The following is a 72,089-nucleotide window of genomic DNA, read 5'->3' as shown; positions in this document are numbered from 1 at the left end:
GGATTGAACCCTTTTAATAATAGATTTATAAACAAATTTTTACCACTACACCAATAATAATTCTTGAATAAACTTAAAAAAATTTTAACATAAAATTTCTTCTCTCACCAAATTTGTGTATCTATATTTATCTATAAAATCCTTGATTGAGTTGGTATCACGGGTTAACTAGGCACCATCCCGGTTAGGAAATGACTAATACCTTTTTATTAAATGGCTACTACTATTATTTTGATGACATTTTGTCTTTTCATACTATTATATAGTTTTTAAATAAAAGAACTAAAATTAACATATCTAAAAATTGAACTCGTGTTTAATGAATTTTATAAACAAATTTTTACCACTACACCAATAATAATTCTTAAGTAAACTTAAAAAAAAACTTTTAACATAAAATGTTTTCTCTCACCTAATTTGTATATCCATACTTACTAATAATAAAATCTCTGACTAACTTAGTGTCATGAGTCAACCGGGCACCAACTTGGGTAGGGGGAATTACAAAAATAACCTTCAATATTTAAAATAAGTTATATTATTCTAGGGTACGTTAATCTTTTTAATTTAAAATAATAATAAAATATGCATATAATGAGATTTGAACTCATGTCAATTAAATTACAAAAACTTTAAATTTATCACTCAACCAAAGCTTTATTTTAATTATTTTTACATTTAATTTTGTTATGCACACTTTATTACCTCCTTCTATTGTATATATTAATAATTAAACAATTGTAGTGCTTATAGTCTTGTTAATATGGTGTATTTATCTGTTTAAATTTCGTTTTACTCATAATTTAATCTTTTTTTATATCGTACATATTTTATGTGTTATTATGATTAATTAGTTTTAAACCACATGTTTTATTATTTATTGTATGTTATTTTAAATACACATCTGTGATTTGCAATTGTAGTTTTCACATGCATACAGTGTGATAGTGTTTCTAGTATAGATAATGCCACTGTTTGCATATATATTTCAATTTTCTTTTACTCAAAAGTTAAATTATTTTTTATTTTAATTTAATACATATTGCATATGTGTTTATTATTAGTTTCAAACATTAAGTTTCATTATTTATTGTATGTTATTTTTAAACACACACATGTATTCTAAATACGTGGTTTCCACATGCATACGCATGTGATGGGGTTTCTAGTATCTATAAAACTCTGACTGAATTGGTGACCTGGGTTAACCAAGTACCAACTCAGTTAGGAAATGGCTAATATACCATTTTATTAAATGACTATTATTATTTTGATGGCATTTTTGTCTTTTTATATATTTATATAGTTTTTAAATAAAAGAGCTAAAATTAACAAGCTTAGGGATTAAACCCATGTTTAATAGATTTATAAACAAATTCTTACAATAAACCAATAATTATTTTTGAGTAATCTTTAAAAAAATTAACTTTTTTCATAAAATGTTTTCTCCCACCAAATTTATGTATCTATGCTATTAATAAAACCCCTGACTGAGTTGGTGCCACGGGTTAACTGGGTACCAACTTGGTTAGGAAACGAATAATATACCCTTTTATTAAATGATTATTATTCTTGTTTTGATGACCTATAATAAAAGGGTATATTAATCATTTCCTAATCGAATTGATATTTGGTAACCCGTGACATCAACTCAATCAGAGGTTTTATTAATAGTATAAATATACAATTGATGGAGGTAATAAAGTGTGCAAAATAAAATTAAAGTGTATAAAAAACGTCTTAATTGATTTGTAAATTTAACGTTTTCTAATGTAATAATTAACGTGAGTTCAAATCCTGTATACTTTTATTGTTTTTCTAATTAAAAATTAAAGTAGCATCAAATAATATAATTTTTTTAAATATGGAAGTTCATTTTGTAATTTTTGTAACCGAGTTGGTGCTGATTAATTTGTGACACAAACTCAATCGAAATTTTATTAATAGTATAGGTAATACCACCAACAAAATTAAAAATGTTTTAATTTTATTAAAATAAAATTAATTACAATTTAGATATTTAATTTTAAAAATTATAAAAAATATAATTACGGTTTGAATAGTTAAATTTAAAATGATGGACATAAACGTTGTTGACTACTATTTGCAACTTTAGAGATGTTAGTTTTATACATGGTAGAGATTTCAAAATTATGTCTATGTTCATGCGTGATGACATGACTAATTAAAAGCTAATTTAGTATTGTTGATGCAGTTAGAAATGTTTTTGAAATGTATTGTTTTGAAAATGTGGTTTGAAAAGTGATATAAAAAGTGTGGTGAAAAAATATTTTTTTATTAAATTTAAGTGTTTGACATTATTATAAAAAATGTATAATGATAAAATTAGTCTCTAACATTTGGATGTTGCGTTACTTTGGCCTTTAAGGTTTTATTTGGAGCACTTTTATACATAACCTTTGCTTTTTGGTTAAATTGGTCATTTTTTAACGGTCTTGCTGACGTGGCTGTTAAGGGACTAACAACACTGACGTGAAAATTTCTTTTCCACCTAGACGCCACACGTATGTAGATACTAACGTGGCATATAAGACAAAATAATGTCACGTCAACAAATGAATTTAAACTTAAAAAATAATTAAAATTTTAAAAAAAATTTAGAAAATTTTTGGAGTTTACCACCAATTAAAACAATTAAAAAAATTAAAACAACTTAAACACTAACCAGAAAAGAGAAGCGTGATCGATCACAACAAAAAATTGAACCCTAACTTTTGAATCAGTTAATCAAAACAAAATATTAGAACCCAACCCGATAAAGGAAAAACTTGGGGTATGTTTTTATAATTTTCACTCTCAAACTATTATATATGTTATTTCGGTTAATGTTTAGGGTTCTTAGGTTTGGGGATTTTGGTTTAGGTTTCAAAATTTTGGGGATTTTCAGGGATTTTTGGGTTAACGGATTGTTGATTTTGGGGAATTTCGGGTTTAGGGTTCATTTATAACATGTTTCCTCTTGGCTCTTTTGCAGTGAAGATTGGTGAAGATTCATGCTCTAAATCACAGAGAAGAAAAGGTACAAACAAACAAATTGTTTTTCATTTTAATGCTTTGTTTTATATGATTGTTTATTTTTGTATTTGTTGGGATTTGCTTTTGTTTTTTTTAATTTACTGCAACATTTTCATGTATTTGGAGTTAAATAAATTTGTATAAAGGAAGATTCCCCTCGACAAATTAGTTTATGTAAGCTTCCCCCCAATAAACTTGTCTGTGTCTTGTCTTTTTGTACATTGAGGACTGACTAAAGGAAGATTCCCCTCGAGCTAATATGTTTAATATGAAACAATAAAACATCTTTGAAGTGTGAGAGAGAGGGAGAAGGAAAAGCAATAGATATATCCTCTTTGCCACATTTTAAATTCCATCATTTTGCTTTGTGTTGTTGGTTGAAATTGTCATGGAATGTAAAAGTAATATCACTAAAAACAATTTTATTTATTAATTGAAAAGATTTTGAGAATTTAAATTGAGCTTAATTTAGTTATTATAATGATATATAATTGAATGGCTTAGCCATGTAAAATGTTCTCCAATAATTTTAATAATTTAAGAAACCATATTATATTGTGTTATTTTTTTCTTATTATTACTGCAAATTTGGAGAGGTAATTAATTGAATAGTATTTGAGCCTTCACAATTCTTGTCAATTTATACTCACATTACCAATATAACTACAGTTTTGTTGAGCTAATAAAAAAGACTACTACTTCTTGTTTGGTTTAAGAATATATATATATTTTTTATGTTTGGTTTAATCTAATTTAGGGTTCTAATTTTTTTGGTCTTAGTCTAGTACGAGTACACGAACTAGAAGCCAAAAAAAGAACAGAAAACCATGCATTTAGCCTAACACAATTGGATCACAGGTATATCATAAATATTTTTTTAATGTCAATTCCAAATTATTTAAATCTAATTTGGGGTTTTGATTTTTGTTCTCATTCTGGTACAAGTATGAGAACTAAAAGCCAAAAAAGGATGGCATATCAGAAACCTACTAGCATACAAGAATCCACTGCAGCAAAGAAGATGAAGAAACGAATTGAGATAGTTAACATATTTTGTTTGTTTTTTGAAATGATTTGTTGAAATGTTTGGTTAATACTTAATGCTATAGGATCATTTTGTTAGCATAACATATTTTGTTTGTTTTTTGAAATGATTTGTTGAAAGATGTATACCATTACTACTACAGTAGCTTTTTTTAACATGAAATTGGTGAAGCCCCACATATGAAAAGATGAAATTGGCAAGTGTATTCTATAGTAGCTTTTTTTAACATGAAATTGGTGAAGTCCCACATATGAAAAGAGTGAACATGAAATTGACAAGTGTATTAGATTTTTGTTTTGTGGGGGAATATTTTTATACTAATGTCAGCCTTACTTGCTAGTTTTAGTTAAGCTGTTCAAATACGTGAAATTGAAATCCAATAAAAATTAAATTATAGAGAGCAGTTTTAATCTAATAAAAATAAAAAAAGAACTGCCCAAAATCATCTTAGAAGACTTTGTTTCAATACGTTTTAATCTAATGGTTTTCTTCATGTAATACTATCATCCATATTATGGATAGGCAGTTCATCAGACAACTAATGATCCAACAATAATCCACAACATTAAAAAAGTTCCGTTAAGGCTACCAAAGCCTAAAAAACATTAAAAACGTTTGCTATTTACATACATTTAGTATATATAAATGGGTCAAATTATAACATTCCTAAATAATGTGACAAATAAGATAAGCAATACACTGCAAATAAACATTTTCTTATAAAACTCTTTCTCTTTCTTGAGTGATTTACATTTTTGCTTCAAGCTCTTAATCTTTGTGTTTAATTCAATGTTTTCCACAACATCATGATTCACCTATTTTGTTTGGTTGTCCTTGTCCACATTTTGCATACTGTCACTCTCAAACATCTCAACATTACTGCTTTTACTGCAACTCTCAAACATTTCACCACTTCCACACTTCATTATTTGCTTCCTAAGTATCGTATTCTCTTTTGCAAGTTTTCTTTCGCTATCATGTAATTCACGTATTACTTCATTTGCCTTGTTACACATCTTATCATCATACCACTTAAAAAAGCTGCATCCACCAACCTACATTTCACACAAAAAAATTGACATTTTATTACATAAACTCTACAATTTCTCAATTTACCCAGCCGACACAATAATCAAACAAATAATATTTACTCATATACAATTTTGTATATGTAGAAAAGCTCAATTACTCTTTCACACATATCATAATTCCATGAGAAATTCATTCGTCTTTCTACATACAAAATTGTAAGATGACACAATTTCTACATCCCCAAATCAGATTTACCCACCACTTCCAAAATATAAGAACAGTCATTTTGTTAAAAATGGAAAACCTAACACAATTCATGAAGGCCAATGTTTGAGCCTACATCTTCAACACCTATCCCAAAATGACCAAATGTAATTCCAATGCCATACTTGTCAACTCCGTAATCTGGTAACGCCATTAAAGAATAATGAAATATCCACAATTGAGTCTATATACAGTGATTACTCTAATATTCACGCATGGGAAAGAAAATTTTCATCAATATCCAATTAAAAATATAAAAAAATAAAAAAAATCCTCAATTTCTTATGAACCCTAAAACAAATCGGCTAAATATGCTTACCTGAATACATTTCACACATGGGAAAGAAATGTTTCATCAATATCCAATTAAAAAAATAAAAAAAAATCACACAATTTCTTATGAACCCTAAAACAAATCGGCTAAATATATAGTGACTACCCCAATCCTAATTCTAATGCAATGATGAATTGTAGCACCAATTTAGTCTAGCCGACACAATAATAAAAAAATAAAAAATACGTAATTTCTCATGAACCCTAAAACAAATCAGCTAAATATATGCTTACCCAAAAATCTGGGCAACAATAATACCTCCTACTTGGGTTTGAATCGCTCCACGACGTCTCTCTTGGAGCTAACTTGTTACAAAAACATCTTCTTTTCTCTTCATCATAAACAAACTCCCCTCGTGATGATGAAACCAACTTCGAATAAGGCAACTTCTCCATTGATGGCTTCCAATCACTTTTTTCAAACACTATTTTCGATTCTTTGACAAACCCACTAAATTTCACGCTTTAATTTCTAAAAAATTTCAATATAGAGGGAGAGGATTTGAGATTTAGGGTTCTTCATTTAGGAGTTGCTAATTTCTTTTAATTCTGACTGTCTATGTGTTAGTTAGGGGTTTAAATTTTTTTAATTTTATTTATTTTTAGGGTTAAATTCATTTGTTGACGTGACATTATTTTGTCTTATATGCCACGTCAGCATCTACATACATGTGGCACCTAGGTGGAAAAAAAATTTTCACGTCAGCGCTGTTAGTTCCTTAACGGCCATGTCAACAAGACCGTTTAAAAATGACCAATTTGACCAAAAAAACAAAAGTTATATATAAAAGTGCTCCAAAAAAAACCTTAAGGACCAAAGTAGCGCAACACCCAAAGGTCAGGGGCTAATTCTATCATTATGTCTATAAAAAATTACAGTTTAAAGAACCTCAATATTGGGTCTATTTGCCAAAAGATGTTCCTAATATGTGAAACCGATCAACAAGTTTGACTTGTATGGCAGTATAGATTTGTGCTTGTGTGAATTGTAATTGAATTATGTAAAAATATTATGGATGAAAGTTAAAATATTTATATTAAACATGTTAAAAATTCATATAATAACAATTGCCATTAGATTGATAATAACAATTATCATTAAATTAGTTAATTTAAATGATTTTAAGTAATTTAGTTTAATTATATTAACGATAGATTAGATATTAGTAATATAATAAATTACTATTAAATTAATACATCTATGAAATTTAAATATTACAAAAATTAATAGGTGCAAAGTATTGACATCCGTGTAATACCGAAAATTTCTATAGTAAGAAAGTAAGATAATATCTACGATATAGTAAAATAAGAAAATAAAGTGATAAAAAGGGTAATTTTGAGTTATGCCAACATTGGGAAGTATATTATGACATATTAATTCAAGAAAGGATTAAATCACAAAAGTGAGAAAGTTTTGTTGTCCAAGAGTAAATACTCAAAATTTGAGGGGTTAAAGTGTAAATATGAAAAATTTGAAGGACCAATGGTGTAAATATTTTAGGGTGGAATGATTTAGAAACTAAGGAAAATGGATGGATTAGGACCAAATTGAAAAAGGTGAAAAATTTTGAGGGACTAAATCATAATTTTACCAAATTAAGTGATGACTTAAGAATGGAATTTTAAAAGATCATAAAGGGTAAAATGGTCAATTAGAAGAGAGAGAAATCTAGAAGATAATGATGATGTTGGAGATATTTTAGATTAATTAAATAAATATTAGTTTATTAATATTTTAATTTGATTTTTAAATATTATTTTATTATTATTTTATTTAGTATATATATAAGAAAAGGAAGATGAAGAATCATCATCAACCTCCCATGTATTCCAACGTATGGGGAGAAAAGAAAGAAAGAAACTTTCTTTTCTTTACAATTTGGTCCTTCCACCAAAAATTTATCATTTTCACCTAAAAATTAAAAGAATTTCCTTAGCCATCAAGAGGGAAAAATAACAAGAAGATTATGGGGATCTAGAATATCAAGTTAGATTCAAGTAATAGAAGCTGGAGGAGAGAGAAAATCAAGTTCAAGGCTGAAACTAATAGGATAAGGTAAGAACATCAAGATTTCAACATATTTTTAAGTGTGATATTATTGAAAAAGCATGGAAATGATGTTATAGTAGAGTTTTTTATATAAGGTCTTATGTTTTTGATATATTGGTGAAGGAAAATAAGAGAAAGTGATGGGAAATATTATAGAGAAAGGGAATAAGAGTGTTATAAACTTAGTAATCAATATTTTGCACTAAAACAGTTTTGGACAGCATCAATAGGTTAACTTTGAAAAATCACCATAAATTGTGGAAATAGATTTAGAGGATGAATAAAACATGAAATTAAATCTTATTTAGCGTAGCTTCTCATAGAAGAAACGGTGTAAGCAATGAAATTGTAAATCATGAGATATAATAAATTTTGTGAGCAAGGTCAGAATGAATTTGGGTTCCCCTGTTCTGACTTTGGAAAATCATCAAAAATTGAAGAAAAATAATTAGGGACTTAAATTTATATGTTTAAAATCCTGAATGAGTATATTTTCAATATAAATAAATGGGAACATCATACGAATTCTGTAAAAAGAGATGATTAATTTTTAGTGAAGAGGGGTTGGAATTGTCAAATAGTGTAATAGGGAAAATTTTAAAGAATAAACTATACTTATTGGCTAAACCAAAAATTCTGAAAATTTTATGGTCAGAAGATATGTGAGCCTAGTTTCAGAGAAAATTTCTGGATCTCAATTCGGAGTTCTGTAGATTAAAATATAATTAATTTAGTGACTATGACTCAAGTGAACAACTTGTTCTGAGTAAACAACTAAATAGTGGTATTTTGTATATATAAAGGATGTGGAATGGAGTGGAGGAGGAGGAAAAATATATGTGAATATTCAGATAATATAAGTTTATTTTAAAATAGCTAATTTACATGTTTTAGATTCGAGGACTAAATTGAATAAAAGTGAAATTTTAAGAGTAATTTTGTAAAAATGTAAAAAATGACCAAATTGCATGAAATGAATTGTTTTATTATAAATTGAATGAAATATTAATTTAGATCAAGATTGGGTGGAAATTCGAGGAAAATGGAAAATTACCAAAATGTCCCTGAATTTTGGTATTTCTGCAATTTAGCTCGGTAAGTTCGTGTAACTTGAATTATATTCTTAAATGCTTGAAATGTTTGTTATTTATGTGAATATGATTTGAATGTTAATTGTATGAAAATTGATGAAACATTGATATATTTGATAAAAAGGGGAGAAATCCTGGTTGAATGGAAGGAAAATTCGATGGATCTTTGAAAAGGAATTGACGGTAAAAAGGATCTAGCCCGGACGGGTGATCCTATCCTGATATAGCCCTCCCGAAGAATATGTGGAAAATGGATTTAGCCCAGACAGGTAATCCGAATTAGGGTCTGAATTTAGCCTGGACTGGTAATTCAGATCCAAGCTTATTAGAGTAATTGCCGTTGCAGGGGATTTAGCTTGGACTGGTAATCCCGACAATACTCTATGAGTTTATATTACAGGGGATTTAGCCTGGACTGATAATCCTGCTGTAAGGATGAGGTTCGCGGGAGTGTGCTCTCTGAAATGAAAATGTGCGCACATGAATATGAATTGACGGACCCGGATTTGTACACTAAAAGTGTACCTCTGAAAATCCATCGAATTTCCGAGAAATTCAACAGGATAAATATGAAAAATAATAAGGGTAATAGAAAACATGGAATTGAATTATTATTGGAAATATATTATCGAATTTAATACCAAGTTTGGATTGAACGCGGGATTGAGTACAGTCGTTCTGTGCCAAAGGATGAATTGATGGATAAGACCATAATTGGGTTATGGCATTACAAATGTAAAGGATGAATTGACGGCAAATTATCCAAGTAAACCGAGGTTCAGCATTTGTTGTGGACTTTCGTGTTTACTATCTGTTTAGCTCTCATGAGCTTAAGTTCAGTATTCGGGCTTCTGAAAACGATGTACTCATATCCGTAAGTCGTTCTTTGATACAGAAAGAAACGATAAAAGACTTATGTGGTTGAATTGAAAGATTTATAGATTATTATTGGTGTTGATCTAAAATAAATGTAACCATTGATATTTAAATGATATAACAGGTAAAGTTCTGAAGTGAGATAACATGAGTTTGAAATGAACTATTACCGGTATGTACGGGAAATTCATGAAAATGATGGTACATGAAATATTGAAATAATGAAATGAATGATATATATACCTATGAAGAAACGATAAGGGAATGATATGTATCATGACATATAAATGTATGATTATCTTTAATATGTTGATACAAGAAAATTAGGCATGATGAGTTTATATGTAATGTGTGCAAGTACACTAACTAGTGTTGTTGCTTGATGCTTAGGCAAGTGCCAAGCTATTGTTTGAATAGTAATATGATTATTTAATGGAAGCATTGAATTGATAAGTATTTGAGGGAAAATATGCTAGGGTTCATGAAAAAGTGGTATGGTTTAAATTATGCAATTTCTTATGAAATGACTTATCATGTGATCAATTCGGAAAAGACTTTAGTTAAATGCACTAGCTTGTGACTATGATTGGATGATATGTTTATGACTTGTGTGTCACGCATATGGAATAAGTGTGGAAAGTAAAGAAATGCAAATGAAAATAAAGAAATTATGAAGAGTTAAAGTTATATAAAGTCCTACTAAGTTTGGGATAATATGTAAGTGATACTGTGAATTTATTCACCTTGTGAGTTGATGAATATAGCTTCATGAGTACTATGATATTAATTTTGGATGATTTGATTCTGGTTATAATGACATGTATAAGTTAATTTGGCCAACGTTGGCTCATTAATGTTTTGATTTTGGTTGGTTTCAAATATGAATGCTAGATGAAATGAAATGTCTGAAAATTAATTGTAAATTTTGGTAATACTCCGTAACCCTATTTCGGCGACGGATTCGGATTAGGGGTGTTACACCTGGCTACAGGACAACTCAAAGACCTTTGAACTTTGCAGAACTCATTATACATATGTTCTTAACATCATACGATATTAAGCTTGCACAAATAAAGAACAAAAACATATCATAACTTGCTTGAAGATGATTAAAAAAACTCACAAAATGGCACAAATATTCACACCCAAACCACAAAAGCTAAAAGCTGCAATAGGGGCATGCCAACTTCGCATTTTAGCTCAAAGTGTTTTTTATTCTAAACCCTTAACCGTTTGGGAAAGCTTATGCGGTGTAAAAATGCTTTTAGAGTGCTAAAAGCATTCCTGCACGGGACCTAAGTTTATGTTCAAGTTGCATTTCTTCTGCTTTACCCTCTATCTTCCTCTTCAAAGTCAAGAAAAAAAATTGAATATTTGGTATATCCAGATTAAACACATATACATCCCACGCTTATTAACGAGTCTTGCGACAACAACTGAACCATTGTTAACAAAAATGTCACCGTATCATAAGCAGAATACAACCTGCATCACTATCAAAATCAATATCTATTAAGGGAGAAAGATGCATTTCAAAACATGGGGAAAACTGATTTTTCATCCAGTTCTTTACTGACAGATCATATATACTCCTAAGACGAAGGGGAGAAATTAACTGATCCAAGGGTTTTTGAACTAATAATAATTACTAGTACAGATCATAAAAACAATCCATTGGTATTGACTTTCTAACACTGCAATGGCACCAAGCTTGTTTTATTCTGCCATTGCTCATTTAGGAGGGCAGAAAGTGATTACATAACGGGAAGCCCTGCATTTGTTAAGGCTGCTAGAGTCATCAAAAGCATAGCTATAGGCCTTTGGGCAAATAGCCTTGAAGAGGTGGGCGAAAAGCGTTGGCTTGCACGTCTTTGGATTTCCATACTCCCCAGTGCAGCAATATTTAGCTGATTGCATGGCCAAGCAGGCACTCTTACATCCCACCACCTTGGCTCCTTTCTTCACTTCCAATGCTGATGGGCAGCAAACGTTCAAATCAACTTCACATGATGCAACTCCACAACCGATTCCGCCTCCGACCGGTTTCATCGAAACAGGCAAATTAAAGCCATCAACCAAACTTACATCATAGAAATGCAGTGGTGAAGAAGATGACCCAAGAGTCATTTCTATCACGGTTGCAGGCGGTGTACCGCCTGTTCCTTGGCACTGAAGTCGTCCGGAGCAGTCACCAGTATCACAAGAACCCTTGCCATTACTGTTGAAATTACAACCTTGCCTGGCCCATATCCTCCCAGACCATTTCTGTGGAACGTCAAGAACTACTTCTTCACCACTACCAAGATGGAATCCACCATTTTTAGGAGTGGACTGACCTGCACTGCCAAGTACCCCGGGCCAAATGCTTTCCTTGCAGTTGTTCACAAGTATAACTTGCTCTCCATCTGCAATGAAAAAAATAAAAATAAAAACCCACCAAATCCTTGACATAAAATATGAAGTTATTACTTACAAGAATAAGCATATAACAGTGCACCATGTACCTGAAATGGAGGAAAGTGCTAACAAATATAGGAAGAAAGAAAGCAAAATCGAAGATACTGGCATGGTCGAGTTCTTGAATTCAATCAAGGTTTCCAGATAGCCACTAGGATAGAATTGGACAACCGCCAGCTTTTAACTTGAATGGCCAAGAAAAGGAAATCTCAACAGTTGAATCACCAGCCGTCCTATCCTTTCTTTTTTCTACTCTCCTTTCTCTTTTCTACTTTGATGATATATGGCATATATCCATTGCTTCATATCAGGGGTTTCTTTTCTCTTTCAAAAATATAAATTTACTTCTTTAAGATCAGAGCTTTGCTAGTGCTAGCCTGAACATGCATAAAGGTGTCCATTCAAGAATATCATACCATGTGATTTGAAACTAAAACAGAAAGGTTGAGTCTTGAGACTATTCCAAATCCCAGACACTGCTAAAAAAGAACACTTACAGATTGCAACAAAAATATCCTGAAATAATATTATAACTACAATTAAAGAGAAAAGTGTAAGGGGATTCAGGATATATGATATGATTATGCTCGTTACTTTCTTAATCGTGTAGTTTAAGATTTTCTTTCCTTTCACTTTTGTCTCAAAAGATAGCATATTAAACCCAAATAACCAAACTTGTTTCAGTGTTTGTGATTGATAAAAGCTTGATTTAGATGGATAGGAAAGGTATCAGGCCGTACAATAAGGAGGTGGGGCGGAGACAGAGCAAGTTGTATGACTTATAGGATAGCAGGAGCAGCCATTCTCTGGGGTTGGCAATCTCTTTCATTGATGTACGTCTATTATAATCAAATAGGCCTATTTAGTTTAGATTATAATTGCGGTTAATAAGTGATTTTAAAAATACGGTGAAAAAGAGTTTTTAGAGTGTTTATTGAATAGTTTGATAGTGTTTTTAAAAGATAAAATATTGATTATTTAATAAGGGGATAAAAATGTAACTTTATTATTGAAAACATTCTCAAAAGTTAAAAGTTAAAATTTTAACCTTTTAACTTGGATTAAAATTTTGTTTATAATCCAGTTTTGGTTTGAAAAGCTACTTATTGATCAAACCTTTTGATTTGAAATCAAGGTTTGAGTTGAAAATGATTTTCAACTTCAATGATAAACGAAGCCTTAAATTTGGTAAAATAAATTTTAAAAATTATTATTTTTATTTGGTAATTAGTAATCTGCATGTTATTGATCTGGATTTACTAATGAAGTATTAAACTTATAGTAGAAGTGATGATTTGCCCAGAAAAGAATTATTATTAAACTTAAAGAGAATCTACTTAAACTCACTTATAATTGCATCCTCAGCTTAGTACATTGCTCAATGTGGTATAGAAAATGGAAAAGAGTGATGATATAACTTACATTTTCTTTTTGCTTATACACTCGCCATTAAGGCCCAAACACTTTTTTATCCGCAACAATAGCTACCTTCACACTGACACTAATAATTTTATCCTTTTGCTGATGCTTCCCTAATTAGGGTCAATTGTAAGGTTTTAAAATTTCACTAAAACACTTTGTACAGTTCTTAGATAACAAATTAAACAATGAGTCAGATAAAGAGCTAAATTAATATCGGAGATGGAAATCAAAGTAGAAATTGTGAATACGCAAATATGGAAAAAAATTATCAAATTGTAAATTTTGAAAAGTTGGAGGACTAAAATACAATTTTATCATATTGAGAAAATATGAGGTATTGATGATTATTTTCATGAGAATAATTTAAAATATGAATTAATACGATGAAAATCACTTTTAGACTAAATTTGAAAAGATGGGAAAGTATAGGGATCAAATTGTAATTTTTGTATTTTATTGTGGAAAGGGCATAAATGATATTTTCACCACAAGTTGGAATAATGTGGAAGTATATTTTTTATTTATGAAGTTTGGATATGTTAAGTGTTATTTTTGTTGCGAAAGAACTGTAATGAGAGGTAAAAAAAATGGTTAAAGTGTAGTTTTTTTTGTTGGAAAAAATCCTGTTTGAAAACGGTTTTTTTGTACAGCGAAAAATTAAAATTTTAAAAATCGACTCGGTTTGTGATATTTATATCAATAAACCCTTGACCGAATTTCTACCTATATTTTTAGATAGGCGAATCCTTGTCATTCCCAATTTTCAACCAAACGATCTTCTCTGCTATTCTTGTACCACAAACTGCTTCGAGTGTGGGCTCGAGCAAACAGAACTAGAAATATTTTATTTACTTTCAATGAGAAAGTAAATCCCTCTTAAACAGAAACATGTAGAAATTTAATTCACAGAAAATAAAATTTTTCTTAAAATAAACTTATACTAGTTTTTGCCAGAATAACAATATTGAAAACTTTAGAGAAACCTGCATTTTTCTCTTTTTGTTGGTGTGATTTGAAACCTACCAGTGCCATCTACTTATAGGGAGAATATTATTTTGATAGAATATAAATAATATTATTTTGATAGAAAAAATCTCCAACACCTTATTATTTAGGGAGAGGGGCGATAACCTTAGATAGGAATACTAAGATTGTGGTCTCATGTATTCCATTTAAGGGGAGTTGGGTCTCTCTTGTACTGGGTTCAATTATATGTAATTCCTGGATTTTAACCTAACACTTTATAATTTATTCCAACCCAATACATGTTTTTTATTTCCAAATTAAATATTATTTTCTCAATTAATTTAAATTAATTAATTTCTCAATTAAATAATTTTCTCAACCTAATTCTAATTCGTTAAAATCATGACAACTTTACCGTAAAATAATATATGAGAAAATATATTTAATTTTTCTACATTCAACTGGATTCATAATGAAAAATTAATTTAAGTTCATTTTGAACTTCAAGAATTCAATTAAATAATAATTTAAAAACCATAAATTATTTCTCGGTCATTTTCATACTTAGTGAGAAAATCACATTCATTTCTGAATATAACCTATTTCTCTAACTTTATCATTTATGTTCATTTGATTCATCATGCAATTCATTTCTAGTTTCAACGAGCTAGTGGAGGGACCGACTGGACATATGCAATTGAGTCTCAAATGATTTATACTTAAGTTCTAGTTTTTTTACCTATTAATTATAAGTTCATTTAGTCACAAAGTCATTTCACTATAGTATCGCGACTGAGCTCTCCCTAACAGCATACCATGCAACTTGATCAGTGTTTGTCCAATGACCTTCTCATAAGTGTTTTACCCTCACAAGATATCCTTAATCTCTTTGAAATAATATCTGTTCTCCTAATATGATCATATTTTATCTCATGGTAACCAGTACATCTTCCTTCATGAAAAGTCAATTATTATAAAATAGTAATTAAGTTGTTGACCACCTCCAAACGTGTGAAAATTTAGAGTAAAAATCGTGCAAATAAAAAGATATAAAATCAATGTGGTATCTGCAATCAAACAAGTCATATTGTAATATAGTTTAGTGTTACAATGGAATACAGGGAAGTATTCCTAGGATCGAACCCAGGGGAGGTTGAATTAAATATAAATATATTATCTACACCATCAGGTCTAAATAGTAATCTCCAAAAATCATATTACGATAATTAAAATTGAGAATTAAGATCGTAAAATAAAAACTAACTACTAAAAACAAAGTTAACAACAAAAAATCTCTCAATTAACAGAAAGAAGATTAACTCACTTTTGTGGTTGCAATTAACTCCAGAATTCAGATTTTATTTGGGAAATAGTTATTAATTAACTAGTATTACCTCTTTGCCTCTACTACTTAACTAATAGACCAACACACACTTATCTCTTGACCTCAGTTTCCTGATCGGGATAAATCCACAATTTACTTGGTAAACTTATCTCTCGACCTCGTTTATCCTAGATTACTCCCTAGGGTCGTCAATCCTAGAATTTCAACGCACATGAATTTATACCAACTAATTCTATTGGAAAACTCTAATTCTTTCGTTAATCACTCCCACATCCGCTTGTTAATCTCCCTAAAGATCTAACCACCCATGAACACAATTTCCATATTCTTTAAAATCAATTTACTCATGCACAAACACACAAATAAATTAAAATGAGAGAATGATAGAAATTGCTTCGTTTGATAAACTTGATGAGCTCGGAATCGCGAAATCTTTGGGAACCAACTTAGCATATCACGAGCCAAGGGTCACAAGGGGGAAATAGGACCTCGCCATAGTATAGTGTTCGCCCTTAAGGTTAAGTTCGCTCTTTTTAGTAGGGTTTTCCAAATAAAAGGTGTACGCCGAAACTTAGTTCACTAGTAGATTAGTTCGCTAAATTTGATAGGTTCGTCAGAATTGTGGGAGACGACACTTAAAAGTTCACTAGTAGGGATCGCCAAATAGTGATGGGTTCTCTAGTGATGAGTTCACCAACCTAGTGTGTTCTCCAGAATAGGACAATTCACTAAAGTAGTTGAGTTTGTCAATGTGAGGGAGCGCATCAAACCAAGGAGTTCGCGTGTGTCCATCTACCAATGATAAGAGCTCGCCAAGTGAAAGGTTGTCCCAGGATAGAATCGAACCAGTGGTTCGCAAGACCAAGTGCGAGCTAGACTTGCGGGTAGGTCACGAGCTAATGCTCGCCAGGTTGTGTGCGAAGAGAGTTCGTAGGTAGCTTGAACTTGGAATTTCTATGCTTGTTTTTTATTGTGTGACTAAAAAGGCTTGCTATTAGGTATTTTTTTTAAGAATAATACTGCAAATACGTGGTGTACATGGTTGGCTAGTGTGTTTGTGATGTTTTAACAAAAAGTCACTTCAGTGGCTAATGTGACATTCGAAATTCAGGTCGGACCGTCCCGACCAGGCTTGGGGCACCACAAAAATCATGTTTATGTTATTCTTGCATTACCATTGTAAGATTGCAATTGAATTAATTATTTAATCATATTGAGTAAATGAGTAATAAAATCAAATAATATTATTGCCTTGCATAACCTAAAGATTGTTGTGATTAAACTTGTTTCAATATATAAATATATCGTTACTTCACTCAGTCTTATGCCTGTTTATGAAAATTAATTAATTAATTAAACATAGACTTATGCTAGAAAGATTTAAACATCATAACATTTAATAATTTTAAATTATATCATATACCATTCATTTTCATACATTTTGTCCCTAAATCAAGCCTTCGAGGCCCAAGAAATAGCTTAGAAACAATTCAAGACCAATTTGAAACAAAACAAAAAGTTTAGGAAAATGTTGCAAAATTTGAAAACAGTGGTCACACGGCCATGTGGAATCTCCCCAGGCCGTGTAACTTTCGAACAAAGGACATACAGCCCGTGTAACTCACTGAGTAGGGTCACACAGCCGTGTCATACGCCCGTATGCTAGGCCATGTAACTCTCTAAGTAGCCTCACACACCCGTGTGCCAGCCGTGTGCTATGCCGTATAACACACAGACTTGAACCTTATGAAATCCTTAGATGACACATAGCCATGTTGCCAAGCCGTGTGCCTCACACGGCTGTGCCACACGCTCGTGTCCCAAGCCATGTAAGTCCAAAATTTACCTAAAATTAAGTCATTTCAAACCCATACCATGCATAAACATTTAATCCATCTGTGCACACTTTAAAAGGACCTAAACATCATCCAAACACACATCAAGATGCTATTTCAAGATCCTAATTCAACTAACCAATACGTCATTCGAAAGCACCACAATATATCAAAACAACAACTATCAAAACATGTCAATATTGCACCATTTCATACAATATAACCTATTCCAACTAGTTACAAAACATACCACTTATAACCATTTTCAAACCATTCAAAACATACCATAAAGAGCCTTATAAACATGCATAATAAGGTAACCAAAATGGCATAACTTGACAAGGCATCAAATGGTACCAATCCAACATAACTTTCAAAACTTATACATGCCAAAAAAAACATTAACACATTCATCAAAATACCACTACAAAACACCCTATACATGCCAATATAAACCTTGGCCAAAATGATAAAAAAAAAACTACCAAATTGACTGCTGAAAAGTGTGATAGATCTCCAACAAGCTTCCAACCAAATCGAGCTTCTGATGATCTATAAAACAAAGGAAAGAAACTACGTAAGCAACGAGTTCTTAGTAAGCTCGTATAAACTTTACGTAATCTGGTTTTCCATTTGTTTCTCTAATAATAAGAGGATAATCTCATTTTATTTATGATATGTGATATCAAAGAAAATAAAAGGAATAAAATCCCTTAGTGTGTTAGGGTTACCAAGAAAAACAATATCAAAAGGTTTAGCAGCCATTTTTAATTTTTTTTTCTCTTTAAAAATTTCAAGAGATTTTTGTTGTTCATTTCTAACTGGGTGGATTATGTAGAGGCCAAGACATTATTGTTGTGGCTTAGGATCGACATTGTTCGAAGGAATCATATCAACAATGTTGTTCGCCACTCTTTCATTTTTGAAAAAGTATATTTTCGACCTTTGTTTCAACCCAATTCGTTCCTCGTCCATTGATCCATGGTTGATGATCACCAAAATAATTTTTCCACTGCACCACGAGGTGTACCAACAATCCAACAGTTGTCATGTGGATTTCACTAAGGAGACTTCCTGAAGGTAAGCAAAATTTTCTTATAATCGTACGATAGTTGGACTGACCTCTGTGGTATGTATTATCATGAAATATATCAAGAAATTCTATTTTCAAAAAGGACAACTAGGCACAGCATGCTACTCGGTGAGATTATCCCAAGATGACTCATTTGTGGTGCATGATGTGATAGGTGTTGAGTTCATGGTATACACTCAAGATCTTCTAGTTAAGTAACTCCCCAATGAGCTATGCTTAAGCTAAAATGATGATCAAATGTTACATGATTATTAGTACGTGCGAATGCCTAAGGAATTAAATTTATATACTAATTGGATGGAAATCCATGTTCTTACTAGTTGATCATGATCACCCCAAGGTGGTTTAACTCATTTCTAGTTTTCTTCTTTTCCACTTATGGTGGCCCAAAGACTTTAGCCTTGCCTTTCTTAACGCACTTTCCCTTCCCTTTTGAGGAAGAAGAGACAACTATATTTTCTTCTGCTCTTTGGATAGGTTGATCACCATTTAACATCAACTCATAAGATTGTGACTCCTTTATGAGTTGTGTAAGCGTCAGGTTTTTGTTACCAAGGTTATATGCAACTCGAAAGCTAGCAAAGACCTTGGACAAGCTCTTGAACACCATCTCGGTCTAAGTGTTCTGGTCCAAATTGGCCTCATTGTCAACTACCTCAACAAAGTATCCCATGAAAGTTATCATAGGTCTTTGACTGGAGTACCGAGTTTTTGTTGGGCATTCATCAAGGTAGTTATAACAGGCTGTTGAGCTAAGGTAGCTTGGCCTCTGAACATTTCTTCTAGCTTATCTAGAATCGCTTTGGCAGTCTTACAACTCTGTAGTTGCTTATATAAGGGGCTAGTCACGCTTGCCAGCATATAGAAATGATTTATCTCATCAGACTCCTCCCAGCACTTTCTAGCCTCAACTTGAATGGCCGGAGTGCACTTATTATCAAGAACTATTTTAAGTTTCTCATATCTCAGGATAATAATCAGGTTTTTTTACCATTCCTTATAGTTATTTTTGTTCAGTTTATTTTCAATGAGTATGTTCAGTAAGGGAGTTGATGTCATTTTCGAACTGAAAATAAAACATTAATAAAATGATTGAAAATGTTTTACAACATTACGATATGCATTAAGATGATGCATGCGTCTTACACTAAACCTTGAAAACATTTGTAAGTCGTTGAAATGATAATTCCAACACTCATTAAATCAAGCCAGCGTGGGGTGATCATGATCAACTAGTAAGAACATGAATTTCCATCCAATTAGCACATGAACCTAATTCCTTAAGCACTCACACGTACTAATAATCGTGTAACATTTGGCCATCTTTCTAACTTAAGTAGAGATCCGTACGGAGTTACTTAACTAGAAGATCTTAAGTGTATAACCATCAACTCAACACCTATTGTATCATGCACCACAAATGAGTTATCGTGGAAAAATCTCACCGAGTAGCATGCTATGACTAGTTGTCCTCTTTGAAGACAGAACTTCTTGTAATAATACCTACCACGAAGGTCGGTCCAATTATTATACGATCACAAGAGATTTCTACATACTTTCAAATCTCCTTAGTGAAATCCACATGAAAATCCTACAGTAGGGTAGTTAAACTGCCATGTCATCACAATAGACCATTGATGGAGGTCGTAGGTCTTGTTTAAGGACCTTCTCTCACTCAATCTTTTAAAAACATACAAGGTTTTTTAATGTCTGATTTTAATCATGAATGACCAATATATGCATGACAAGTACATGTGACATTTTCTCTAATCTATATGGCATGTTTATCTCATATATGAATAGACATACATTCGCAGTCATATAATTATCATTATACTTATCTCATAAAATTAAATGACTCTGACCAGCCAAAGTTTCTATGATTCCATCCTAGAAAAATAAAAATTGTAAAATTACAAAATTCACCACAAAACATACTTTGGGTATTCAATTTTGCCACCACATACTTCTACTACGATATTGGTTCATTTTTTGTTGTTGCATCTTTTCGCCACCGTTTTTGGGTCGTCACTGCCATTGCCGAACCACCACTGATCATCACCGTCGAACCACTGTCGGCCATGGTTGGTGTGGCTGGGTCGGGTTTGCGTTGTCTCGATCAGCTTGAATGTGTCTTGGTTTTTTAGGTTTCACTATAATAATATAATAAAATAATATCGTGCATTCATTTGCATACATTCCCCTAAACATGCATATAATTAAGAGAATGTCACATCTTATCAAATATAATCACACATGAAGAAGAGAGAGAATTTTAGTCTTAGTTTAAACTATAAACATAGCACAATTGTAGCTTTGATACCAATTGTTGGAAAAATATAATCCGACTTGAAAATGGTTTTCTTGCAACGAAAAATAAAAAAAATTGAAAATCGATCCGATTTGTGATATTTATAGCAATAAACCTTAGACCAAAATCGTACCTATGTTTTCGGATAGATGAATCCTTGTTGTTCTTGACATTCAACTAAACGATCTTATATGATAATTTCGTACCATGAATTGATTCGAATGTCGGCTCAAATGATTTGAATTAGACACAAAACTAGAAATAGTTTTCTTTTCTTTAGGGTGAAAACAAAAATTCTCTTCACAAATAGAAATCAGCAGAATCGTTATTCTGGAAAATATATTTAATTCCTAGAGAATAAAAGTCTCTATTTTTAGGCAGAAGAACAATATCTGAAAGTTATATGTATAGCCCTACCGGTGCCATCTATTTAAAGGGAGAGAAAGTATAACCCTTGTTAAATTTTAAAAGTTTATTTCAACTAGAAAAATGAAATCCCAATTGAATTAGGGTTTGTCGTCCCCTTTTATTACATAAGGGGCTTTTCGACCTCTTCCATATCGGGTCCAATTACAAGTACTTTATGGCTTTTAACTTAATACTTTATAATTTTTTTTCTATTTCCCAAAAATAAACTAATATATTCTAATTAAATAATTTTCTCAACCAATTTCTAATTTCGTTAAAATCAGGGCGATTTTACCGTAAAAGAATTTATGAGAAAATATATTTAATATTTTTGCATTCAATAGTTCACTATGACCAAAAGGTTTATTTTCATTTTCGATCTTTATTTAATTCAAAAACATAAATTCATTTTTCAGATTATTTTTATTTTTCATTTCCATTTTCATTTAGGAAAAACCACATTCTTTTCTAAATGTTTCCTATTTCTCCATTTCACTATTTAGTTTATTTGGTTCAACATGCAATACATTTCTAGTTTTAATGAACTAGTGGAGGGGCCAATTGGATATATGCAATTGGGGCTCAAATTATTTATAATTAAGTTCCAGCTTTTTGCCTATTAATTATAAACACATTTAGTCATGAAGTCATTCTACTATAGTATTGTGACTAAACTCTCTCCAACGACATACCATAATGAAAACAACTCGATTAGTGCTCGTCCAATGACCTTTCCATAAGTGTGTTACCCTCATAAGATATCCTTAATCTCTTTGGGATAATATTCGTTCTCCCAATATGATTCTATTTTATCTCATGATAACCATTTTATCTTCCTTCATGAAAAGTCAATTACTATCAAATAGTAATCAAGTCATTCATCACAAATACGAATGACCCATGGCGACGTTTACTTTTCATCAACCATGTAATGCCAACGAGAGGATATCATCTACCCATGTCTCACGCTATGAATTCCACTATTGTGAATGACACTACATATTGCAAAAGTCGTACACCCAACATACCAGCTTTCGGTTCCTTATCTATTTGAACTCAGGCTTTTACTTACATCTAAGTCTATGAGTCACACATACATAGTTCGGCATCCACTCAAGATTTAGGTATGCCACATTATGAACATCACAAGTGAATAAATCCATAAACGGATTCAGGATATATTCTTCTTGGGTCCTGTATGATGTTGTAACAGCCCGGTTTAGACACTAGATGGATAGTGGTTTTGGGACCACAAATCTGAGTCAAAAACTATTTTAATATTATTTTCCATGCTTATAGTATGTGAATTGACATGTGTGAAATTTTCGTGATTTAATTTATCTGTTTGTGTGCTTAATTTGTGAAAAAGACTTAATCGCGTAAAATGCAAAAGTGACTTGCTAATTGTTAAAGTACTATATTGCTATGGCTTTCATTATGTGGGGCCTTATGTTGAAATTATACCCTTGAATTATGGATGGACATAAAAGCCTAAGGTTAATGGATTTTAAATGAAATTATAAAGGTTAAAAATGGAAATTGATAATTAAATAACGGAATAATAAAATAAAAGTATGAAAATAGGCCATTATGTTCATCTTTGGCCGATATTAACAAGAAAAGAAAAGAAAAAGACTAAGCTAGGGTTCGGCTTTCATATTTGGTGATTAAGGTATGTGTTTTGATCCATTTTTGATAATTTCTATGTTTTTGTGATTGATGTTTAGCATTTTATTAAGCTCATGCCATAATTTTTTATTTTGATGAAGATTGTGAGTTAGACCATTGATGAATTTGTGAGTTTAATGATGTTAATTGATGAATTATGAAAGATAGGTGTTGGATTAATATGTTTTGTATTGAGATTTTTTTATGAATTTGAGTATTTTTGGTTAAATTGTGAAAATAAAAAATTGAGGGGCTCAAATGTGAAATAAATGAAATATGTGGGCTTATATGAGCTAAAGGAATATTCGGCCAAGCTAGGATATTGTTAAATTATGTGTATTTTGTGTTTTGTGAAATAGGGACTAAATTGTAAAAAAATATGAATTTTAGGGGCTAAAGTGTAAATTTCCCTATTATGTGTTTATGGTTTGAATTTAATAAAATGTGTTATTAAATTGCTACATTTGAATTTATTTAGATCAAGATCGGGGGAAGTCAAAAGTGGTCGAGTAGTCGATTTCATCTGCTCGTCTTCGTCTGAGTTAAGTTTGTAAGTGAATAATTGATATTAAATTTAATTTATTTATTTGATACATAGCTAAATCAAAATGTATGTATGTATACTACAATGCTGAATTGTATTTAACATAGAATAATTAATTATGAGTTTAATTCGATTAGTTTACGACATTCGACTGACATACGAACCACAGGAATGCTAAAATGTGATATCGTGTAAGACCATGTCTGGGACGTTGGCATCGATTTGAGATTTACGTGTAAGACCATGTCTGGGACATTGGCGTCGTATATGATTATGTGTAAGGCCCTGTCTGGGACAGTGGCATTGTTATTTGATTACATGTAAGACCATGTCTGGGATGTTGGCATTGTACGAGCCTTTTGAGCCGTCCGAGTATCTCTTCTTTGAATCTGAATAGTATAACGGGAATTTATATGGAAAAACAGAATGTAAGTTGGAATTAAGCAATTCAGGTATGTTTGAGTTATACAAAGTTGAAAGTAAAGGTAAGTATTATGTATAACATGAAAAGGTGAATTAATCACTTAAATATGAGTATATATGTATGTGTACAAGATTAGTAGAATTCGGTCTACTTGTATAACTGATATGTGTTCTTTGAAAACTATTTGCTTACAACTTACAAAGCTATTTAAGCTGACTGTGTGTTTATTCATTCATTGTTTTATAGATTTTGGAAGCTAGTTACAAGCTTGGGGATCGTCAAGGAAGTCTGTCACACTATCGATCTTTATCTCGGTATTTTAAAAGCTCGAAACTTTGAACATATGGCATGTATAGGCTAGTACTCGTCTTGTTTAGTCATGAAGTGTGTATATATTTAGCCATGCGAAAATGACTTAATCTTGATTTTAATACTTATATGTATTCGGTTATGGTAATAGCTTATTAGAAAGTATATATATCATGGTACATTTATATGTGTGGCATTTGGTTATAATGTTAAAGTTTGTGTATATATATATGGCTAGAAGTTGAACCTATTTTGAAAGTATGTTATTAGTATATATGTTTGGGATGTTGGTTATAATTCGCAAAGAGAAATGATAAGTAGGTTAAATAGTTGGTTTGATAGTTAGCTAATTTTAGAAGTATAAGTTGTGGAATAATTTTGAATGGTGGATAATTTGATTATATATATAAATAGGTATATGATAGGTTATATATGTGTAATGTATTTGTTTTATGACTCGGTTATGTGATGTTAATGTGTTGATGGTTGTGATTTAGACCATGATTAGTATATATGAGCTAAGTTATATTTATATGATTGCTTGTTTATTGGATTTTTATGTACGGTTATAAATGGTACAATTAGCTTTGATTCGATTTATGAAATTGGTTGGATTGTTGGAAGATAAATTTTATGACCGAATGTATGGAAAAAAAGGGTCGATTGTGCATATGTATTTTGGAAATGGTAAAAGGGTGTGTATTTATATTTGGCTAATGATAGGTAAAATATACTTATCTATGCCTATGATATGTTTTGTTCGTGATTTTGGAAATTAATGGTTAAGTTGTTAAATTAAATGCTTGAGTTTAAAATGTGTCATATATGTGATTTATGAATTTGGTAAATGATAGATAGGTATTTTAGATATTTATTAGTCAAGGGGTATTGTAATTATTGTATGATTTGATTCGGCTCTTATATATATATAATTGGTAGTTATTATTTAGGTAAAATGTGCATAATATGGTAAAACCAAATTTTATACTTGACCATTATGTGAAGTTGTTAATGTCGTATATATATATATATATATATTAGTGTTTAATAAATCATGTGGTTTGGCTTGACTTAGTAAAATGTGAATAGTAAATTGTGAAGAAGTGCACATTTATAAATAGCATTTTGTTAAGTAGTTAATGAAATAGATTTATATGAATAGATGTCTTAATATATGATCGAATATGAAATAAATCATACTTAGTTATAAGTTAAGTATCTGGTTGCCATGATTCATTGGTTTTAATGTTTGAATATTAATTTGGGTAGTGTATGAATTATAGAATCGAAGCATGTTAGTTTGGTTTAAAATTTTACTAGATGAATAGAATTGAAATGATTATATTATTTGGTACTTGAATAGAAATGAATGTCTGTTCTGAGTTGTACTTTGATCGGTAATGCCTCGCAACCCTAATCTGGCGACGGACACGGGTTTGGGGTGTTACAGATGTACTGCCAATCCAGTCAGTCATATTTATGTCTCTATCTTCTAGGAGTCATCCTAAGACAAATCTTCTCTACAATTGGACTTGATAGATGGCGTATTAGTCTTTTAATTTCTTTGTTCAGTTCCGATCACTAAGGACATATTTAGGTTCATCTACTAATATAAGTTGTCTTTTCGTATTACGATCTGACCATACTATATCACTTAGTATTAGTTTAAACATTAGTCAACCAATGAGCAACATTTGCTTCCATTTTGCTTTGCATGCAAAACCATATAAGGATAATTATACTAAGTATAATAATGTAATCAATGAATTTGTTTTATTAACCAATATATTTGAAAAAATTACAAGTTTACAAACAAATATACTTTACTCAGGGCACTAGATCCAATAATGAGTTGCATTCATAGTTGCTCATTGAACACCTTTAGAGTCACAAGGTTTACTCTCACTATCAAAGGATGCTTCAACATCAGTATCCATTATGATGACAACTTGTACCACAAAATAACACTTGATCTTATACAAAAATGTCTAACTCCAATACTGTTGAGTTTTAAAACAAACCAAAGATCAAAAACAACTGAAATTTGTGTTGAAAGATGAAAAACAGAAGAAAAAGTCAAATACTGAAGGAGAAAAAAAAGTTGACTTCTCTCTCTTATTTCATTAAGCAAAATAACATGTACATATATGGTTCTATTACATTGGAAGAAAATAAATCTTGCTTGTGGAAGTAACCAAGCTGTAAAATCAGCTTAATGATAACCTAAACCTACTAAAATTGCTAAGTACATGGCTGAACCTTAGCTAATCAAAAAGTTACAATCAAATCAAACATATGTCAAATGTTACAAAAGTTCAATGATCAAAATACACCATGGACATTTGCATGTTGCATGCATGCTACTGTATTGTTGCTTGGACACTTGCATGCTGCTGAATTGTTGCCAGCTTTCAACACTCCTCCTTGGCTACAAAGTAGCAAACTCCAATTTCCTTCTTCAAATGCTCGAATCTTGTAGCAGCTAATGGCTTGGTCAGAATGTCTACAAGCTGGGCCTTCGAGTAGCAATGAATTAATTTGACTTCCTTAGACAATTTTGCCTCCCTTAAAAAATGATACTTAATCTTGAGATGCTTGGTCTTGCCATAAAAACAGGTTTTTTGGCAAGGACAACAGTTGACTGATTGTCAACTTTGATCTTTTTTGCTTCCACTTAATCAACATTTAAGTCACTCAAAAGCTTCCTAAGCCAAATGGCTTGATTAACAGCTGTGGTAGCTGCAATATACTCTGCTTCAACAATGGATTGAACTTTTGTCTGTTGCTTCTTAGAACTCCAAATAAAAACTCTTGATCCTAGAGTGAAAAAATACCCCGATGTACTTTTCATGTCATCAATTGAACCAGCCCAATCACTGTCTGAATAACCAACCAATTTCAACTCCTTAGCTTTCACAAGCTTCACTCTATAGCTTAAGGTTCCTGTGACATACCTTAAGACTCTTTTAGCAGCCTTGAAATGAGCAATATTGTAGCAATGCATGAATCTCGATAGAAGGCTGACTACATACATGGTGCCTGCCCTTGTTGCTGTCAAATAGAGCAAGCAACCAACTAAACTTCTATAGCTCTTCTCATCAACTCGTGCATGGTCACTGTTGCTGGAGAGTTTTTCTCCCTGTGCCACAGGAGTACTAGCAGGTTTGCAATTGGTCATGCAGAACTTGCTTAGAACTTCCAATGCAAATGCTCGTTGGCTTATGAAAACACCTTGCTCATTTTGATTCACTTCCATACCAAGAAAGTAAGTCATCAAGCCCAAACCAGTCATCTCAAAAACATCTTGCATTTGCTTCTTAAACTCCTCAATCAACTCACTCCTATAACCAGTAACCAACAAGTCATCCACATACAGAGACACAATCAGCAAGGTTTTTTTCAGCCTTCTTCACATAGAGTGTAGGCTCACTAATGCTCTTCTCGAACCCTAGCCTTGACAAGTATGCATCAATCCTGTCATACCAGGCCCTTGGAGGCTGTTTTAGGCTATACAAAGCCTTCTTAAGCTTGTAGACCTTATGCTCTTCACCATGGCCTTTGAATCCATCAGGTTGCTCAACAAAGATCTCTTCCTTGAGAAATCCATTCAGAAAAGCTGATTTAACATCTAGTTGATGCATTTTCCACTACTTCTGAGCAGCCAAGGCAAACAACAGCCTTATGGTGTCCAACCTTGGAACTGGTGCAAAGGTTTCAAAGAAATCGATGCCATGCTGCTGGCTGTACCCTTTCACAACCAGCCTAGCTTTGTGCTTGTTCAGTGACCCATCTGCATTATTTTTGGTCTTGAACACCCATTTCACACTAATAATCTTTTTGTTTGCTGGTCTATCAACTAGCTCCCATGTGTCATTTTTGTGGATCATCCTCAATTCAGCCTCCATTGTTTTTTTCCAACAGCACTCTCTTATAGGCTCATCAAAGCAGGAAAGCTCAACAATGGCATACCACACCTTTCATAGATGTCCATTAAGGTTCTAGTGCCTCTAACAAGTGCATCATCATAATCATTCTCAGTTTCAGCTTCAATTTCAGCATGCTACAAATCGAGATCATGCTGGTCTTGTTCAGACAAGCTTGCATCTGTTTCATCCCATTTTCAACAACTCCCTTTATTGAATTTCACATCCCTGCTCACAACAATCCTCTTAGTACATGGATCAAAGACCTTGTACCCTTTCTTCAGACTATTGCAGCCAACAAAAACTCCAAGCATGGACCTCTTTTCCAGCTTGGTTCTCTTCTCAGCTTGAAAGGGTGTTTTGCCTTTGACTGCATTAGTTGGCAGCCTATTTAGCAAATACACAGAGGTATTTACTGCCTCAGCCCAAAAAATGTTAGGCATTTTACCTTAAAACAATAGGCACATGGCCATATCGAGAACAGTCCTATTCTTTCTCTCACAAACACCATTCTGTTGTGGTGTGTAAATGGTGGTTAAATGATGCTGAATTCTAGCTTCATCACAAATCTTTTGGAACCTTTAAGACACATACTCAGTCCCATTGTCTGACCTCAAAATCTTTAGCTTGCAATTAGCTTGAGTCTCAGCCAATGCCTTAAACTTGCAGAAAAAATCAGCCACATCTGACTTTTGTTTCAAAAAGTTCACCCAACAAAATCTGGTGCAATCATCAATGAACAATGTAAAATATCTGCTGCCATTCAAAGAGGAGGTCTTCATAGGTCCACAAATGTCTGTAAGGACCAGTTAGAGCCTCTCTTGAACTCTCCATGCTTTGTGGATAGGAAAAGGCAGTCAGGTCTGCTTGCTAGAACTTCCTTTTAGCAGCATCCTTCTTTCCTTTTTCTTTCTTTTCTGTCCAAGGCTTCTCGCCATTGTAGCTTGAGCTCGAGCTTGAGCTTTCTCTGCTCTTGGCCTGAAAAGCTCCTTCGGAATGCTCCTTTATTCTATTTGCTCTTCTCTGCTCTTATGCATAGAGAGCATTTATCAGCTCTGTCAAGGGTATAGCTGATAGGTCCCTCGAGTCTTCCAAAGAATAGATTTTTGACTCATACTTCTCTGGAAGAGTTGTAATAACCTTTTCAACTATCCTTTTGTCACTAAACTCATCTCCAAGTAGTGTTATGTTGTTGACTGTGGCCGTAATCCTATCAGCATACTACTTAATGGTTTCAGACTCATTCATCCTCAAATTCTTGAAATCCCTTCTAAGTTGATCAACTGCTGTTGCCTGGTCTTGTCTAACCCTTGAAACTCTTCCTTGAGTCTATCCCAGGCCTGCTTTGGAGTGTCACAAGCTATTATTCTTATGAAAATCACATCTAAGACTCCATTTTGAAGGCATGACATAGTCTTATACTTTTTGGCACAGTCCTCATTGTGCTGGTTGATTTGAGCTATAGTTGGATTAGCTCTCAAAGGTGATGGCTCTATGTCAGCTAGAACAACACTCCACAGATCATAAGTCTGCAGATATGCCTTCATTTTCATAGCCCAAATATTGTAGTTCTCACCAGTAAAGACAGGTGGTGGTGGTGGTGAAAAACTCATCCTTTTGCAGTAACCAAACAAGCCAACAAAGACAACTTCTGTTTCTTTTCTTTCAAGCACGAATCACTCAAAGAATCAACACACAACAAGAGGCCCTCAAAGATAACAGGCTCTTGATACCATTTGTTGAGTTTTAAAACAAACCAAAGATAATAAAAAAAAACTGAAATTTATGTTGAAAAATGAAAAACAGAAGCAAAAATCGGATGTTGAAGGAGAAAAAGAAGTTGACTTCTCTCTCTTGTTTCATTAAGCAAAATAACATGTACATATGGTTCTATTACATTGGAAGAAAATAAATCTTGCTTGTGTAAGTAACCAAGCTGTAAAATCAGCTTAATAATAACCTAAACCTAGTAAAACTGCTAAGTACATGGCTGAACCTTAACTAATAAAAAAGATACAATCAAATCAAACATATGTCACATGTTACAAAAGTTCAATGACTGAAATACACCATGGACATTTGCATGCTGCATGCATGCTGCTGAATTGTTGCCAACTTTCAACAAATACCATATCAGAAAAGCTACCAAACTTGGAGAAAAGAAACTAAACAAGAAGAGAAAATAGAAACAGAATAGGGTCTATTTCTTTTATTGATAGTGACTCTAATATCTCAAAATAGACAAGCCATGTATTTATACATCAAGGTTACTAATTCCAAATACTAATCAATACTAACAAGAACCCATACTAACTTTCTCAGCAACTAACTAACAGAAACACAACAATCATTGTAACTAACTAATAGAAATATAATTAACTAAGCTAAGCTAACTCTACTAAGCTACAAGCTAGACTACATTACTCTAATATATATATATATATATATATATATATATATATATATGTATATATTGCAAAGATCTATATGACATCAACAGTTCAACTAAGTAATTGGGATGTCTTAGGCATATGAACAAATATTAATATACCTCATCCAGATTTATCATGTAGCCCTTCTGAGAGTCATTAGCTTCCCGAATTAGGTAGTTCTCCATCACTTTCGATCCCGACCCGGTTGATAAAAGCAAAGAGGAACTCTTCGAAGTTGACCTTTCCATTTTTATCATAGTCAATGATGAAGTTCATGAGCTTGATTGGAGGTAGAGAAATGATCAATTCAAAGAATATAAACCCAAGGTTATTATTGCTCTGGCAAAGTCACCAGCTCTTTCAACATCGTTGCCACCGCCACCTCCTGCAGGTGCCTATCGCAAACCATGGGTTGGCCGAAAATAGAATGTGAATGTTACTTTAAATAAAATATAATGTAATTTTTATATATTTATATATTTGAAAATATGTGTAGTTAAGTAATATTGAGGGTTAATTTTTTAAAATTATGACTAAACTGATATAATATGTAAAAATTGATAATTAAATTTATTATTATACTAATTTTTGGACAGCAACTTTCACCTTCTCATCACATTCGTAATAACACTTTAACGGAAATGGACTAAAAAACAAAAAACAATAACGATTTTTGCCACACAGCTATAATCAATAACGGTTAAGTTTAATATTATTAATTAATTTCAAGTTTCCAACACCTAAAAGAGAGATCATGGAAAATTGCATGTACTGTATAAATTATGATCACGCGTTCATGAAGAAGCGCTTTATACCTAAGCTTTGCAGGTTGAAAATATATGCAGCTTGAGACGATTTTAAAAATAATAAATAAAAAGTAAAGAAGGTAAGAGGATTGTAAACATTGTTAAAAGATAAATCAATTTGATTAAATTTGGACGTATTTTGAAACGAATTTATTGTATTAATCAATAGATTATTGCGTGGTTGAATTAACGATGTAGATGAAATAGTAGTAGATTATAAATATACTTGCAGTCACAACAATCAATCACCTATTAAATTGAGAGTTGTAACATAGATTAAATGGATTATCTGAAGGAAAATGATATAATATTATTATTCTACGGGTCTTCGTCTTGGACAGTCAAACTAAAAACCATTTCCAGGATCTATTCTTCTTCTTTCTTCCTTTTTCTATTCCCACTTGATTCACGATCAAGTTTAAAAGCATTTGAACCTGCCAATGGCATCTTGAAGACTGAGAGATCGACTTGGCAATCATTGATCATGTCAATCCTGTCCGTCAACAAAACGGTCACAGGACTTGGAGGGTAGTAATGGGAGTACTGCTCTGAAACTTTCATGTTGTAGAATGGATGAACCACCCATGCTTTCATTATCCTACGACATTCCATAACATCATCCTGCCCCACTTGGGATATTTTAGTTATAATATTAATGGAACAGTCGTAAACTAATATATATATATATATATCAAGATAAGGAAACCTGGCATTTTAATATTTTTACCTCGTGATCTTGGTTTATTAGCTTCAAAATTTTGGTGAGATGGGCATTATATGATGATGGAACTAACTCTTCTAGACTGCACCATAAAGCAGATACTGCAACAACGCTAGGTGGATATGGCACCAACTCGAAATCTACACCATGACAATTACACAAGTTACAACAACCAAGGTTCATTCGATTTACTTTGATTTCAATCTCTACTTGAAAAAAAAAATATATATATATATATATAGATGCGTATTACCCAATATAGCTTTGACAAGTGTCCTATTAACTTGGTTGATTAACTCCTTGTGAAGGTTATAATTGATATCACAGATATAATTTGATGTAATCAGCTCTATATAGGAATAGGATGTTGTAGAACCAAGACGCCATTTTAAAGCCTGTAACACCATCAGTTCCATCTGCTGGATTGTGCTCGGTTGAAAACAATGCTCCAAGTCTTCCATCTTCAATCAAAACATTAACTTCCAACTGGTTAGTATCAATTTTTTTTAGAAACATTGATACATATATAATTCAGTAGTTTTTGTCGTCATCAGACAAAATTAATTGCATTCACCTGAAGTTCATCCAAGGAAGGGAGGGAAGTCTCGTTGAACTTGGCGGCAATGGATAAACATGCAACGGATAGCAACTCCATCATCCAATGCTTCCATCCCTGAATTATGCATGTTACGTATAAAAAAGTAGATGATTTAATTCTTAAAACTACAAATTGTAGTTGAGACTTGAAAGATAAAATGGCGAGCTATCAGAAGAAGGGAAAAAAAAAAAAGAAAAAGAATCCACAATTTAAATGTTCCTTACATGGCACTGACTCATTGATAGGAAACGATCTAGGTAATTTACCGCATTGAAAACGGTTCCAATAGACAGATTTAACCGAGTACAAGTCTGAAAGAAAAACATCAAATGAGAGAAAACAGGCCGAAGTTTATTATAGAACCATTTCATATTAGCAGCCATCTAAGAGAAAATATAAGGACATTGATGAGGAAAGAAATTGAACCTTAATAAGCCACTGAACCGCTCTAAACCTAGCAAACACCAAATTTTTAGATTGGAGATAATCTAGATATCCAGCTTCAGGCATGTAACTGAACTCTTTCTTCAGGCATATTACAAGAGCCTGCTCCGAGTCTTCCTTTGTCGTATAAAATAAATCTGCATAGCCATAGCCCTTCCAAATGTAATGTTCACTTTCATGGCTAAGGTCTGGAGTTCCAGGACTCGAAAGCCAAACCTCATCACAAAGCAAATTCTCCATTGCAATTCTGCTTTCTGATTTCGAGAAAGAACTCATATAGAAAGGTACGTAGAAGTTTATAAATTTTCAATGATAATGTCTCATAGGAGATAGTCTGACATGATAGTCACCTTGTACTGTACGTTCAACTTTGGTACAACGAAAGAGAAAGCAACACAAACGACATAGCCTGAGAGGGTTAAGTAATGGGTTTAGCCGTATAGAGCAGTTATAATTATAAGTTTTTTTTTTTTTTTCCCCAAGGGGTAGTGGGGTAGTTGGATGGAGAAATGGGGGAGAGATAGAAGACATAAAAGGGGGGAGACCTCCCTCATGAAGTGGGGTAAATGCGGTTGCGATATTTGGTTTTTTGACTGTGCAGTAACCAATTGCGTGAACGCACGAGGATGGTTGAGCTGGTTTCATAAATGTGCAGCCCCTTAACGTTGGAAAAGAAACCCTTGATTTTAATTTGGGTAAACTAGCCAGGAATTCACTTAGCTTTCATAAGTTTTTTGGGTATTGAAAAATAAAAAATTTTATTTCAAGCATTGTTGTTAAAAATCATATTTATTTTAGGTATTTTTTAAAAAATAATTTTATTTTGATTATCTCGTTAATTTTATTTGGAATTGAATTATTTTGATGCATTAACTTAAATCCCAGTAAAAATTCAAGTTTTCCCTTTAAAAATCGAGGTAATTCACCGAAACTCAAATTTTTCCTTGTTACTCAAAAACTAAAATTAGAATGAAAATGAAGAAGATAAAATAAATTTTCCTATAAATATCTTGTAAAACCCCAAAAGTTTCCTTTTATTGAAAAAATTAAAATTAATACTAAAAAATAAAGTAAATTAAATTAAGAAAATGGTTTTTCCTTAAAATACCAAATCTTTCCTATAAAAATCTAAGCAATTACTATAAAATTTCAATTTTTCCTTAATTTTAAAACAAAGAAAAGAATAAAGGAAATTAAAAATATAAAATTAATTTTCCATTTAAAATTAGGTTTTCATTGTAAAACCCATGTTTTTCCTTATAAATCCTAGGTATTTTTCTTATACTAAAAAAAACTAAAATTAATTATACAATAAAAGATAAAATAAGTGGTTAAAACAAAAGCTTATTAAAACTAAATGACTAAAATGAATGTACAATAATATTAAATTAATGGTGAGTGACCAAAATGTAAACAGTTTTTAATGGAAATGTCTAAAATGAAAATGATTTTTAACAAAATGCCTAAAATGAAAACTTGTGAAAGTTGAGTGACCAACTATAGAATTTACCTTTTTTATTATAATCAAATAGTTTGAGGTTGCAAGTAGAGGTGTAGGTGGGGCTCACTTCACGTTGGGTTCGCCAGTTGTGCGTGGGGCCACGTTTTCAACTCAATGGATTATAAGGCCGCAGTAAGTGCTCACTGTGCAGCCAGCTAATTAGCGCAGAAAACCTACTCTTTTTTTGCCATGGATCAGCAAAAATATCTGCCCATGCGTACTGAAAATTTATATACCCTTTTATCCATCCTGATTTATTCCCCTCTTTCGTTCTTTTTCTCTTACTGGGCTAACAAAATTTCGGAGGACTATTAGGTAAGTGCTCATGTTTCATTGAAGTTATTTGACTATAAGCTATGGTTTTGATAATAAAAGTCAGATGAGATTAACAAAGTTTGATTACACACCCTATTGTTTACCAGCAACTTGCAAGCATTCAACGATATAGAACTCATGAAAGAGACCACATACAGCTCAATTCGATAATAGTTAATGAACATCCGGAAAATTACATTCAGCTGAAATAGATATTGAAAAGATATCAATTCTTACATTCTAGATGATCGCTACATTAAGGTCTCTCTCTTGTTCCAACATCACAAGGATGGCATAAGAAAATGTAAACCATAAAGTTTCACATCTGTTCGAGAAATCAGATTTCCCTGATAATATTGGAATCAACATCCTACATTCTTATTTACTGCAGTTCATATGATGAAAAACTGTATCCTGATCTTCCTTCATTTGTGGATTTCAGCTCAAGCTTCTGAAATGGACTGCAAATTCATAGAGGAGAATTTGGCCAAACAATTGAGCACAAAAGAGAAAGGGGAGATGGCAAGAGCATTGAACATTGGGATTACGAAGCAAAGAGGTATGGTATAATCTAGTTATTCAGTATTCTGGTCTTCCACTAGAAGAGATCAAGCATTTTTCAAGTATTTGCTCAAATTAGATCATTAACAGAAATATGGAATACCATGAAGAAATACAGATACCTGCTATTAGGATCGTAATAGAAGCCGCTGATAGAACCATCGCTGCAAGAGAAGCAAACATAGTAAAATCCGGCTATGGTTAGCCCACAGTCTGTCCCAACATTTACGAAGTATTGCTCTTTCCATCTCTGAACCAGGAAAATAAAAGCAACAGAAGAGTTACTAATCATCAGTCATTTTATAAGTAATTCTTCAAATTAGTGAAAATAAATGAGACTAAATTACCATAAATATGTATGGGTAATTACTCAGGTCCAAAGATTTCCCCCCATCAACCTCTACTTGACTCTGAAAAGAAAAAGGGCCAGCTAAGTGAGCACAGTTCTGCATATAGATTACAAGCTCTAACTCCTTACCAGTAGTGGTGAAAAAGATGGAAACTTTGTCCAATGCCTTTTATCATCCTCAGGCCTGTTAAAAAGGAGGAAATGAATTACGTCAACCTTCCAACTTTCCACGGAAAGAATTGCTTATCATCAATTTTATGAAAAACGGCTCCATTGTTGAAAAGAAAGACAAAAAGAGAACGACAGAAAGAAACATACGATGCTTCCCACTTGCCAGTATAGAAAGTATAATTCTTTGTATCTACAATCTCCCCTTCCCAAAAGGTTACCACCTGAGAAACATTAAAAAGAAAAACAGCAAGGACACAAAAGGTAATATCAAAAGTCCCACAGTTCAACTAGATTTCCCATGTTGATTGGTGTCAACAAGAACGCATTTAGGAAACAATTGCAGATGTGATAACAACCGCTTACAATCTGAAAAGAAAAATGCATAATATCTCTTTATTACCATCTATCAATTTTGATTTTGTTTTTTTTTGTATTAAATAAGTAAAATCCTAAGCGTTAGTGTCTCTTATGTCTATCATAAAGATAACTATCTAATACAAGAGGTTAAAAAGGGGATAGTATTGGCAGGTAAAATCCATGAAGAAATAGAAATGAAGATGTTGGCAGGAATATAATCAACCACATTATAAGACAGTGTCCATGTCAAAGTTAAAATCTTTATGCTTTGGATGGTAGAAGATTCATCAAACATTGTAAATCAAACGACCATTACACTATGAAACTTAAAGAGGATGCCTCCCAGCAAACATTTCAAAACCTATCCAGATGGTTAAAGCATTCAACTTACTGGTGTATCGGCCATAGGAACATTTAGAGCTTCCATAGTCCCACAAAGATACCCATGTTCGAGATCACATCCTTGTATTCGAACATTAACTCTCCAAGCTTCCTCTTTTTGTAAACTAGAGACATTTTGTGTGCCAGAAAATGTCTGCAAATAAAACTGTGTTTTTATACAATCAACTAAAGGATAACATATAGAAAGTTTCACCCAGTTGCAGTAAACTAACCCAAACCAACTAAAGAAACCTATTCAGAAACTAAAATCAAACACCTAACAACGAATTATCAATGGATACATAAGGCTGTTAAGGAATACAATTAAAAGTTTAAAATCTCAAGAAATAAGAAAGGGGGAAATTTCATTGACCTGTCCAACACTCAAAAGTGTACAAGCTGGAGGTGAAGTATCTCCGGAATTTGTACCTTCATAATTGAACAAATATATCGAACAGAAAAGCAAAAAGATAGAAACCTTAACTGCCGAAATCAGATTAAACTATATATATAACCCTTAAAAAGGGGATTTAGAGAAAAATGGAAAAACCTGAAACTTGAGAAGGTGTAGAGCTCTCCGTGACTCTCACTGGCATTGTTTAGGATTTTCGTCTAGTTAATAATATTCGGGAATTAAATCGATCATCGGCAGCTAGAAGGCGAAGCTAAAGTTTATAAAGATCCGAGTAGAAAACGGGTTTATCCGTTTATAAAAATCCGGCTCGCGCAATATATTTTTGTTCCAAATTATTTAGTTCTTTAATTCAAAACTTGAATTTTGCTTTGCTTAATTTTTTTTTTTATTTTTAACATTATACATATAGGTTCTGGCCATATTTATTTCTGTGACATAATGTGCTTCAACACACTCAAAATCCATGTCTTCCTACATTGACAACAATATCCATACCAATCGAACTTATACTCAATCGACGCTTTGCTTAATATTTTCATTGGCATAAATGAACAACAACAAAAATTTTCATTGGCACAAAGGATTTGGTTTACCAAATGAACTCTCCTATGAACTTTTTTTTAATCGAAACACAAATATGAGAAAATGCATTGATGTAATTTTACTATATTTAAGAGATTTATTGTGTTAGTATCACCTTTCACCATGTCCTAAATCAATTGAAAACTCTTAATTTTATAAAATAATAAAAATTATTGAAGATATTTTTTCATTTCAAATCATATAAAATTTAAAAATGTGCTTGATGGAATTCAAACCTAAAACACTATAATTTTCAATGTCTTAACCATTTCAATTAAAGTTGTATTTGATCCTTAAATCAATTTTTTATAAAGATATTTGTTATATAATTTTTTCCTCCCACATCTTGGTATGCAATAATCTAGACAAAGTTAAAAGTTTTAAGAGCTTGGAACCATGGTTGACTTTTGAGCTTTGTCTAATTCACTTATTTTCAATGTCTTGTTTGATGTTCTCTAGTTATTGTAAGATTGATGAACGACATTTTCATCTATTGAATATCTGAGAAACTTAGTAGTTGCATCTAATGTACTTTGGTGTGTTTCCTCTCTAATATGCGAATGAACAATTTATCTCCATTCCAAATTGTGCATCCATTTATTACATTGTGCAATAATTTTGGCAATTTCATTCTCATTATTTGTAGCTTTGTTGTAAGGAGGTTCCTCAAAGAAAAGGAGGTTGTCTCTTATCATGTTATTTCTTTGTTGGAATTTTCAAATAGAAAGATAATTCCAAAGAGTTCCTGGTCTCGCTTCCATTCAATAATCAGGTTGTGATCTACCCTAACAAAGTTCTCATTTAAGTTTTCTAACATCTTCTTTCTACTTGTTTTTCAATTGAAATATTTTGGAAAGCATTCACAACATGTTGATAAATGTATTTTGCTTATCGAATTGTTGCCATAACATTGGTTTGCATCTTTTCAAAGAAGTTTTTTTTATGCTGGAGCGATATTGACCACAAGGTGCGGGCAATTTATTTGACGTATAGATATTGATTCAAGTTTATTCTATTATTATTTATACAGATGCACTTCAATATCCATTTTTTTTACTGAAGAGATTCTTAAATTGTGACTTCATAGACCACTCTTGCTACAGAGCAAGCAATGAAGAGATGGTCCTTTAATTCTTCTACATCATTGCACGATGGGAAATCCATCTTGCCAGTGCTAATTCTTTTCTAAATTTCCCCTTCACAAGGTAGACAATTGTTATAGATTTTTTAGAAAAGGATCACAATTTTAAAAGGTATTTTTAAAGTCCACAATCTATCCCATAATTTCCTATTTCCATTTACTCATTATTTTGCCTATTGTCCTCTAGATTTACATCAAAGTTGTAAGTTGGTTTTATCATAAAACAACCATTGAAGGAATGTTTCTAGATCACTTGAGAATTATCCTTACAAAATGGAATTTTCTTACAACCAAATCGAGTTAACATTTAGATTTTGAAAACCTTTTAATTTGATCGAATGAGTACATGGCCTTTCCTAGTCTTTATGATGTGAAACATCATCTTACAAAATCAAGCCTTTCAAGAGAATTTCCATACCAATTAGTGTACTCTTTGAACTCTTTGAGTGACTTTTCTTACATGTTTCTTCCATGAATTTCTCATCATGACAATATTTCTTTGACTAAGGTGTTAGAGATGAGCCAATTGTCATATTTGACAATTCTTCATGCCTACTTAACAAGCATGGCTCTATTCAAGCTTTATGGATTTCTGAAACCCAAACCTCCATTCATTTATGGATGAAAATTGTTCCAATTTGCAAGTGCAATATGCATTCCTTCTCTTTATGTCCCCATAAAAAATTCTTAATGATTTCACCAACTTTGAAACATATCTTTTTAGGGGCTTGGAAACAAGATGTGTTAGTAAAAATCTCTAGTGAGGAAAATCTCAAACACACGAACAAAACTCGAATAGAAAAAGAAGAAATAGGACAAGGCTCCAAGACGTGCATGAAACCACTATCTTTAAGGTTATATTCGCCACCACCTATCTTTGGTGAGCAAAAGAGTTTCAAGAAAATTAACCTCGAGGATACAATGAAGCCAATGACTATTTGCGTTTTGCACTGATGATAATAGTCTACTAAGCACTGAGCAATGTATAACAAGAAATTCAAATTCTACAAAGGATTTCTGCAGTAATACTTTATAGAATAATCTAATAATTTTAGAAAATAGAGGAAGGAAAGAAAGAATTTTAGAATTTGTTGGTGTTTTCCAAATGAAATCTCATTCTTATTTATAGGAATTTTCATATCTCTACATCTTTCGATCGGTGTCTTTCTGAATAATAATGTCTTTAAAATAAACACATAATTATTCCTTTAATATTATAACTATTCAAATGATATTGTTTGAATATTTATAATTCTTTTCCAAAATTAAATAATATAACTTTTGACTAATGACCAAAAATTTATCTTTTAATTAATTACACCCATTCATATATAGTTATTGGAACACTATAAATATTTGAAAATGTTCCAACAATCTCCCCCATTTTCAAAATATTTTAGATTTTGATATTCTTGGAAATCAATTTGCATAAATGAAGGTGTCTTACGATTGAACCTTCACTTAGTGAAAATATGTTATAGTTAATCGAAATTGCATGGCAGACTAAGCTTTGAACCAACTATTCCATTTGATTAACCAAACACATCTTCTCACACAATGATTTCAACATCGGTCAACGCATAGTGTCTAGGGACACTATTATGGCCATGTGTTTGTGTCCTCTTTTCATGAGTGTTGTTAGAGCCAAGTCCTTGAGCTCCTAGAAGCGGTCACACTTCCACTCACATAGGTAGATCCCATCAAGAGTGTTCCCGTAATTATAACACTCTAACATATTTATGTTATGGGTCCATTAAGAGTACATTACTCATCCTTCCCTTATCATTACAGGTACCTAGCACTTTAATCTTAGGATGGATTTATTTATAGTGCTAATAATCACATACTAATGATGTATTTTGACTCATTGAACTCAAGACTTGACATTATACCAAGCGTTGAGTCAAGTTTCCTTCATGGGTGACTCTAATTAATAGGCTTGAGTCTCATCCCTTTTGAGGTCCTTTTTACTACATCTCTAGCAAGACTTTTTGTTAAAGGATTCGCCAAATTTTTACTTGACCTCACATAATTAATAGTGATCACTCCATCAGAGATTAATTTTCAGACATAGCTATGTCTAAATCCAATGTGTCTAAACTTTTCATTATATACTTGGCTATATGCCTTTTCTAGAGTAGCCTCACTATCACAACGGATAGAAATAGGTGAAATTGGCTTAGGCCATAAAGGTACATCATAAAGCAAATTTCTTAACCATTCTGATTCTTTAGATGTAGCAACTAATGCAATAAATTCTGTTGCCATGGTGGAATTAGTAACACATGTTTGTTTCTTGGAACCCCAAGAAATGACTCCTCCACCAAGAATGAAGATCCATCCACTAGGAGATGCATGATCTTCCAAACTTGTAATCCAACTAGCATCCGAATACCCTTCTAAAACTGGAGGATATCATTATATCACATTTCATAGTTAATTTTTTTAAAGTACCTAAGTACTCTATTCAAAGCTTGCCAATACAAACTACTAGGATTACTTGTGTACCAATTCAATTTCCCAACAACAAATGCAATATCTGGTCTTGTACAAGTCATTATGTATATAAGCCAACCAATTGGACTTGCATATTTCAATTGATCAATTTTCCTACCAACATTAGATACTAATTTTATTTAAGGGTTCATGGGTGCAGATGCTGGTGTACAGTTGAAAAGATCAAACTTTTTAAGCACCATTTCAATGTAATGTGATTGTGATAAAGCTATAGTGCTTTCATCTCGAGTTATTTTAATCCCAAGAATAACATCTGCTACACCCATATCCTTCATAGTAAAGTTGTTTGACAAGAATTTCTTTGTATTTTCTATTTGTTACAAATTCGTGCCAAAAATGAGCATGTCATCTACATATAAGCAAATTATGACACATTTTCCATTTTCAAATTTGCTATATATGCACTTATCGGATTCATTTATTTTATAGCCATTAATTAAAAAAACCTCGTCAAACTTTTGGTGCCATTGTTTTGGTGATTGTTAAGTCTATATAAAGATTTAATAAGCTTACATAACTTTTGCTCCTGTCCTGGGACAACAAATCTTTCCAGTTGTTCCATGTACACTTCTTTTTCCAATTCACAATTTAAAAATGTACTTTTAACATCCATTTGGTGAAAAACCAAATTAAATATAGAAGTAATTGATATTAAGAGTCTAATTGTGCAATTCTTTCTACTAGAGCATAGGTATAAAAGTAACCAATACCTTGTTTTTGTGTAAAACCTTTGGCTACCAATCTTGCTTTAAATTTATCAATGGTTCCATCGACCTTCATTTTCTTTTTGAAGATCCATTTACAACCTATTGGTTTGGAACCCAGTAGAAGATCAACTAAGATCCAAGTTTGGTTTCCCATTATTGAATCCATCTCATCATTTATTGCTTCTTTCCAAAAAGCATAGTCTTCATATTTCATTGCCTCTTCAAATGTAATAGGATCAGATTCTGTATTACAATTATAAGGTATCTTATTGCATATACTTTCACATTTTTCTTCTACAAGAAACATAATGAAATCTGGTCCAAAATCTGACATTTTTAATCCACTTACTTTTTCTTAATTATTGACAATATTCATCATTATTATCAATTTGTTCTAATGGAATCTCATTCTCATTTGAAGAATGAATCAATTGTTGTGGTTGTAATTTTCTTGAAATAGAATTAAATCTACTTTCATCAAAATAGCATCTCCTAATTCAATAACAATATTAACTGAAATTGAATCATTTGGTTCAATTACCATGAACTTATATGCTTTGCTATTATGTGCATATCCTATAAATATGCTCTTGTAAGTAATGGAATTGTAAATCGTGAGATATAATAAATTTTGTGAGACAAGGTCAGAATGAATTCGGGTTCTCCTGTTCTGACTTTAGAAAATCATAAAAAATTGGAGAAAAATAATTAGGTGTTAAAATTTACATGTTTAAATTATTAATGAGTCTATTTTCAATAGAAACAAATGGAAACATCATCCAAATTTTTAGAAAGTAAAGGTCAAAGCTATCAGACAGCAGAACAGGGGTAAGTTTGAAGATTTTACTGTACTTATTGGCTAAACCAAAAATTTTGAAAATTTTATGGTAGAAAATATTTGAGTCTAGTTTCAAAGACATCAAGCGGATCTCAATTTGGAATTCTGTAGCTCAAGATATAAATAATTTAGTAACAGTGACTCAAGTAGACAGCTTTGAAGGAACATATAAGTAAATAGTGAAAACATATATAAATATTTAGCTAGCATGGGTTACATTAAATGGACCACGGGGCCAAGGCCAATTTGGGTCGAGTGGGTCACACGGGCAGACCACATGGGCATGTGAGCCCATTTTCACTGAATTGATTGCTAAGGTTGCACGCGTCACCCAAGTCGACTGTGAACCTACTGTAGGGTCGGTAAGCATCACTTAGACATTTAATTGTACGAACTGACTGTTTGATTTATATATGTGTTGAGCATGATGATAGTATAGTATGCTTGTATACTAAACTGGTTATATGTACTGATGTCCTAAGATAGCATGTCATGACTTGTATGTTGCATTGTATGGGGTTGGGTTGATTATATTTGGAGGAAGTGTACTGAAAGGCTTTTAAGCCTAACATACTGGCAGCTCAGCTGCAAATTATTGTTTTGTGCCGCATTCGGTACTACCTGGAGTGTAGGGATGGGTGGGTTGATTTGATCCCCACATGGAGTGTAGGGTTGGGCGGAGATGGTGTGTAGAGGCTGGTTGGGTAGGACTTTGTTACTAAATACTACATGATTGCTACTGATACTGTGATGGGCTAAGGCCCTACTACATATTTGATACTGTATTGAGATGGGCTAAGGCCCAAATCTACTATATCAAAAAGGCGTGAGGCCCAAGACTGCTTAATCGTACCTTGTGATTTGCTATTGTTTGTTTTCTGTGGGATTACACACTGAGTTTTTGTAAACTCACCCCTTTTGTTTAAATGTGCATAGGTAATCCCCAGATCTAGATGGATCGGTGTAGCGAAGGACTCGGCGGTGACCACAGTTTTGGACTTTCATGGTTTTTAACCCATATTTACGATAATTGGTTTTATTTCTATATTATTTTTACTGGCTAAGTTTTTGGGTTGTAATTGACCTTTTGGACTTTGATTTTGGGTTTTAATTATCTTTACCTTATGGATTACAACTGCTAGTAGTAGGAAAACTTCGTTTTCAAAAGAAACAAATATTTTTCCTAAACGCACGATTGTTTAATCTATTTTAAAAGCTTCCGCAAACGAATAACGTTTTGAAACTATCGATTAAATGAGCAACACAATTTTGGAACTAATAAGATATTAAGATAAAGAATTCAGTGGAAATGGTTTTAACGTGACGGCACGATTTTCAAACACCCTATCATGTGACATCGCCAGATTTGGCCATAACATCTAGGTCGGGTTTGGGGTGTTACAATAACTATTCAAAAAATATTATTTGAATAGTTATAATATTAAATGAATAATTATGTGTTTATTTTAAAGACATTATTATTTGAAAAGACACCTATTGAAAGATGTCCTATGAAGAGATATGAAAATTCCTATAAACACGAATGAGATTTCATTTGGAAAACACACCAACAAATTCTAAAATTCTTTCTTTCCTTCCTCCAGTTTCTAATATTATTATATTATTCTATAAAGTATTACTGCAGAAATCTTTTGTAGAAATTGAGTTTTTTATTATACATTAATTAGTGCTTAGTGGACTATTCTCATCAGTGCAAAACGCAAATAGTCATTCGCTTCATTGTATCCTCCATGTTAATTTGTTTGAAACTCTTTTGCACACCGAAAATAGGTGGGGGCGAATATAACCTGAAAAATAGTGGCTTGATACATGCCTTGGACACTTGTCCTATTTCTATTTTTTCTATCGAATTTCGTTCGTGTGTTTGAGATTTTCCTCACCTGAGATTTGTACTAACAAGATATTGATTTGCCATAATTTAATATGGAAAATTAAGTCCTTTTCGATACTTAAAGGAGTTTGTAATCGAACATTTTGATGATATTTTTTTAATTTTATGAATTATGATATTTTCATAGTAATCGAGCTTGAAAATCTCAGTCAATAAAGGATCCAAGGGGCATTCCTGAGAGCCTCGGAAACACCACTTGATCTCTTTATTGAACAAGACTTAATCAATATATTATGTATATTTTTCAAAATTATACTTTGGGTATTTTTATTTGTTTATTTTTTTAGTCATATAGGATTAGAATGTAGATTAGTAAAGATCATCTTCCATGAGAAGAGTTAAAGGGGTTGAGAATTGATGAAAATTGTTAAGCCGAGATTGTGTATGATGTCACGACATCAAAAGCTTAAGTTGCAAAATTGTAAGTCATGCCTATGGATGAAATAGAGTGGATTTCACGAAATTGGTATAGTTGCAAATGTCGCGACACTAACAACAGTTATAAGCTTTGAGACTCCAAAATGAAAACACGGGCAACGTCGTGACTTTCCCTTCTCTCGCAATGGCCCAACATTGTCTTTAAATATGTTCAATAATTCAATGATATAAACAATATTAGCTTACATACAATTCCCAACCAAATATATATCCAATATATTTTTCATTTTGATCAATTTAGTCCCTATACTCGAGATACACATATTTCTCGATATCTAACATCATATTAAAATTTGATTTCACATTCTTTCATTAGGGACCCTACACTTTTCATCTACAGTATAATCTAATTATCATTTTCAATTTATTCAATTTATTTTCTAATGTTATGAAGTTATCTAACAAGATTAATTCAAATTTCTAATTTAGTCATTAACACCATCTAAGCCTATTAACTATCGATTTCTTCAAATTCAAGCCAAATTCATCAACTCCTCTTTGATGGAAACTTTATAAAAGCTAAATAATTAAACAAATTGATAGATGGTTTAGCTAAATCAAGCTCCCATTATCATAAATCTATAAAAAATTTTAATGAATTTAGCTTGGTTACCTTGATAATTTGTATGGTCGAATACAAGCTTTCAAAACTAGAGTTTTCTTCTTTCTTTCTTTTCTTTTTGGATGATGAAGGCTCAACATTAATTAAACAAAGTGGAAACAACCATCATCATCCACTAATTCATGATAAATAATGGTTAAATACTCATTTTGGTTATTTGGATAATTTCTAATTAGGTCCTCAAGTCTTTTCTCAATTAAAACTCAATAGCGATTGGACTTTTACAATTTAGTCTCTAATCTTTAATTAACAACTTTCTCGGTTAAATTATGTAACCAATCTTCAATATATTTCTATACTAACTTGGAAAATATTTATATTTCATCTTTACAGGCTCAGCTTATGGAAATGAGGTTCTAACACTACATTTTTTGACACCATTTAAAATCAGGTCGTTATAAGACATGACTTGCTAACAATAATTTTTCAACCATGTCTCAAGACATCCTTCCAAGTCTCAAGAAATACGTTGCAGGCACAATTTTTAAGCCCGAAGTTATTACTTTTAACAGCTAAAATTCATCCCCAACTGCCATAAACATCCACAAACTTGTTCCTTGATATAAATACACTTCAAGACTAAAGAAAGATATCCAAGAATCAAGATCAAGAGAAAAGTGTTTGAGTTTTATTCTTTCATTTCTCTTGTAAATATTCTATAAGATCTTGTATCTGTAACACCCTATACCCAACCCGATCATCGGGACTGTGCTACAAGATGTTGCATTCGTTTCGGAGAAACTACGACCAATTATATTCATTTTCTACCATTGAACATTTCGATAACGCGTAATATAAGAATATAATATGATATACAATCATATTTTAGTCTTATATGATACGATATACAATCATATTTGAGTCTTACACGAGCTTACGAAAGCCTTATTACTAACCCGATGTTGAATTAGGATCAAATTGTAATGTTTGCAAAATCTTAGGTTGATGTCGCGACTTCGAGGGTTCCTCGTCGTGACACAACATACTGACTTGGTCTCATCACGACAACAAAGACTCGGCCTCACGATATGACTGTTTATTTTGAAAATGGCCTAAACCAACCTACATCACCTAAACATTCATTTCCATTAATACCATTTTCCATTTCAACCAAAAAACCATTTCGAACTTAAATTTCCAACATGTTTCGTCATTCACATGATCATTTGTAATTTATAACCATCCAATTACATATTTGATAATTATGCAGCTTTAAAACATTACCAAATGGACATATACAATTGAGTATGAACACAAGTACTTCATCTTCTCATATAAAGTATCTAATTTTCAAGTTCATCCATATAATCCAACCATTTAACCATTCTAATTCATCAATCTAAGTCCTAATATGACTTGATCATATAATAAGCAAACTGACTCAGCCTAGGTACATGCTATATAACTAACAAAAAGAGACTTTACAAATATTGATTAGTTGGGGATTTCTGGTTGGATGTTGGAATCACTTCTCAAGACCTTGATATGTACCTATACCTGCACATGGGAAAAACAAACTGTACATTAAGTGATAATTCTTAGTGATTATTTATGAATCAAGATAATAAAATACAAGTTAAATCAATTGCATACAATCAATTCAAATCTCATTTTCATCCAACTAATATGTCATACATAACAATATGTTAATTAACATATGCAACTAAAAGTACTAATAATACTATGTGAATCAATCTATACATGTTTCAACTAACAAATCTAAAGAATATATCATATTAACATATTGGTATTATTGATGTTCACCTTTCTATTCAATTCATAACATACGATCATATTAACATACCATTTCTGAATCGAATCTACTAATTCGTCATGTTTTCATATCGACCCTCCAGCTCGTATATTCGGTTCGTATGATCTTCCACATGCTATCGATATTCATATATCATAATTCATCTTTGTATCACCAAATAACATAACCATCCAATTCATATACCATTTATTAAATTTTACACTTTATACCCCTATTAACCTGACTCAGACTAGAATAGATATACGGATCCTAACCAACACACCAATTTGGCACACAATGCCTCATCAAAATGTTCGAAGTAAATAGATTACACCCAACGCTCATCGATATAACCGAAGTAAAGGTTGTGCCCAATACTTATCGGAACGTCTGAAGGAAAATATGCCCAACTTTGTTTCCATTATGAAAATGAACGTTAGAAAAAATGTGCTTCACTTGTTTAGATCCTCTAGATAATTTCACGCCTTATTTGTCGCTTTAAATCAAAGGATATTTTCAAAAGCTCACATGATTTAGGATGGCAATTCGTACTCACTATGAGCTCAAATTTGTCAAAATTTTTCTTTAAACCCAATAGGTCGCAAAAAGGCTAAGGTTATCCTTAATGGTGTGACATGTCTTCCAAATTGGTTTAAAAAAGATATAGCAATCATCTACAAGTAATAGGTGCATAATTGGGATACGTTGTTGACCTATTTTTAATCATTTCATTTTTCCATCAAGTTTTGATTTATTCAAGATCAAAGAGAATGTTTTGGCTAAGTACAAACAAGTAGGGAAAGAGAAGGTCACCTTATCTAAGGCCTTGTTTCGGTTTAATAAACTTTGTAGGTTCTCCATTAAATAACACCTGATATAAGACAATTAGGTTGTCGAGACATACAAAAATAGAAACTTACTTAGAAATATAAATTAGTAGAAAGTAGCAAGTAAGGTTGTATTCGCAGAGAACGGTGATAATTTTATTCCTTAAGTAAAAACAAGTAAAATAAATATAAGGGCTTTTTTAGAAAATCGAAAACTAAATTTAAATCAACACTTCACAAAGAAAGCAATAAATAAATTTTTTGGAAAATTAATAGGGAAAACTATATCCAAAGGTAAAATCTTTGTTTCATTCATAGATTCGATCAACGACACAGGATAACTTTGATTCCTTTAATAAATTAGTTCAAGTTGTTGGCTCAACGCAGGGTAACCAATCTCTCCTTACCTATTCTGCAACCAAGAGACAGCTCATTTGAAATTATTTTCCTAATCAATAAATAACCTTGTAACTTAGCGCCAAAGATTTAACTCACCAACAACATTAAGAAAGAGAGATATAATCTTAACCAACAAACTTACCTGGGGTTTATTTAAGCTAGATCTCACTTTCACACCACATAATTATCCTTAACCCTGCTTGTGGACCTTCCACTTCTTGTATACCAAAAAATTCCCTATATGTAAATCAAGGCTTCAATCACAAAATGGCACCTAAACTATACTCTATTACCTAAATCACATCAGTGGTTAAAATAATCTTTTAGCCAATCATTTTGTAACATGTTGTAACAGCCCGATTTTAGATACATCAGAATAGTGGTTTCGGAACCACAAATCTGAAGTCATAAAATTATTTTAATACTATTTTACGTGTTTACAGCATGATAGCATGTGTGTGTGAAAATTTTGTGATTTAATTTTATCGTTTGGATGTTTAATTTGATAAAAGGACTAAATCGCGTATAATGCAAAAGTGGCATACTAATTATTTAAGTGTTTACTTGCTATGATTAATTAAATGTGAGGTCTTTATATGGTAATTAGACCAATGGTATGTTAGTGGATGATAATGGCTTGGCATATTGAGTAATTTTTAAAGTATTTAAAGGTTAATTAAGTAAATTAGTAATTAAAGTTAAAATTAATTAAAATAAAAGCCAAGTATCATCTTTTCTTCTTTCTTCAATGATTGTCAAGAGAAGAACGCCATTTTTGTTGAAGCTACATTCGGCAACTTTGATTACTCAATTAGGTATGCGTTTTTATCCCGTTTTTTTATGATTTTTATGTTTTTGAAATCATTGCTTTGTATTCTAGCTAGCCCATGCTTTAATTTTTGAATTTGATGATGATTTTGTGAAATGTCATTGATGAAGATTCAAGATTTTTGTTGTTTGATGATGAAAAATAGATATTTGTTGATAGATTATAATATTTTATAAAGTGATTTTTGATGAAAATCCAAATTAGGGATTTATTTGTGAAATTTGCAAATTGAGGGGTTGAAATCTGAAATAAATGGAATTAATGGGCTGCTAGGGACCTAGGAAAGATTCGGCCAAGCATGGGTTTAATGAAATTATGTGTATTTTGTGTTGTTTTGAAATAGGGACTAAATTGAAAAAATGTGAAAGTTTAGGGACAAATGTGTAAAATAGCCCTAATGTGTGTTTTGGGCTAAATTGAATAAATAGTTGATTAAATAAGCTAATTTTGATAATATATAGATCAAGAAAGTCGAGATTGGGATTAGATTGGGGAAAAGGAAAAGCGGACGAATAGTCGATAATTTCCATCCGAGCAACTTGAGGTAAGTTCGTATAATTAGAATTGAATTTTCATTAATTGCAATTGTATGAAATGATTAGGTATATATATGTGAATTGATTGGATGAAATAAACGATATTGAATTGCTTAATTTGAAATGTATTAGTAATACTGAGCCCCGTTTGAACTATAGAAAATCGTAGGATACAAGTGACATGTCACTAGGGTTACCGTTTTGGCCGAGCTCCTGTATTTGTTGCAGACTCACCATATGTCATATGAGCTTACCGATATATCAGCTCTTATGAGCTTACCGTTTCAGCTCGATAGAGCTCACCATTCTTCAGCTCGGAATGAGCTTACCGATCATGGCTCGAAAGAGCGGAAATGATAATGAATTGATAGATTACCGATTAATGCACACAGTGTGTATCACCTGAGTATCCTTCGATGTTTCATTAAGTTCAACGGGCATTATACTGTTACCGATTATATGATTGAGAATGAAATGGAATATGATCTATGTGAATTGTATAGATGAAATATGATATATGGTATGAGGACGTATGGAACTGGAAACGAGATTTTATGAAATGTAAGAATGAAATGCTATGTTAGTTGAATGCCAAATTGAATCATTCATGGATGAAATGTTGGTTATATGCATATTTAAGACTCTAACCTATTAAGATGTATGTGTGATAGGCATTTGAATATTCGAGTTAGACATATTGATTTAATTGCTTAAATTATGCAATGTGGTAAGTTTAATTCTATTATACGGGCTTACTAAGCTTTAATGCTTACTCAATTTATTTCTTCGTGTTTTATAGAGGTTCGTAAGCTAGCTCGATTCAGACGACGTCAGAGATAAGCGTCACACTATCCAGTCAATTTCTCAGTACTTTAAGAGTTTGTACTTATGACGTATGGCATGTATAGGCTAGTTTTGTTATGTTGGTTTGGATTTGTATATGTATAGCCATGTGAATTGGCTTGAAAGTGATGTGAATTCGGCTTTATAATTAGCTTATTTTGAAAGTGTGTTATATGGTATATCTTGTGCGATGCATGATTTTATGAATTGGTTTGAATGATGTCAATGTAGTTGATGGATGTGTTTATGAGTTGTGGTTTTATCCATGCGAGTTGGTTAGTAAATGGTGTAATTATTGGAAGTTACTTTGACTATACAAAGGAGCTTATTTTGTGCATTGATAAATGATAGATGATGTCTATATTCTATCTTGTGATTCGGCAAAGTTGATATATTCATGTGACAAATTATTCATTTAAATGTTAGTGTTGGTATGTGTTCGTATTTGCTATGTGATGACTATGTGATGAGTATGCTATGCTATGTGAATTTGGCTATTTGGTGTGGCTTATTAATGACCTATGATTTGATGTATAAATTGCCTTGTAAATTGTTTTGTGAATGATGAAAATTGCTTTAGTCATTAGGTGAGATAAATTATGATATATATATATATATAAGATGCATATTTATATTCGGCTATGATATTTTGTTCATTTTGATAAGCATGATATTTTGTTTGTGAAATTGGTATGCTTGATTTGTCATTTGTGCCCAGAATGGTTAATTTTGTTATGGTGGAATGCGCATGAATTTTGGTAATGTATAAGAATTATATTTAGCCATTTGTTAATGTTTACTAATGAATCATATTTGGATAACTAATAAATGGTATAATATGATTTGTTTTAACTCATTATGTGAAAGTGCATAGGTGTATAAAATGGTTCGTATAAAAATTAGCCATTGAAATAGATGTATACAAAAGAATGAGGTGATATATGTTATTGATATATGGAATAAAATATGCTTGAATTTAATTTAGGTATTCGAATACCATGAATGTGATGCCTTTATGGTTCGTATGTTATATTTATAAAGTACATGTAATGCGACTTTGTTGCATCTTGGTTGGTTCGAATATGTGATTAAATAAATGACTGTGTTGATCTGTGTTTTGTACGGTAATGCCTCGTAACCCTAATCCGGCGACCGTTACGGGTTAAGGGTGTTACACATGTGACACTTTAAATTAAAATTAAACTAATTGAATTGAATTGAATTGAATTATAAAAATTTTAGATTTAATTAAATTAAAAGTTTTCAATTCTTTTACACTCTCTCCCTCCTCATGAATATTTCTTACTTTTAATGCATTTTTTATACTTGTTAGATAACTTTTCTTCGCAATCCTCTTGTCATATTTTTTTTCTACTCAACTTCTTCCCAAGATTTGGATTTCATACTCTATTAGATTTTTTTATTATAAAAGTTCACCCAAAATTAACTATTTTATGCAAAATATATAGAAAAGAATGGAGAAAGTTTATTTCAAAAAAATAATACATAGGTTGTAACACCCAAAAATTAGGAGGTTAAAATTTTAAAATTTATATAAATTAGATCATAACATTAGTGGTTAAGAGTTTAGTAAAATCTTTATAGAACAAAAGTTCAAATCCCACATTTTTCACTTTTCCCTTTTATTTTCTACACTTAAGGAACAAAGGTTAATATAGCTTATGCATTATTTATAGTAAAATATAACCATAGAATGGGCATTAGCCCAATGGACAAGCTTTATCCTTTCCATTCCCTTGATATTAGGTTCAAGTCATGTTGGTTTTACTTCCTTTCCCTTATTTTTTCCCCTTGATTTCGGCCAAAATGGTTATTTGCCAAACAACCCTTATTCTTTCCAAAGTCTAACTAATAAACCACTTCCTAGCACGCACAATTAGGATTTCCTATTTGATTCTAACCCAAATTGAAACCCCTATTCTCCTTATTTATTCTCAACTTTCTCTACAAACATTCGTTTGCAAACTTCTCTCAAAGTTCTTCCTAGAAATTTGGCTCTTGAATCTTTAATTTGTGATCAAGTCCAAATCGAATCGTTTATCATCAATCGTTAAATTTCGTGCCATCAACTCCTAAATTTCTATTAAGATCGGTAAGTTTTTCTCATTTCCCAATAGCTAGATCTCATCAATTCTGGAAAATCATTATTTTATTAGATCTTTCATCCATTACGAATCTTTTACGATCTTGTTGAAAAACTCCCTAAATCTTGAAATCTGTCATTAATTCTTACGTTTTGCTAATAAAAAGACCGTTTAGGTAATTAGGATCATACTTGGACGTGAGGACCATCGTATAAGACCCCGGAAGTCAGGTGTGTGTTCTTTTACGAAAAATTAAGTTAAAATTCAAAACTACCCAGTCACACACGACCTACCACACGGGCGTGTGGCCAACCCGTGTGGACCACACGGCCATATCCCTCTGTAATCTCTTTCATCTTCGTATTTGCACACGGCCTAGGGCTTTGCTCACGGTCTGATCACCAACCGTGTGGCCTCTGAAACTCAAAAATTATAGTTTTTCCTTACCTTTTATTATTTTATTCAAATAAATCCCAAATTAGGTTTTTAATAACATTTAGAGAACTAGATTATGCAATTAGGTCCTAAATTAGGAATAGAACAATGACATATATGGATGATTGAATTTATTGATTGAATTACTCTTGATTGATTGCTTGAATAGTGAATAATGTTATATGTATTTTATGAATACATGATTGAAATATCCGAATGCCTAAATTGTTAGAAAAATTAGATGTTTAATTTATTCATGATTGTCATTGATTGGTTATGAGATAAAAGTAAACGATATATGATTGAATGTCTTGGAATGTATTTATATTGCATTTGCATGGGTTGGGTTGATATGATCGAAGGAAGAATCGGCAGTTTATCTGCATTTAATCATTCGTTGTGTACTTATAGTTATAGCAGATTCCAATTGCGATGGTCTTGTTGTGTACCCACAGTTACAGTAGATCCTAATTGCCACGTTTTCACTACGCTCTCACGGTCCCTCTAACAGCTTTTATCTGCAAGATGGACGTGTTTTCGCAATTATCGACAGGTTTTATTTGTAATTACCCGAATCTGAATGTGGTATTAAGTCTACAAATTGGAGTGATAGTGGAGGGAGTTCGGGGGGAACTTTCAATTTTGGAGCCCTAGTGGTTGGGGATAGGACAACCGATTTTTGTATGGCATATTTGACAATTTATGCATACATGACTGAATTCACTTGATGAAACGATTGAACTAATTTATGTGCACATATCTTTCGTGAACAATGTGAATAACTTTGAAATTGATTTGGTTGATTGTCTATGTTTGAGATATTATTATTGCTTGACTAAAGTAGCAACATCGAACTACCGTATTTGAAACTAATAAATAATTATAATTGATTGATTCTTGATAATGATGTATGGTGTAATTTAAATTTTAAAAGTATAACTGTATTATTTGGTTTATTGTAAAAGGACTGACATTGAGCATCCATAGCTCACTCCCCCTAATTTCCATCTTTACAGATAATCCTTTAGGTTAGGACGCAAATACAACACTCGAAAGGTCTTGGCTTTTGTATCATCTTTATTTTCGTTAATGTTATTATTTTTAATTCCTTAGGAGGTAGAGTTATTTTACATTTTCATTAATTATGAATCGTGTTTTGGGATTTATTTTTAATTTAATTTTTAGACGTATCTCATTTAGTATAGGTTATAAAATTTAGGTTATTATTTGTTAATATGTGATTAAACTGAATTGTTTTATTAAAATGACTTATGTTTTAATTTTGAGGTTATTTCTAATAAGTTGAACTAAAATATAAATTGTAAATCACAAGTATAAACTTAAGTTTTAAAAAGGAAAATTGATTTTGATAAAGACCGAGCCACTTTGGTGGTTAATGTAATCTCGCGAACTCGGGTCTACTATTTAGGTCAGGTTAGGGAGGTTACATAGGTTTTGAATCGAGGGTGAGAAAGTGTTTGCTCGGAAAGATCAACTCAAGATCGACGATAGGGAGGGATCAACTCGAGATTGACGATAGGGAAGTTGAATCGGCCTTTAAGAAGTTATGGTGGAAGCAAAAAAAATTGAGCAACAAAGAACACAAGGATTTATAGTGGTTCAGCCCCAATTGCGTACTCCACTACCTTAGCTTTCCACAACTGAGGATTTTCCCAAATTCACTAATTTGGCAACCTTTGAGGACAATGTTTAACCTTACAATCTCTCTTAAGACTTATACCTCAAAATCTTAATATACAACCCCCTTAAAGTTTCTACCCAAACCTTAAGAATAAACCCTTTCTCAAAGAGAAACAAACAAGAAAACAAAGAAATAATCCAGTTAAGCACTAAGACAAAGAAGAACACTTGAGCTAAATGAATAAAATGAAAGCTCATAAGTGTCAACAAGAAAAGGTATGAAAGAATTAAGCTCTAGGTTGTTTTGATTTATCTTTAAGCTTTGCACATTGATCTTGTTGTTGCTAGACCTTTGGAAGATGGTATTTATATCCTCTAATTGATTTCCAACCGTTGTGGTTGTTGTAGAAGTGAATGTAGCCGTTGGGGATGAAACACCAGGTCATTAACTGCACCTGCAGCAACGAGTATCAATACCTACTAAAAGGGTATCGATATTTTTTTGTAATTAATACAAATCTTAGTGACTGTTGGAGAGGGAATATTGATACCTTAGGAAATATATTGATACCTTAAGAAAAATATCGATACCTGATCAATACCTACCAGGGTTTGAAAGAAACAAAACATCAATTTGGTATTGATTATCAGAGGAGTATTGATATCGACAAAAAATATCAATACTTTTTATCCTAGAGCAATTCTAACTTGTTTGAAAATGGTTAAAACATATTTGTAAATGTTTGACTCAATTTAAACCATTTCAATTTGATTTTATCAAATTGCTCAACTTTACTTTTATTCAAAAACACTTTAATTTGTTCTATTAAAACATATTATCCAATAAGGCTTAGTTTAATAGAAAGGAATCAAAATCAAGGTTTAAAAATGGAAAGAAAAAACTAATTAGAATTTGGGTTTTGTCGTAAAAAAACAAGGTTTGGATGAGTTTTTCGATCGGTTCTTGATTTTGTCACTAGAGTTCTTGGTGAAGAATAAAATAGATAAATATATTTGTAAAAAAAAGCTTAAGGAAATAATATTTTAACTGTTTTATTTTTTAGTTAAAATGGTTACATGTCACAAAAATGATTGGCCAAGAGTTTTTTAATGACTGGAGTAATTTGGGTAATAAAGTATAGTTTAAATACCACTTTAAGTATAGTACAATTTAAGTAACAATTTTGACCAAAAAACGTTTATGTGTCAAATTGAGAAAACGATATAGTTTAAATACTACTTGTGACCAAAAAAGGTTTAAATGTCAATTTGAAAAATAATGATATAATTTAAGTTATTTTGTAATTTAAGCTTATAAATCAAATTTATAATAAAAGTATATATATTTAGAAAAATATTTATTTTTAACATTTTATAAAAATATTTTAAACAATAGTTTAGCCAAAAGTATATTTTAAAATAATTTTAAAAAATATTGAGTCGATAAATAAATTTTTATAACATTTTTTATTTTAACAAAAAAAAAGTTTTTTGCGTCCCATGACGATCCTTTCTAGTGAGATAAGAACAGATGTTTTTATTTAGTTTGCTAGTGGCAGAGTCAGAAAAAAAATTTGGGGGAGGGGTCAGAACTAAATTATATATTTTTACAATAATAAAAATGTAATTTCATCATTTTAATAGATTATACCTTTATAACTTTTAAAAGATAAAATTAAATTTTTATTATTTTTAAAGAGGTAAAAATATAAGTTTACAATTACTAATTTAAAATTTTATAAAATATAAAGGATGTAAATAAAAAAAAATCGATTTTAAGGACAGGACTGCACCCGTGCTCCGCCACTGTAGCTTGCAATAATAGCTTTTTCATAGCAGTTATAATTGATTTAGACATATCTAAATGCCTTGGAGAGCAGGTTTCATTTTACTAATTGATTTAGACACATATCTAAATGTCTTTGAGAGCAGGTTTCTTTTTAATATATAATAAGGGTGGGATTGCATTTAAACCTAAACTTTAATGCTTGATTGTTGGAAGGATGGGGTTATTGATTTTAATTATTTAAAAATGTTGTGCCAAGTTAAAAGCGCATTAGAGTGATAGATTTGTCAGATTCAACGAATAATCTTAGAAATTTTGAAGTTTCAGTTTGAAAATTTTCAACATATGGATTTGATTTTTCTCAAACAACCTTTATGCTATTAGTTATGTTCAGGGATCTTTATCAGTAATGTCTAAGCAGCAAGAAACGTTCATTATCTAGCTCGTAATATCATTTCTAAGTTATGCACTAAAATTTATTAAAAACTATCCATAAGTATTTAACTAAGTTCAAATTTTAGCGATGATATTAATATTCATGAATTATAGAACGAACATAAAGATTTATTACAAACTGAGAAAAGTTTACAATCATCGACCTCCTGAAAGATGAGATGCTGCGACTGTAGATGATTGGGATGTTCCATTGTAAGTGGAAGTTGTATACATCATGGAGAAACCATCGAAGCCCTCACCATGGGCAAATGCTAAGCCACTGGAAGAGAGACTGAGTGATGATAGTTCCGGAGAAGGCATATCTCCATCTAAAATCTGAACAACATGGCGCATGGTTGGCCTTGCTTCAGGCTGCGAGTGGGAGCATATCAACCCAAGTTTTAAGACCAGCTCAACTTCCTCAGCTGCATAATCTGAACCCAAATATGGATCCTTTGCCTCAAGAATATCACCTTTGCACCAACAAGAATACACCCAGTCCACCAAGATGACATTGTTTGTTGGAGACTGTAATATTGGCCTTCTTCCACAAGCAACTTCAAGCATAAATGCCCCAAAAGCAAACACATCGGTGCAAGGTGTAGCTCTCCCGGTTCGAGTATGCTCAGGAGCCAAATAACCAAGTGTGCCCATAATGTGAGTTGTTTGTGGTTCAGTTCCATGATCATATAATCTAGCAAGCCCAAAATCTCCCAGTCTTCCATTTAGTTCACCATCAAGCAAAACATTGCTAGCCTTAACATCCCTGTGAATCACAACTTGCTCCCATTCTTCATGTAAATAAAACAATCCTGATGCTACGCCTTTGATGACTCTGAATCTTTGTCTCCAATTAAGGGTGAGCTTTGGCTGGCCATACAAGTACTTATCGAGACTTCCATTTGGCATGTAGTCATAGACCAAAAGTAGCTCATCCTTACGCCGGCAATATCCCAAGAGTTGAACCAAGTTCCGGTGACGGAGACGACCGATACTCACAATTTCTGCTATGAATTCTTTCATCCCTTGTCTCGATTCATGTGAGACTCTTTTCACGGCAACCTCAAGTTTACTGGTTGGAAGAACTCCTCTATAGACTTTTCCAAAGCCACCGGAACCCAATAGCTCCTTGTCTTTGAATCCTTTTGTAGCAACATACAGATCTTTAAACTTGAATCTATGAGGCCCATACTCAAGCTCCCAATCTTCAACAACTTCAGCAAATTTCCTCTTCCTCCTCATGAAATAAACTACACCTGAAATTGCTGCCAAAATCACAATCACTGAAATCAAAGGCAACCCGTTTGTCAAAAGCCTTGATATTTTCTTCGGTCCTACACGAGGAAGCTTTGGAAGCTGAGACAGGGTAAGCTCTCGCGCCTGACCATTCATCTTAAAGCTCCAACCCAAGACATAATGAGATGTGAGAACAGAACCAGTTGAGGATGAAAAACCAACATACATCCCATTGTTAACTATTGAAGAAAGATCAAGAGGCAAAGATAAAAGTGGAATCTTGGGTTTAGAATGTCTAAATGGAGCTAAAGTAACATCCATTCGCTTCTCTAGACCATGATATTCGACCCAAACTTGTATCCTTTGCCCAATCAGGCTCAGGTTTCTAAACTGACGGCTTCCATCCTCGTGATATCCTGCCGGAAAAGATAAATTAGACTTTAACCCGTTTATATCAATCCCAACGTGATTGTCATTGATGTCATCAAACTGGGGACTTAGTAGCGTATCGAATTCTACAGCAACAACGTGGTTTCTACCGTCGCCATTGTTGGACTTGTTGAAGAGTCCGAGATATTGGCCTGGATCAGCTCCGGGGAGGCCCCTGGTTGGTGAAACCACGAAAGCCATTCCGTGTGCGCTGACAGTTGGGTATTGAGGGATAATAGCGAAGACAAAGGTGGTAGAGAAGGAAGAAACAGAACGGCTGGTTGAGTTGTTGAAGTTTACAAGGTGAGGATAGAAAGCATGTCCTTGTTGTCTTTCGGTTTCATTGGTGAGTTTTAGGAGTCCATTGGAAGTGAGCACTGCGATGCCATCAAGGCTTAGATTAGCCAACCGGAATCCATTGTAGATGAAACCAAAATCATCTCTGGCTGCTAAGCTTACCAGAAGAGTTAGCAGAATTGCTAATCTGAAAGTGAAACACATTGCCACAGTCGCTGTTTACTTTGCTTCTCTTTCGGTTTTGTCTTTGGTTCTCTAATATTTGACCTTTATTTATTTATGGATCACGTTATGGTGCTTGAGATCAGTATGAAAGTCCATAGAATCTCTACCATGAAATAGATTTGATTTTGATGACAGATTAATTATGGTTAAAATCCCTGCTGAAAATTGAGATTTAATGTTGTATTTTTATTTTGGAATAATTTGATCATCTTTTATAATATTATTTGAAGGTTGATATTATTGGTTGTTACATGAGTCAATAATAAATTTAAAATGATTAAGATTATTCAAAAATTTATTTATGGTACCACTTTAACAGTAGAATCTAACAATCTAATATAGAATAGCTAGGTTTTTACTAAAAACAAAAAAGGAATTTTACCTTTGTTGGCTTAGTTATAGTTAAATGTAAAAGTATTTTCCTGAAATTACTATTGAATTTTTTATACGGTTTAATTTCATTAAAAGGGTAGGTGCATGATAAATAGGGCATTGTACTAGAAAAGGCCCATTTCCAACATTATTTACGGAAATAGGTTACTAAATAAATTATTTACTGGAATGGTCTAAAAAATGCAAAATGCTCCGACGTGAACGCGTTTTCAGGACCAAGCGCAGAAAAGCACATTGACGTGGGAGTGTTTTACCCTTTGTTAGCAAAAGCGCGCTAACGTGGGAGCGCTTTACCCCGTGTCAGCAAAAGCGTGCTGACGTGAGCGCACTTTACACCGTGTTTGATTAGGGTTTTTGGGTTATTTGTATATTAGGGCTTAGGGTTAGGGTTAGTGTTTTTGAAAAAATAAATTAGGGTTTAGGGTTTTAAAAAATAAATTAGGGTTTAATTTTTTTAATTGGTAAGTATTGTTCCGGAAGAAATAAATTTGACAATATGAGATATGAAAAAAAATTGATGTGATGTATTCTGAAAAAATTATTTTGATGAGATGGATTTGTTTTTTGTACAGTCAGTAATTGTACAAAAAAAGCTTCCAACTGGACGTTTTTTTGTATAGTTGATTCTGAAAAAATAATTTTGAGAAGATGGTTCTGAAAAAATATCTAGGGATTCATGGGAAATCTGATAGTTAGGGTTGAAAAACGCTTCCAGCAGGATGCACTGTCAGCAAAAGTACTAAAAAAGCTCCTAGTTGGATGCTTTTTTCAGTAGTTCTGGTGACAGTGCATCCCACTATCCCTTAGACTATAAATCAGCCAAATTTCATTCTCTTGTTGCATAAGCTATAGCAAGAGAAATTGAAGAAGTTGAGAAGGTATAGGTTGATTTATCGTATTATAATATTTATACAAATCATTATATTTTTGCATAATGTTTTTTGTTTTGAATTTCTTTTGACAGATAATTTGGTTGAAAATGAGTGAACGTATTAGTGCTGTTATTTACTACGACGATGAGGTCCGTGACATAGAGAACGACATTGTTTTTTTATCGGAGAACACAGCGCGACTGGTTTTTAACCAGAACATAGAATTGATAGAACTTCGTAAAAAAATTAGGCACAAAATCTTTAGAACAACGCCAATGAGAGTTTCGTCTATTAAGTATCGATTTTGTGCTTTGGCTGATCTTGTGACATATGACTCATTTGATATTAAAGGTCCTCGTAGCTTGGAGGCGATGGTGCAGACTCACCTCGCTAGTGAATCACCCTATCTTGAGTTATATGTGAAATTTTTATCGCCAAATAAAACACTTGCGGCTTTAACATCTTCTACTGTTCGAGAGGAATGCACGACCCATGCTCGACACTCCGTTAGTGGGAGGCAAAACACGAAACCGTATATTTTTTGTGGTAGTACAGAATACACGACCCCTACATGACACTCCGTCAGTGGATGTTCGTGGGTCGATGTTTAATGCTGGAAATACTTACTGGGGAATGTCATCAACTTTTAGTGGTTGGTAATCCACATTTGATTGGGGACGTTATGAAACATACACGAGAAGGGATGATGTATTCCCTACGACGTCCACCGGTGAGGGGACCTCCTACGTTGTAGATGTTGGTGGGTCAGATGATGAGTCCGATGTGGATTCACCCCGAGAGCCCGGATGATGAGTTAGATGTTGGTGGGGTGGTGTAGGAACCCGAGTCATACAATGCGAACATGTTCAAATCGAAATAACTCTTAATTTATTAAATGAAACAATGAAAAAATAATTTGTATTATCTCATTCAAAAGAACTTCTATTTTATTAAATGAAATAATATAAAAATAGTTTGTACAAAAATATTCAAAACAACTTCTGTTTTATTAAATGAAACAATATAAAAACAATTTGTACAAATATATTAAAAAATCAATGCATGTGCTGGTCGGGATCAGTGCCACATGGGGGTGGTCGACGGTTATGCGATGGATTTCTTTTTGGTTCAGTTTCCAGTGGGGTTGTGGTTGTTCAGGATTAGCTTTTGGTTGTGGGTGTTGGGAGGATGACCTAACTGGATAAAACAAAGATTGCGAAGGTGTTTGCATCACCCACGACGGAGGCGTTTGAATCCCATAAGGCGATAGAGATTGGAAATGAGATGAGCTCCCCGATGGTGCCTCATGCGGTTCCTCCAACAATAATGGCCTATATATTGTCGGTTGAGTCGGAGTCATCGGGAGATGAGATGCACCGGGCCATGTGTTCCAACCATGCATAAGAGTGGAAAAAGGAAACATATAAGGTTATGATACATATAAGGGTTAGGATATGCACCTGGCATAATTTGAAGGGGCTGTGGTGTGGGCACCGTCACTTGCTCCGTTGGGGTCGGTGATTGCGTGGGCCCTGTTGATGGGCCCGCCTCGCCAACCATTGTCTTTGGATTTAAAGGGCTTTGTTGTTCCCTTTCGACACGGAATTACAGACGTCTCTACTCTTCCAAGAGCAAATATGGCTTGCCATGGATCCTAAACCATAACATGTAATCCGGCTTGCACACTAACTCCAGAACAATAATCGGTTCGCGAGTAGGTATATTATCATACCAATTTTCTCACATTTTAATATATTCTGAGTGTAAGTCCAGCGAATGCGTATTCGATCGCTATAAGTCGATTTTGTGCTCATCATCGAATACCTCAGGTGCTACGGGAATCGATTATTGGAATTTAAATTGCCGCAACACTCTATACGTTTGGTGCATCTTGATGGTAGCGTAGTTGACCAATGGGACCTTAGTGTGCCAGATGTTCGGATTCTGTAGGAATTCATCCAGAATTACTGTCTGAATTGCAAGATCCTCGTATATTGTCTATTGAAACTATATGAACAAGATAAAAATATTACTTATATACAAAATACTAAATACTAAATACGAAATCGACTATGTTATGTATATATAGTTCAAAATGAAATAAATACTTACAAGTGTTTCCGACCGTTGGTCTAAGAAGCCGTATATTTTCAAGAGCGATAGGTATTCCCCGTAACTCTCCAAATGGTTCAACCTATTTAAATAAAATTTTAGTATAAAATTATATTTTAAATCTATGTAATAATTGTAAAATCTAATATAAATTTTATCTTGTTAAGAGTGAGAATGTATACATGTAGTTCACTTGAGGACATAAAAATGGAAAGTGAAACTGAGCCCATGATTGTAGCAGTGAGAGGCAACCTCCGATTTTGATTTTATTTGGTTACGTCGCCCGACACATCTCCCGATACAATGATTTTGATTTTATTTAGTTGCGTCGCCCAACACATCTCTCGATACAATGACGACAACACAGAAAACCCCCAACTAAATTCGCCAGCTGCTCTAAAATCGATGAGTTTCAGCAGCCACCTCAGACGTACGAGGTTTCGTGACTTGTCTGGCATCAGATAACCTTCGAGGATCTAAAGGATGTATGCCCAAGCATATCGTACTCTTTCTACTGCAGTTGAATCATCTCCCGGCTCCGAGAATGTGTCTCGTAACCAATCCATATTGATCCGACCTCTGTAAATAATATTCAGAATCGCACCCAAAAGATCATAGGATATGGCTCCCCAATCAGTAGATTGAGCGAACCCGGTGAGTACGAACCCATCCACCGGTAACCGCAATGTCCTCCAAAGTGATAGTACACTCCCCGCATGGAAGATGGAATGTGTGCATCTCGGGTCTCCACCTCTCCACGACTGCACTGATGAGTTTCGGGTCCAACTTGCACCCCCGACCTATATTGGCCACGTGCCAAAAACCTGCTTCCCTCAAGTAATTTTCAATCAACGGTGATGGAGGACCAGACATATTATGAATAAAACATTGTAACACTCGATCTACCGACTGATATAAAAAATTATAAAAAAAATTATTAATTAAATTACAAAAATGAAATAAAAATATTAAATAATATTTAAAAAATTAAAATTAACCCTTACCAGTTTCATTTGGTCGACGAAGATATGTTTATCATCGAGACGGATTAATTGTCTGGTCATTACTAACAAGATCAAATTTCTTAGAAATTATAAAAAAAAAATCATACTAATTTAGAAAAAGTTAAAAATTTAGAGAGCTTTGAGAGCATTTTTGAGAAATTTAGAGAGAAATTTGGAAGAATTATAATTTGAAAGAAATTTTGTGTGAAAAAAATGGTGGGGGGTTTATAATTTTTTTTCCTGACCGTTGGTCCCAACGGTCAAATTTTTAAATGACCGTTGGGGGGAAACACATGGGTAAAGCGCTCCCACGTCAGCACGCTTTTGCTGACACAGGGTAAAACGCTCTCACGTCAACGCGCTTTTCTGCATTTTCCCCTAAAAACGTGTCCACGTCAAAGCATTTTGTATTTTTTAGACCATTCCAGTAAATAATATTTTGAGTGTTTCTTGTACAATGCACTGATAAATAATATTTGAAGGAGTACATGATTACATGTTAAAAATAATTTCAGCAAATCTTGCATTAAAAAAATATTTTGAACTTTTTTTTGTTTAAAATAAAAAGGTAAGAAAAATGGACGGATTGCCGAGAACTTTTTTGAAATTTGAGTAAATCACGACTTGCCTTACAAAATCCTATTACTGCTTTAGACTAGAGGTGCTCATGGGCCGGGCCGGGCTCAAAAAATTTTTTAGCCCGCGTCCTAGGCCCGGCCCGACCCAAAATATGGGCCTAAATTTTTGTCCAGGCCTGGCCCGGGAAAAAATTCCTAAGCCCGTGCCTAGCCTGGCCCATTTTTTTAATAAAAACTAAAAATTTATTTTAAAAATAAAAAATAAAAAAAATATTTTAAAAATATTTTAAAATTAAAAATTAAAAATATATCTTTATTGTATATTCGGGCCAGGCCAAAAAAGTGGTGCCCGAGGCCCGGCCCGTTTTCTAAACGGGCCTCGTTCTTTGCTCAAACCCATATTTCAGGCCAATATTTTTGCCCGAATCCTCCCATATTTCGGACGGGCCGTCGGACCATTTCGGGCCCCCGGCCCATGAGCACCTCTACTTTAGACTCTCTATAAATTTAAATCATAATATATATTGAAAGCCTAAAGCTTTTTCTGGAAAAACTCACACCAAACCAAGTTCCAATTTAACCTATTTTTTTGACAAAATTTTCTTTAAAATTCTTGCATGCGTGTTTACTTTTAATACCATCGAGACTTCAAAATTTTCCATAAAAGGAGAAAATTGTTTTAGGTGTTGTTTATCTTCTTCTTCTTTTTTTAATTTGGCCCAAAGATCCAAAACGATGAGTTTTTAATGATATCGACTTCATTGAACGTTTTGAAACCTTGCCAGAGAAAGCCATAACCTCCACCAAGAATATTAAACATGGAAATTAAAAAAAAAAAAGTTTTTAGTAAACTTGGAGGTCAAAAAACCTTGCCAAAAAATGTATTCTGGTGTTTAAACAGTTAACCGAACCAAATTAGTATTAACTAAATTAATTGAAATTTTTAATCCGTTAACCGAACCAAAATATTACGATTAATTTGGTCAGTTAGCCGAATTAACCGAAATTTATATTTTTATTTTTTTTAAAACAAGTATAAAACATATAAAAATAAATTAATAATGTTCATTTGGCTGAATTAACCGAATCAGTAATAACCTAATATATATAATATTTAATATTATTTATTAAGTTCGACTAATTTGGTTAATTATCTAATTTCGAATCGAATTAAGCATTAACCGAAATTTAAAAAAGAAAAATTTTTAACCGACCTTCAACCGAACTAGATCGATTAACCGCATTAGATTAATTCGGTCGGTTAATTCGATTTTAACTGAAGTTTAAACACCCCTAATTCAAACTATAGAAATTAATAAGTATTCCTGCAGCGGTTATTAGGAAATGTAGAGATGTTTTGAGAGGTGTTGAAAAATTTATAAAAATGTATTGACATGCAATATACATTATTTAATTTTATGAATTTATCTTTGATTTAATAAAAGTGATTATGAATTTTTTAAAATTAATTAGAATATAAAAATATAAAAAAAATTGAAGCCAACAAATTCACATCTTAGTATAGTATAAATGTAAACAAAAATATAAATTTATATAAAATAGTGGTTAAAAGTGTTGTTAGATACATACATTATTACTTCTCTTGATATTGTCTAAATCAAAACACAATTTTTCTCTTCCGTTTGTTACTTTTCTTTTATTTTCTTTCGTTTATTCTTAGTCAACAGTCACTCGATAGGATATTAAATAACAATGTTAATACAACAAAAAAGTCGACAGGCCCACCCACTAAAGAAGAAAACAGAAGAGCAAATGTTGGTCGTTGAGATTGGCACTATGGTTAGGTACCACATAATGTATCTCACTTTTACACTTGTTTGTAGATAATTTATGTAAGTTAATAAAATTAAATTTATAAAAAATTATTTTATAGGTTCATTAATCTTTGTTATTGTAATAACAATGTTATAGAATGGAACGCACCTTAATACGTTTTTGTTAGAGTGTGCCTAAAGACCAATCATATGAAGATTATAATAAAATATTGGTTTACCTAGTTTATTAATAAATACGTTGTCATTATTATTTTCAGTCATTATTTTTGTATTAAATAAATTACATATTGATAAAGTCCTAAGAATGATCATTCTTAAATTTCCTTAGTCAAGTATTTTGTAAATTTGGACAATAATAATGCATTGAAACTAATATGTGCTTTATTGATGACAAGTGTTGTTATGGATATGTGATATAAAGTCAACACATGAGTATATGTTAGAAACCGATATATTGGACTAATCCACTATGAGAATGCTTCTTGGATTATTATGGAATAGTCACAATATTTCTCATAGTAATAATTGTATGTATGATCTTTAGACTTGAGATCACCATCGTTCCAACATCGTGAGTCATATGCTTTGACACAATCAAATGTGTTCCATAAATAGTTGTATTATAAAGACTGATGTTGGGTGTACCACAATCTGTGTAGTAGGATTTGTCCCTCCTACATAATTAGAGCAATATCTCATGTCACTTGTTTAAATGAGACTAGAAATGCATGATCATACTCAAGAAATCAAGAAACAAGATATTGTATTATGCAAGTGTGACTATTTCATAATCTGTATTCAATAGATATCTAAGGACAAAGGGATACCAGAAAATGTCTTGATGGTGATAGAAAATTGTGACGAAAAATTTTGTATCACGGTTATAGCTGATTAGAGATGGGTTAGTGACAACCTAGAGACAAAAATAACATTTAGAAACTTTTCTGAAAAAATCCACAGCAGACCTTGCTCAAAATTTTTGACATGCTTTTCTTTAAAATTCTTGCATGCATGTTTATTTTTTTAATACCATCGAGACTTCATAAAAGGAGGAAAATGTTTTAGGTGTTTTGAAATCTTGCCAACCTCCACCAACAATCTTAAACACGGAAATTTTTGAGAAAAAAAGTCTTTAGTAAACCCGGTGTTATTGAGTTCAAAATACCTCGCCCAACTGCAACGACATATTAGGGATTTCTATTATAAACTGGAATATATATTTAAAAATTATAAAATGTATTATTTAATAAATCTTAAAAATAAGCATATAAAATTTCGTGCAACACACGTATATGAGAACGAGTGTTAATAAAAAACTCGAGTTATCATTTAAATTTTATGAATTTATCTTTGATTTGATAAAATTAGTGGTTATGATTTTTTAAAAAATTAATTAATAAAAATAATTTCAATAATTGTAATTAATTTACTATATTAAAATTTAGCAACTAACTAGAATATAAATAAAATTATAAAAAATTGAATCCAACAAGTTCAGACAAAATATTTTAGTATGGTATAAATGTAAAAAGAAAGTACGTATAGAATAATGATTAAAACTCTTTAAGACACCTGCTTTACATGAATTCAAAACATTTACCTCATTACTTATCTTAATATTGTACAAGAAAATGTGCAAATAAAACAAAACACAACTTTTCTCTCTTTCATTCATAATATTTTTTTTATATTCCTTCTCTTTTTTTTCTTTTCTTCCTGTCAAGAGTCACCCGTTAGGATGTTGAACAACAATATTAATACTAAAAAAAAAGTCGATAAGCCCACCCAATAAAGAAGAAGAAAAAAAGAGTAGATGTATCACCGACTTTAAATAAAGAGAAGCACATTGCAGTGCACATAATGGAAAGAAAAAAATATGGATTCATATAACGATAAAGAAAATGAGATGTTTAGATTTGGTGAAAAAATAGGCGCCTCTCAAGAGTTGCAATCAACAGTTCATAATATAATTTCCAGGCAACAAGGGAGACCACCGAAGGAGATAATGATGAATCATTTGCATGATCCGATTGAGTTGAAATCGGCAATGGAAGGGTTAGTTTGTGACCTTGAAAGGATCTTAGAGAAAACTCTTATGGATGGTGATTCTTAAATTGTTGAGGAGCGTATGGTTGTTGAGGATGCTTGGAGTGATGAGGTGGTTTAGCAAGGTTGAATTTGAGTGTGATGATGCTTTGCTGGTGGAATTAATCTTGTCTAGTGGAGGAGGCAATAGTAGTTTAGTGGAATTAAAATTACTACATCATTTGCTGTGGCGAAGATGGGAGGTTCGTGTCCGACATATTCCGAGGGATCAAAATAGGGATGCGGATCACATGGCTAAATGTGTTGATATAGGGGACTCTTTGCTCTGTTTATTTGCAATTGTGTCGGTTTCGGTTAGAGATTTGTTGGTTGAAGATCGTAATGGGCCTAGATCCATTAATTGATGAATTGGTTGTTGTAATCGCCTAGTGCTTTCTGTTAGGATCGTCCCGATTAAGCAACGAACAAGTAAAAATAGTAGAAGAAATTGAGAAGATGAACACACAAATTTAACGTGAAAAAACCCCTCCAAAGAGGATAAAAAACCACGGGCAAAGATAATTTTTCTATAATGGCAAAAGAATGAAGAGTACAAAAGATGGAGATAAAACTAAACCTTGAAAACCCGGAAAACAAAGAACCCTCAAAACATAAACACAAAATTCTCTGAATGTGTTATGAGTTCTAATCTAATGGGTATTATTTCTAAGATTGTAAAAGAGCCTATTTATAGGCTAAATTAGTAAGTCAAATAAACTATACTAATAAATGCTAAATATATTATACTAATAAATACTAAATCTTCTAGAAAGAAAATATATTTTTGTTTAACTTGACTTGCAAGCAATCTCTTAGAATTTAGGTTACACAACTCTAACAATCTTCACCTTGACACGAATTCTTTCAATGCCATCTTTGCCAAAAACCGCCACGGGCCTATCTTGAACTATGCAGGGAATTAACTGAGTCGAATCTATGCTTAGAAGCTGGAAGACTTCTAGCCTTCGACTTGTGCACTGCCAAATCAAAACTAACCCGGGTCTGATTTTCACGAACACAGTGCCCTAACTTTTTAAAACTTGCATCCAAAAGAGAACGTCTCTTCAACGAAACGGTCATACCTTTTTCCCTCCTATGACCAAGTTGCCTCTGCTCCAAACGAGTTGACTTTGACTCCGTAACGGACGAGGGACGTCCGATTTCACCGGTCACTGTAGAACCTTCCAGAATATAAAGACTGCCAGTTCTTTTACCTTTTAACAAAACGAGAGCTCCACGAGATACTTTAATGTCGCTCGACTCGATGTTGATTCTGTATCCTTTCAAGTCTAAAATACTTAAGGAGATGAGATTCTTTCGTAAATCAGGTACATACCTTACATCTAAGAGTGTCATAATTGTCCCATCGTGTATCCTAATTTTAACAGTACCAATACCGATTATCTTACTAGATGAATCGTTTCCCATGTGCACAACTCCACCTTCAACTGAACTGTATGTGGAGAATCATTCTCTATTGGGACACATGTGGAAAGAACATCCTGAATCTAGGATCCACTCAGACTTAAGCTTGGAGTTGTCGCTCGTTGACACTAACAAGAAATCATCACCACCTTCATCGACCAAATTAGCACTAACTACATCTTCCTCGTTACTCTCAACAGCTCTTTTATTTCACAGTTTAAAACAATATGCTTTGACGTGACCTAACTTTTTACAATAGCGACACCTTTTGTCTCGTTTCTTTAATCCTACCAAAACGGAAGCTTGCCTATCTGCTTTGCTATTCAAACCAAACTCATTGTCGAGTTTGTCTCTACTCAACAAGTAACCCTTCACATCTTCGAACGAGAGTTTATCTCTGCCATAAATCAGGGTCTCCCTGAAAGACTTGTATAAAGAGGGTAAAGAGCACAATAATAGCATAGCTTGATCTTCATCGTCAATATGAACCTCAACGTTATTTAAATCATTTAAAAGAGTAATGAATTGACTGATGTGATCTTTAAAAAGCTCATCTTCGTTCATGTGAAACGTAAATAGACGTTGTTTGAACACTAAACGGTTAGCCAGAGACTTAGTCGCATAAAGAGTTTCTAACCTTGTCCACAAGGCAAATGAGGTCTTCTCCATCAATACCTCCTGCAATACTGTATTCGCGAGGCACAACTGGATTGCAGACAATGCCTTTTCATCAAGCTCTTCCCATTTTGTTTGATTTAGATTCTCAGGCTTTTTCCCTGTAACAACCTTTTTCAAGCCGTTTTGAACTAGAACTGCCATCATCCGAACTTGCCACAAATTGAAATTTGTCTCACCATCGAACTTCTCAATTTCAAACCTTGTTGCTGCCATCTCTGAACGGGCTAATCTATGAAAATTGAACTAGCTCTGATACCACTTGTAAAAATAGTAGAAGAAATTGAGAAGATGAACACACAAATTTGACGTGGAAAAACCCCTCCAAAGAGTATAAAAAACCACGGGCAAAGATAATTTTACTATAATGGCAAAAGAATGAAGAGTAAAAAAGATGGAGATAAAACTAAACCCCGAAAACTCGAAAAACAAAGAACCCTCAAAACGTAAATACAAAATTCTCTGAATGTGTTATGAGTTCTAATCTAATGGGTATTATTTCTAAGATTGTAAAAGAGCCTATTTATAGGCTAAATTAGTAAGTCAAATAAACTATACTAATAAATGCTAAATATATAATACTAATAAATACTAAATCTTCTAGAAAGAAAATATATTTTTGTTTAACTTGACTTGCAAGCAATCTCTTAGAATTTGGGTCACACAACTCTAACACTCTCTTTTCTACCAAAAAAAATAACGGGAAAATATGCATTTATTAAGAAGTTTGATTTTATTATCATTATGGATACAATGCCTAAAACCACTTAGAATTCCTCCTAGCTCTAAATAGGAGAATAAATGCAGTTTAACAAGCTCAAACCTACGTCTCCCTGCACTAACAACTATACCAATGATAATCGATCTAAGACTCATTAAGCTGTGCCCATTAAAAGAAAAGTAAAAAACCACTAATAGTTAGTCATAAATAAGAATTATCCATACAAAGCTAATAACTAATACAAAGCCAATAAGAATTTAGTTGAATTGAATTAAGCCGAGTGAAAAAAAATTTAGTTAATCAAATTGACGCGTCCTATTTTATCATCCTAACTCAATTTGAATTTTTTTTAATTGAATCAAGTGAAATGAAATTCGAGTTAAGTCGAATCAAATGAAATTGTTCGAGT

The 72,089-nt window shown here is 32.5% G+C and overlaps 4 protein-coding genes across 5 annotated transcripts; all 4 read right to left on the bottom strand.

Moving 5' to 3' along the window:
• Positions 1-11,220: 11,220 nt before the first annotated feature.
• LOC105778806 (thaumatin-like protein) lies at positions 11,221-12,642 on the bottom strand. Its single transcript, XM_012602567.2, has 2 exons — positions 12,235-12,642; positions 11,221-12,135 (listed from the first exon to the last, which is right to left on the bottom strand). The coding sequence occupies exons 1-2, from the start codon at positions 12,296-12,298 to the stop codon at positions 11,462-11,464; spliced, it is 738 nt and encodes a 245-aa protein (XP_012458021.1). The 5' UTR covers positions 12,299-12,642; the 3' UTR covers positions 11,221-11,461.
• Positions 12,643-31,855: 19,213 nt separating this feature from the next.
• On the bottom strand, positions 31,856-33,834 carry LOC105779261 (putative cyclin-D7-1). The gene is made up of 6 exons (XM_012603027.2): positions 33,419-33,834; positions 33,217-33,303; positions 32,969-33,067; positions 32,648-32,855; positions 32,401-32,534; positions 31,856-32,294 (listed from the first exon to the last, which is right to left on the bottom strand). The coding sequence occupies exons 1-6, from the start codon at positions 33,710-33,712 to the stop codon at positions 32,040-32,042; spliced, it is 1,077 nt and encodes a 358-aa protein (XP_012458481.1). The 5' UTR covers positions 33,713-33,834; the 3' UTR covers positions 31,856-32,039.
• Positions 33,835-35,388: 1,554 nt separating this feature from the next.
• On the bottom strand, positions 35,389-37,780 carry LOC105780635 (uncharacterized). Of its 2 annotated transcripts, none has more exons than XM_012605067.2 (8): positions 37,622-37,780; positions 37,445-37,500; positions 37,082-37,237; positions 36,481-36,554; positions 36,292-36,346; positions 36,161-36,223; positions 35,936-36,063; positions 35,389-35,713 (listed from the first exon to the last, which is right to left on the bottom strand). In XM_012605067.2, exons 1-8 carry the CDS (start codon positions 37,665-37,667, stop codon positions 35,635-35,637), a joined length of 657 nt encoding a protein of 218 aa, XP_012460521.1. In that variant the 5' UTR covers positions 37,668-37,780; the 3' UTR covers positions 35,389-35,634. The 2 variants fall into 2 exon arrangements, with proteins under 2 accessions (XP_012460521.1, XP_012460523.1); XM_012605069.2 differs by having other exon boundaries at positions 37,082-37,225; positions 37,622-37,778.
• Positions 37,781-57,902: 20,122 nt separating this feature from the next.
• On the bottom strand, positions 57,903-60,137 carry LOC105780728 (L-type lectin-domain containing receptor kinase IV.1). Its single transcript, XM_012605210.2, has one exon. The coding sequence runs from the start codon at positions 59,996-59,998 to the stop codon at positions 57,989-57,991; it is 2,010 nt and encodes a 669-aa protein (XP_012460664.1). The 5' UTR covers positions 59,999-60,137; the 3' UTR covers positions 57,903-57,988.
• Positions 60,138-72,089: the final 11,952 nt, after the last annotated feature.

Source organism: Gossypium raimondii, chromosome 4 (genome assembly GCF_025698545.1).
Source record: "Gossypium raimondii isolate GPD5lz chromosome 4, ASM2569854v1, whole genome shotgun sequence".
Classification (NCBI taxonomy): domain Eukaryota; kingdom Viridiplantae; phylum Streptophyta; class Magnoliopsida; order Malvales; family Malvaceae; genus Gossypium; species Gossypium raimondii.
The sequence above is the reverse complement of the archived record's forward strand: the minus strand, read 5'-3'. Positions and strand labels throughout refer to the sequence as shown.

Excerpts from the sequence above, each read along its gene's own strand:
- LOC105779261 (XM_012603027.2), bottom strand. The coding sequence starts at position 33,712 with ATGAGTTCTTTCTCGAAATCAGAAAGCAGAATTGCAATGGAGAATTTG. Across the intron at positions 33,304-33,418 it reads CGGTTCAGTGGCTTATTAAG|ACTTGTACTCGGTTAAATCT; the intron begins GTTCAATTTCTT and ends TTTTTCTTTCAG. Across the intron at positions 33,068-33,216 it reads TATCAATGAGTCAGTGCCAT|GGATGGAAGCATTGGATGAT; the intron begins GTAAGGAACATT and ends TGCATAATTCAG.
- LOC105780728 (XM_012605210.2), bottom strand. The coding sequence starts at position 59,998 with ATGTGTTTCACTTTCAGATTAGCAATTCTGCTAACTCTTCTGGTAAGC.
- LOC105780635 (XM_012605067.2), bottom strand. The coding sequence starts at position 37,667 with ATGCCAGTGAGAGTCACGGAGAGCTCTACACCTTCTCAAGTTTCAG. Across the intron at positions 36,555-37,081 it reads TTCCTATGGCCGATACACCA|GTGGTAACCTTTTGGGAAGG; the intron begins GTAAGTTGAATG and ends AATGTTTCTCAG. Across the intron at positions 35,714-35,935 it reads TATTACGATCCTAATAGCAG|TCCATTTCAGAAGCTTGAGC; the intron begins GTATCTGTATTT and ends ATGAATTTGCAG.
- LOC105778806 (XM_012602567.2), bottom strand. The coding sequence starts at position 12,298 with ATGCCAGTATCTTCGATTTTGCTTTCTTTCTTCCTATATTTGTTAGCA. Across the intron at positions 12,136-12,234 it reads AGCACTTTCCTCCATTTCAG|ATGGAGAGCAAGTTATACTT; the intron begins GTACATGGTGCA and ends TTTTCATTGCAG.